The sequence below is a fragment of the Olea europaea genome, chromosome 10, assembly GCF_002742605.1.
Source record: "Olea europaea var. sylvestris chromosome 10, O_europaea_v1, whole genome shotgun sequence".
Lineage (NCBI taxonomy): Eukaryota > Viridiplantae > Streptophyta > Magnoliopsida > Lamiales > Oleaceae > Olea > Olea europaea.
In genome coordinates, this window is record NC_036246.1 from 11316307 (window position 1) to 11377254 (window position 60948).

The window sequence follows — 60948 nt, forward strand, 5'->3', positions numbered from 1 at the left end:
AATTAGGGCCACCCGGATATTTGTGGATGAACTTTGCTGAGGCAGATAGCCTAAAAGTATAAATGGAAAAGCTAAGTTCCCAAGCAAAACAAGAAGGGCAGCGGTCATAATCATTTCAGTTGGATGCTAAGCTGAATCCACATCCTTTCCTTTGAATTTCCTCAAGATTTATTGTGGCAATCCTGGTAACTGAATCTTAACCCTCTGAATTTTGTTCAGTGCAGGATTGTACATCCAGCAATTGCCACATTCCCATTCTCAAACAAATCTACTGTCTTTGTTGACAGTACCTTGATTTAATCTAAGTATTTCAAAAAATCTTGAATATGACATTCTACTTGGTGTGCACTCGCTTCAACTGGGCTCTCCAGTTCGGCTACTCTTGCACCTGCAGTTTGTAGCAGAGCCCCTCCTAAAACTCCCACTCCAGTGCTGTTTAACAGTGTCTTTTGTTAAATTTGCCGCCCGGGGACGATTTTTTTTTTTTTTTGGTAATGGATTAGTTTCTCTACAGAGGCTTGGGTTTGATTTTGTGTTGTAACATCTTTTGAATGGTAGGTGATGCTAACAAAATTTGTACCTGATAGACCTCAAACTGAGAGCTGGAACGTCGAGCTTGAAGGTTGTGGATGAACACAAACGATCTTCTGATACTTGAAACAAAGGCAACAAGGTGTGTTTGTCGCCCCTCTGATGCTTAAGTTAAACAGGGAACTTAGTGCAAGGCTATGAAATTCACAATAATGAAAGCGTACCTAAATAATGAGTATTGTTTATATATTAATAAATGTTGATCGTAGAGTTGTGATAGGATTGAACCACCAACAATCCTTATCCTTATTGTGTAAGGTATTTGTGTTACAGTAAAGTGTTCTATTCGAGATTGGGTTAAACTGTGATAAGCCAATAATAATGTAGGCAAGGGTCACTAGGAGCCCTTGTTGAAGTAGAATTAGTACCTCTCTAGGTTGCAAGGGAAGACCATCGTTAAGAGAAGCCCGACCTCAACAAGCGTAACCCGACATCATTGGATGTCGACCTCATCGATGAGGAAAAAGACAAAGGGCAAGGTCGGGGTCTCACAACGTTGAGTTCGGGTCCTTAAGATTTATGTGTCACCACAGGCTCCCGTGCTTTGATATCACAAATGGCGGGTCATGCTCGAGCTGCTTGCAAGTGAAGATGCAAAGAGGTGTAAACGACCTGAAATCTTTCAACATGTAAGACACGCATTGGGTGTGACCTCGAGTAGCGTGGGACAGACCTCGAAGAGCCTGACCTCGTCCTCTCAGCCTAGGCTCCATAGTTCAGTTCCAGCGTTAATACCTTGAGAAGATTCAAACGTCATTGATCGTGGCCTTGACCCCATCCTCACATGCTCGTTTGAAGAGTATGCCGAGTATTCATTAATAAAAGAAATCGTCGATCCATGAGGGGTCAGAGCCCTCAAGATCTTGACCTTGAAGGTATGTCATCCCCCTTTATATTTTTATTTATTTTTGTTCTTTTTTGACCGAACTAACATCGAGCATTTTCCACTTTTGTAGTCTTTGAGCGTGGTGATGGGTCTGACATTGAATGGTCTCAACATCTTGAGCAAGTTGGAAGAGCTCGAGGAGAGGAATGAGCAAACCAAGAAATGAGTTTTAGAGCTCGAGAAGGCACTTGAAGTTGCTAGGGCTGATGTCCGGAAGGCCTGAGATGAGATCGGGTTGGCTAAGGATGAAGTCAAGGAGGCTGAGCTCGAGCGTCTCCAAGCTAGGAAAAGTTTTGAGGAGGACCTTGTTAAAGCTCGAGCTCAAGCTATTGAAGATTTCAAGCAGTCAGACGAGTTTGGTACCCTATTGGGTCAGTACGAGTCAGGCTCGTATCACTATGGGCTACAGCTTTCTCAATCTTACCTCAGGACAAAGCTCCCCGATGACTTGCAGCCTGTGGTTGAAAATTTGAAGACAGTGAACAAGCTGGCCCATGAGCTCGAGCTTTTTACCTCGGATGTTGAGGATGATGAGGTCGAGACTCCTATCTAGGGAGATGGAGCTGATGCAGCCGACATAGATTAGGGCTCCCAACCTCGAACCGCACTTTTGTTAATTTTTAAGTACATTGCCCGAACTGGGCTTATTACTTTTGCTTTTATAATTGATTAATGCTCTTGTTTGTTTTGTTTGCATATTATAGATCGAGCATATTACTTTGTCTATAGATGTAATTGTGTTCTCAAACTAATGCTTAGTACTCGCATATTACGTGTTATGATTCTGAGTTCAAACTGTTGGCTCAAGCATTTTCAGCTTGAGTACTAATATATTTCACATTTCATAAGCAATTAGCTCGAGTTTTTGTGGAAAGGTGTAGCTCGAGCATGTTATATACGTATTAGATTGCTCGAGGATGTAACTTATCATTTATTAAATAGCTTAAGTGAAGAGAAATGGGTTGACCCATAAAAGTTATAAGAAATTGTGAAGATAGATCGAGCCGTTTGGGCATTGAGTTTGGGTGTTTAAGCTCGAGGATATGTACAATACTGTATGGGACATCAAGCTCAAGTATCAACTTCGTGTATTGCAAACCATCAAGGCCTTGCATATCACCACATTCGGCGCAACCTGTACACATTTAGGTGGTTATTGGGGTCGGTTATCCTGTCATATTCCTTTATTCGGGGATACTTGAACCTATCCGGGAGGGGGTATGATAGAATTTCTAGGGTGAACAATGTATTGGGAGTGAATCCTGATCTTACCCGGGTGTTTTTGTTGCATACCCGTCACTATTCATTCTTGAATAATCCTATCGAGTTTAGCGGAATCCATCGTGATGGACCTCGAGCTCGAGGCCATCGGTGGTGCACTTGAGGTTCCAATCCCACCATCATCATAAATTACGCATGGAGCTCAAGCTCGAGCATCTATTATAACACCTTCGGGAGTTGGGGTATATGACGAGTGTGAATTCCTCTGACTTAATAATTAGGTCAGTGTAGCAACTTGTTGGTGGAGCTCCTCAAAGGCTCCAGTGGTGACAACAGTTAGTTAAGGTGTTGGCATCTCTAATGATTCTTCTTAAGGGACAGGACAATCTTCAGGAGGGGGAGGATGGTTCGGATTGGATGAGCTTGCTAGAGGGAGACCCGAACGCGTGTTAACCATGGTTTTTGGTAACGTTTCCCACAGATGGCGCCAATGATGCTACCAAAAATTGTACCCAATAGACATTGAACTAAGAGCTGGAACGTCGAGCTTGAAGGTCGTTGATGAACATGAATGATCTTCTGATACCTGAATCGAAGGTAATGATGTGTGTTCTCGTCGCTCATTCAACACGTAAGTCAGACAGAGAATTTAGAGGCTATGAATTGGACAATAGTGAAAACATACCTGAATAATGAGCCTTTGTTATATATTTATAGATGTTAATAATAGAGTTGTGGTAGGATTCAACCATCCATAATCCTTATGCTCATTGTGTAAGGTATTTGTGTTACAGTAAAAGTGTTCTAGTTGAGATTAAGTTAAACTGTGATAAGCCAATAACAATGTGGGTAAGGGTCACTAGGAGCCCTTGTTGAAGTAAAATTAGTACCTCTCCAGGTGGCAAGGAAAGATCGTCTTTAAGGGAATCCTGACTTCAACGGGCGTAACTCGACCTCATCGGTAGGGAAAAAGACAAAGGGAAAGGTCGGGGTTTACAAGGTCGAGTTTGGGTCCTTGAGATTTATGTGTCGCTAGTAGGCAAACAACAATTTTTTCATAGATTTATTGAACTTGAATTTGAATTATTTTGGTGCAATCTTCTATGAGACACAACTCTATAACAATACTGACCCCGATAAATAATACGTCGGCCTTGGTGGATTTAGTCTCGGGATGTCATCATCAGCCACAACTCTTACACTCTTAGAATTGTGAGTTTTTGGTCGAGTTTTTTAATTTTGTTGTAGGAAGAATGGGGTTCCATAATTGTAGTAATGATGTAAGGGACAGGTGACTTGATGATGGTGCGATGACGGAGATTGTTGTAGTGGTAGTGGGGGACATAACATGGTATATTGCAAGAGGACATGGCGACACAATTTGAATTCGTTCAACGACAAAGTTTTTGTCAATTTTAGGATTTAGATTTCATTAAAGGACCTAGAGATTTTAATATGGTTTAATGCTTATGATTGGCAGACCTATAATTAGACATTTTTCTCTGACCATATATTTGGAAAAACTAAGCAATAATGGTGACGGGATTGTTCCAGGCAGTGGCCTCCATTTTCCTTTTCCATCTTGCTCTGGATTTCTTAGTCCCACTCACCCCCAATTCTCGCTTATGCAAGGATGGGACGAGGCAAGGAGAGGAAAAGGAGGGCGGGGAACTCCAGTCCCCCGTTACTAGTCCATTTATTGTTTTTTATATATTTTTAAATATGTAGCATTGAAAGCCTAAAAGTATCCACATATTGTTCACAAGATTTTTACAGTAAAAATTCCTACACATCTCCCTAGATTAAACTAGAAGTTAGGCACAAAAATTTTTGCATATAGTTCACAGAAATCAAATTTGGTAGGTGCATTTAAATAGCTGATGCTACTTGATCAAGAGTAAAGTCCTTGGGCACATCTTCTAACAAATGTAGAGAATCCAGAGAGTCAAGTGATGCAGTTGAGGATGATTCAGACCGAGATGGTAATTTAGATAACTAGCCATCTTGGGTTGGTTTACTGGGGTTTTAATGGACTTAGTTTCGCACACTGGTAATTCAGATAATATAAAAATCAATGCAACTTGATATTGACATTTCCTGCGTATCCCGACCACTTTCATCCCCGACCTTTTGTGAAGGCGTTTCTTACGATTTTCGGTCATCAGTGCTCGGGATGTATTGGGTCCTCGGGATATTGTGCCCGATCTTGATTACTTTCAAAGATTGCGAGATGTCTTCGAGAATAATAGCTTGGGAAAATCCCCTTGAGGTTCTCAATTACCATCTTTCTCGTACTAAAAAGAAGGTCTATCCCTTGAGAACTCTTATCTGACACAAATACTTCAAACCACATCTCCTAAGTCTAAGAGAGTCTTCTTAACAATTGGTCTTCTAATCATAGTTGGATCCAAACACTGCTTTCTCATGGGACTCTATCGGATAAGGATACCCAGATAGTTAAATCCTACTAGGAAAGCACCATACACCTCTATAAATACAGAACTTTGAGCCATTATTTAGGTACTTTCTCATTATTCTCCATTTTATAGCCTCACGCATATAATTCCCTTTCTGACTTAAGCATCGGAGGGGTGATGAGAACCTACCTCGTTGTCTTTGTTTCAGGTACCGGAAGACTACGATCGTGCTCAATCAAAATCATCAAGCTCGAGAAATCAACAGGTACGATTTTTTGTTGCATCATTGGCACGTCTGTGGGAAACACTACCAAAAGCCATGGTTAACACACGATCAGATTTTCCTCCCGCAAGCTCATCCGCTCCCATTCCTCAACCTGCCGAAGATCAACCAGTTCCTCATGAAGAATCGTTAGGAGTGCTTGTACCTCTGCCAGCGGTCATCACAACTGAAGCCTTTGAAGAGCTCCGTCAGCAGGTGGCCATGCTCACGCAACTGTTAAGTTAAAGGAATTCACATCCGTCACCAGCTCAGGTAGAACATGGTGGTTTTATAGCTGATACTCAAGCACGACCACCAAACCCCGCAACTGGCGGAGTAGGAACCTCGGGCATTCACAATATGGCCTCGGGCTTGAGATCGATCGCCATGGATTTCGACGAAATTGCCCGAATCATTCAAGAAGGAATTATAGCTGGCCTGCAACGGAATGCTCGGGGCCAACAGGTTCCATCCCTAACACTCCATTCACACCAAAGATATTATCATATCCCTTGCCCGACAGATTCAAATATCCTCGCATTAAAGAATATGATGGGATGGCCGACCCCATCAACCATCTCAATGTATATACTGATGTCGTGAACTTACAAGTTGCGCCGGATCAGGTTATGTGCAAAGCCTTTCCACAAACGCTGACTAATGCTGCTAGGGATTGGTTCTCGACATTGGAGCCCAACTCCATAGCCTCATTCTCAGATTTGGCTGATAAGTTATCAGCATTCTTTGAGAATAGTAAGCGAATTAGGAAGACCGCGGCCTCCCTCATGCAACTGCGCCAAGGACCGAATGAAACCCTACGAGGTTTTATGATAAGATTTAACAAGGAAAGACTTCAGATACCCGACCTTCACATTACAACAGCAGTTTTTGCCCTCACCTATGCCATAAGGTGTGAGGCCTTCAAAATGTCTTTATCAAAGACCTCACCACATACAGTGATCGAGCTGAAAAGTACATTAATATGAAGGAAACATTGAATCCAAGAAGACCTGGTCATTTTCATGAAAATGTCGAAAATAAGAGGCAACATCATACCGTCCCCTGACGTGAGCTTCCTCGGGATAAGCGTAGGAATGAGGCACCGTCAGTACCTCTAACTCAGTTGAACACCTCTAAGACAAACATCTTGATGGAAATTAAGGTTATGAAAGAATTAAAGTGGCCTTCAAGGATAAAGTCGCCCCCTGACACAAGAGATAGAAGCAAGTATTGCGAATTTCATCGGGATCATGGGCATACCACAGAGAATTGTCAAGCTTTGCAGCAGGAAATCGAAGCTCTCATTAAAAGAGGATTCTTAAGGAATTACATTGGTCATGATAAACGCCCGAGGAATGATCGTGACAATCAGAAAGAGCCTGGAGCCGAAAGCAGTGCTCAACCCATTGTCGGGACCACTAATATTATCGTTGGGGGAATAGCACCTAGAGGAGACACAAGTAGTGGCCGAAAGCAGTATGCCCGCCAACATGCTCATACCCCAAGAGAATCCCATGATGAAGTCAAAGACATCACTTTTGGAGCAAGAGATTTGGAAGGAATATCATATCCTCATGACGATGCCTTGGTCGTCTCTGCGGTTGTGGTTAACTTCAAAGTAAAGAAGATTCTGGTTGATAATGGGAGTGCAGCAAATATACTCTCATAGGAGGCTTTCGCCAAAATGGGGATCTCTCCGAAACAGCTCAAAGTAGTAAAAACTCCTCTACAGGGATTTGGTGGTGGAGTCATTATCCCTGAGGACATCGTCGAGCTCCCGTTTACATTAGGATCTGGTAATACACAAGTGATGGAGATCACACCACTCCAAGTGGTTAATACCCCAGTGGCCTACAACACCATTCTGGGAAGACCCCTACCGAACAAGATCCAGGCTATTGTATCAACTTTCCACCTGGCCATGAAGTTCCCCACAGGTCATGGCATCGGAGTAGTTCGAGGAGACCAAACAACTGCTAGACAGTGCTATGTTACTAGCATCCGAGGAATGGGTACAGACGTCATGCAACTTTCAGACCTCGAGCTCGAGCTCGAGCCAAGGGATAGATTGGCCCTCGTTGAGAAATTGGAAGTGGTCGAGCTTGAGAACGAAAAAATGGTAACTATTGGTTGGCATCTCAAAGCCAACCTTCGGGAGGAAGTCATCAATTGTCTGTCCCGCAGCATTGATGTTTTTGCATGGAAAGTGGAGGATATACCAATAATAGACCCAGAAGTAGCTGTCCATAGACTCAATATCAGCCCAGGGGCCAAACCTGTTAAGAAAAGGAAGATGCAGTTTGCGCCGAAAAGACGTATGGTCATATAGCAAGAGGTCGACAAATTGGTGAGAGCGGGGTTCATAAGGGAAGTCCAATACCTCGATTGGCTCGCTAACGTTGTTCTTGTGAAGAAGGCTAGTGGTAAATAAAGGGTCTGCATCGACTTCACAGATCTCAATAAGGCGTGTCCAAAAAACAGCTACCCGCTACCCAGGATTGACAATCTTGTGGATAGCACATCTGGACATAAGTTGTACAGCTTTTTAGATGCATTCTCAGGGTATCATCAAATCTTCATGGCCAAAGAAGACCAAGAGAAGACCTCATTCATGGCTGATTCAGCTATATATTGCTATAGGGTCATGCCGTTTGGGTTGAAGAATGTTGGGACAACATATCGGAGACTGATCAACAAAATCTTTGCTAATTTGATAGGAAAGAATATTGAGGCCTACGTTGATGACATGGTGGTAAAGAGCAAGAAGGTAGAGAGACATGTATCTGATCTCGAGAAAGTGTTCGCCACCCTACAAAAGTATAAGATGAAGCTCAACCCAGAGAAGTGTGTATCAAGCGTACCTTCGGGAAAGTTTTTGGGTTTCATGATCACTCATCGTGGAATTGAGGCCAACCTCGATAAGATTCAAGCTTTGGCAGCAATGGAATCACCAAGGACCAAGAAAGAAGTTCAAAAGTTAACAGGCAGGGTAGCCGCCTTAAACAGGTTCATGTCCTGAGCAGCAGACAGGTGCTTCCCCTTCTTCAAAGTCCTCAAGGATAATCATTGCTTTGAATGGAATGAGGAGTGCGAGATGGATTTTCAGGAGCTCAAGGAGATGTTGGAATCTCCTCCTATCCTCACCAAACCCGAGCCCAGGGATACTTTGTATTTGTACTTAGCCGTGTCCCAGAATGCAGTGAGTAGTGTCTTAGTGAAAGAGGTTAACAGGGCCCAACAATCCTTTTATTACATAAGCAAAGTCCTACTCAATGTAGAAACAAGATACACTTTGGCAGAACAACTTGCCCTTGCACTGATAGTGGCAGCACGAAAACTTCGACAATATTTTCAGTCACATCCTATTGTAGTGCTCACCAATCAGCCTCTGAAACACATTCTTCAGAAACCAGACATCTCAGGAAGATTACTGAAGTGGGCAATTGAACTCGGAGAATTTGATATAGAGTTCAAGCCCCGTCCATCTATTAAAGCTCAGGCCTTAGCTGACTTCATTGCAGAACTCACCCGGGGCCAGACGGTAGCTCTATCTCTTCCACAGGCGTGTGGCAAATTTTTGTAGATGGAGCATCAAACTCCTCGGCTCGGGTACAGGGGTCATAATCATAAGCCCAGACACGCTCATAGACATTCAGTGTGCACTCAGGTTCGAATTTGAGGCAACTAATAATGAAGCAAAGTATGAGGCCGTCATCATAGCCATGGAACTTGCCATCAATCTGAAGCTTGAAAACATCAAAATTTACAGTGATTCCCAGTTGGTAGTCGGACAAATTGAAGGGACGTTCGACGAGAAGATGAGCTTATACTGCTTGAAAGTGTATGATCTCTAGAGAAAGTTCAAGAGTTGTGAAATTGTGAAAATTACTGGGCTTAGAATTATAAAGCCGACGCCTTGTCAAGATGGTGTTCATGGGGATAGATGGGCTTAACAGGACAGTCCACGTTAGAATTGTAATCGAGCCAAGCATCAATCAGACCGTAGGCATCATGGATATTGATAATAAGCCATTGTGGATGGATCCAATAGTGGACTTCATAAAACATGGCAATCTTCCAAAAGATCCTTGAGCAGCAAGAAGCATCCGATCCAAAGCTACAAGGTATTGTATAATTAAAGGAGTTTTATTTTGCAGGAGCCTCACACTTCCATACCTCAGATGCCTTAAGCCTTCTGAATCATCCCAGGCCCTAGAAGAAGTTGAGAACTTTAGCAACAATTTCAGAGCCTAAGTTGAGAACTTTCATTTGGAGGTCCATCATATGCAGATTCGGGATACCGAAAATCTTCATAATCGATAATGGCAGGCAGTTTGACAATGCACAATTTAAAAACTTCTGTTCCAACCTAGGGGTTGATCACCATTTGACATCGATTTCCCATCCTTAGAGTAATGGTCTTGTCGAAGTGACCAATCAGATTATATTGTAAGACATCCGTACAAGGATCGGAGATGCAAGAGGTTCCTGGTTTGACGAGTTACCTTTCATACTTTGGACATATAGAATATCCCACAGAACCGCTACGGGGGAAACCCCCTTCATATTGGCCTTTAGTATTGAGGCCACCATCCCTGTTGAAGTCAGGTTGACCAGCCAAAGAAGGCTTGAGCTCGAAGGTACAGGATACACCATTGAACAACTCGACCTCTTAGAAGAAGTTCGTGATCAAGCAACTTTAAGAATGGCCTCTTACCAAGATAAAACAGCAAAGTATTTCAATAAAAAGGTGAAAACGCGAAGATTCAGAGCCGAAAACCTTGTGTTAAGAAGGGCCGAAGCAGCAGGTCATGCTCCAGGCAAGCTAGGACCAGTCTGGGAAGGACCCTTCGAAGTCATACGACAGCTTCAAGGAGGTGCATACAGTTTAAGGGATACATCAGGAAGACCACTTTCAAGACCATGGAATGTCAAGAATTTAAAAAAAAATTACAAGTTGTTCTTCCATTTTTCAGTAGTCAGGCCTGCGTGTCAAGGTTTACATTTTCAGTTCTCAGTCCTGCGTGCCAAGTTTTATTTTTCGGTAGTCAGGCCTGCATGCTAAGGTTCACATTTTTAGTTGTCAAGCCTGCGTGCCAAGTCTATTTTTAAAGTATAATAAGAATTAAGTTATTCATCAAAATGCGATCTCACTACTAAATGCCTTGCCCCGAGCAAGCAACGAAAGCCCTGCCCTGCGCAAGCAATCAAAAAGCCTTGCTCCACGCAAGAAATCAAAAAGCATTTGTCCCTGAGCAAACACATAGAGATTGTTATCAGGGCAAACAATACAAGTAAAATTCCCAAGCACACAGTGCCCGATCAACGATGTGATGAATCTTATAGAAAGGCCTATCCTTGTCCTCGGGAATTACGCTATAGGTCGAGACAATTTCATTGTCATTTAGTCCTCAAGACAATTTCTCTATTAAGGGATGACCCAAAGATTGAGTTACTACCTCTGTCTGAAACTTCTATGGATTAAGTCACCGAGATTTTTAAGCAGTTTACCAGTTTATCTCAGGCGTCGAGATGTTGATTTATCCATGATGTCGAGATATCAATTCATCTTAGGCGTCGATATGTTAATTTATCTATGACGTCGAGATGTCAATTCATCTTAGGCGTCGAGTTATGAATTCATCTTAGGTGTTGAGTTATTAAGTCATCTCAGGCGTCGAACTGTTTAATTCATCTTAGGCGTCGAGATGTTAATTTATCTATGACGTTGAGATATCAATTCATCTTAGGCGACGAGTTAGTTATTTATCTAGGACGTCGAGATATCAAGTCATCTTAGGCGTCGAGCTGTTTAATTCATCTTAGGCATCGAGTTATGGATTCTCTTAAAGTCGAGCTAGGTCACATCACTTAGTTTAGTCCTCAAACGAACTTAAAGCTCGAGCAAACATAATCGAAATAACATAGTAAGAAGCGCAAGTTAAGCTCGAGAAGAATACATTGATTTCAAAAATAATCAATCAGTACAAGAGCTAAGAGTATTCAAAAACAAAAAGAAAGAACTAGTCTATGTCCTAGGCTCCTTCTCCCGAGGCCGGGCTTCCTTGCTTTTCTGCCACGTCCTCGCCGTTAATATCGACTTCCTGGTCGTCGACGGTTTTCTCGAACTCTGAAAGCTCGATGTCTTCAGCAACCTCTGGGATGTTCTTTAAATCCTCGGGCTTTGCATCAGGCTTTGAGCGTAAAAATGCTCGAGCCTCTTTCAAAGCATGGAAGTACGAGCCCATGGCGTACTCTCCCTTCAGCCCATTGAACTCCTCAGATGTTTTGAAATCCTCGATCACGATGCCTCGAGCTTTAGTCAGGCGAGTTTCAAAATCCCTCTTCAAACGCTCGATCTCAAGCTTTAAATCCTCCGCCTTGCCCTTCGCCATTCCAGCCTCTTCCCGGGCTTTCTGAAGGTCATTCTTGGCGTCATCGTGTCCCTTCTGGAGAAGGAAGCGGTCAGCCACCATGTCAGCCATTCTCATCTCATGTGCTCGAGCAGTTCGTCGAGCTCAGCAGTTTTTTGTGCCTCGTCTTTCCCCTTCAGAGAGAGGCCTCGAGCAATACTCAGAGTCTGCAATATATAAAACCCAAGCTTAATGATCAAGTCATAGAAATCCATAAATTACACCAAGTAAAATGAGCGAGCTTACCTTCAGCGTGAGGGATTCAAGAGCTTTCATGCCCTCGTCGAAGCTGAGGTCCTTTCGATATTTGTCCACGATGCTCGACACCAGAGGACACCAATCAGGATCTTGATTTTGAAAAGAAGGCACAGAAGGGACCTCATCCTCGAGGTTAAGAACCTCGAGAATACTCCTTGATCGAGGACGTGACCGAGGAGTGGCAATGGAATTTCATGCTCGTGAATGATCGGGGATTGTCCTCGGGCAGATGTCTCGCAAGGACCACTCCTAACAGTCTCAGGCCCTGAATCTTGAAGCTTCTTTTTCTCCTTTTTCTGACCTGGGGCTCAAACTTGAGGGGCCCTCGACTTCTTGTTCACGGCCTGTCGAAGAGCTGAAGGATCGAAAGTCATCCCTGAAAAGACAAGTAATTAGCATGAGCATAATTAACAAAGACAGATCGAAGAGAAAAAGGCGAAAGTACGATCCCTACCCTCAGCACCTTTCACATCTGCAAGATCGAGAATATCATCTCCCAAAATGTAATCCCTATCATAAACAAGAGGCTCGAGGTTCTCTAACATCACCCTATCCCTTTCTAAAGACTCGAAATAGGCCTGCCCTTCACAAAACCTGGCCGTGTCGGGCAAAACCCACATAGGACTAAAAGGAAAGTCAGAATCCTGAGGTATGACATAAAACCACTTTTCTTTCCACCCCTTTAATGAACATGGAATCCTCAGTATCCTAAAACCTCTTTGAAATGAAAGGTAGGCAAAACATCTATATTGAGACAGTTGTTTCAAATCGAAAACCATTCTACAAAAGTCAATGTAGGGGTCAATACCTAAGTACCTACAGGCTATAAAAAAGTAAGTAAGCATCCTCCATCCATTTGGCACGAGTTGACCAGGGCTTATGTTGTGCTCGACCAGTAAGGCCATAAAGAAGGGGTGCAGGGGCCATCTAAATCCACCCTTTAGCGAGTCTCTAAAAACTAAAAACTCTCCATTTCGAGCAATAGCCATCCTATCCTCACCCCTTGTCATTCTAATATCACACTTAGGCATGAGCCCATGCTCCCTAGTCGTTGATATCACTAGATGCTCCTTAAATCTACAGGGAAGGTCGGGGTACCTAAGGAGAGTCGGGATACCTTGTGCCCGAGGATGTACATTAATGGGCACGGCCATGGGTATGATCGAGCGCTCATTGTCCTTGAAGGTACTCCTCGAGGAAGAGGACGAAGACTCACTACTACTACTAGACATCTTAACCTAGGTAAAAAAGTGTCTATAGAATAACTTAAGGTCTTGAGGTCTTACCTTAAAGTCGACGCCTAAAAAACCCACCAAAGTTCTGATCCCGACGATTAGCGAGAGAAGTTTACTGAGATTAAAAAGTGAAAATGAAAAGAGAACAAGGTATTTATAGGCAACAGAAGAGGGAATCCCAAAGGTCACTACCTCGACCGTCAGATCTGGCCATGTGTCCTACATCCAACGCATAACGCTTTTTACTGCCTTTTCTTATTTAGGGCTTACCTCAGTGCACATCAGCCCTTCTAAACACCTGTCTTCAAGAACTCCCTCGAGCTTACACATCTGAGCTCTTTTCCTTCTGGCTTATTTTGCACCATATCCTCCAGAAAGGCTTGAGAATAGGTGCACAGGGGCCAGTGATACTGACATTTCCTACGTATCTCGACTACTTTCATCCCCGACCTTTTGCGAAGGCGTTTCTTACGATTTTCGATCATCAGTGCTCGGGATGTATTGGATCTTCGGGATATTGTGCCTGACCTTGATAACTTTCAAAGATTGCAAGATGTCCTCGAGAATAATAGCTCAGGAAAATCCCCTTGAGGTCCTCAACTACCATCTTCTTCGTACTAAAGAGAAGGTCTATCCCCTTGAGGTCCTCAACTACCATCTTCCTCGTACTAAAGAGAAGCTCTATCCCCTGAGAACTCTTATCTGACACAAATACTTCAAACCACATCTCCTAAGTCTAAGAGATTCCTCTTAACAATTGGTCTTTTAATCATAGTTGGATCCAAACACTGCTTTCTCATGGGACTCTATCGGATAAGGATACCCAGATAGTTAAATCCTACTAGGAAGGCACCATACACCTTTATAAATACAGAACCTTGAGCCATTATTCAGGTACGTTCTCATTATCCTCCGGTTTATAGCCTCACGCATATAATTTCCTTTCTGACTTAAGTATTGGAGGGGCAACAAGAACATACATTGTTGTCTTTGTTTCAGGTACTGGAAGACTACGATTGTGCTCAATCAAAATCATCAAGCTCAAAAAATCAACAGGTATGATTTTTGGTAGCATCACAACTCATGAACAAATTAGAGTAATTATTTGAGGATCTGCATCGCATCTATGGCATTCTTTGGAGTCGTAAAAGATAATAGAATCTCAGTAGTTTTTTCAATCAAATGTCCAAAAGACTTAGAAGATTAATGTATAGACAAGTTTTTGAATCATAAGTTCTGTTTTCCACATTCAAGTAAAATATTTTATATATTATATATAGTGCATATTACTCTATAGAAGGGAGCCAAGCTGGGTGTAAATCACTGCTTATATACCAAGATGTTGATATATTCACAAAACATTCTTCAATCCCAGTAAGTGGAAGAAGTTTAACGGAATTCCAATCTATGAGTACATTAGGTGAGTTTAGATAGCTAAACTTACTATTCAGCATAGTCAATCTATATATATATATATATTTCGAAAGAGCTTTAGTAATTTCTCGTGTTTTGTTATTGTCTATCTCAATACTGAAGTGACAGGTTCAACCATAAATAAGGGAATAAGGGCAAGTAGTCAAAAATTCATGAAGATTTAATGGGGCTAGACTTGTATCTTTCTTCAACATACATTTTAGTGTCTCTCTCCTGATATTTTTAACAGCATCTAAAGACAAGTATATCGAATTTATGCAAGTAAACTTGAAATGCTCCTCTTCCTACATATTAAGTTAGACATGTCAAAATGAGTGGTCTTGTTCGGCCTAGCTAAGCCTACTCGGAAACAGACTAGCCCAAGAACTGGCTCATAACCTGATTGGACCGGCTCTTGAGTTGCCTACCAATAATATTAGGATGGTTCGATTTTTGTTCAAATGCCCGACGGTTAACCACTAGAACTGTGTAAAAATAATATACAACATACCAAAAAATATAAATAAATAAAAAGGTTGAACCCCAACCCGGAGGGCCTTCACTTCACCGCCCCGCCCCTATAACTTTGTGAAGGAGGCAAATCGTGGGAAGTGCCCCAACAGGTCAAGGAACAAGAGCTGCCTGTACACTGCGCCTATAAGGAGTTCAATTCCATGTCTCAGGAATCAAACCCCCACACTGTGACTGTCAGCAAGGCGTGAGATAACTTCACTTCTGTCCTTTTCACCACTAGACTATACCCAAGGGGCCATAAAATATATATATACGGTTAAAGAAAAGAGAAATTTCTCTCTCCAGATTGAAACTTCTTGCATTAAAGTGGCATATCGGTGACAACTATTATCAAATTAGAATTGACAAGTCTAAAATGGTATGCTTGTCAATCAAACTATTAATGAGATTTGACAAGTCAAATAATTCAATTTTTATAGAAAAAAATCAATTAAAGTCGAGAACTTGTGATTTGCTTTCTTTCTTGCCATTGTTAAATGAGTTATGCTTCAGAACCCGGCATAAAATCCCGGGTTCACCTCGACCCTGGATCTTCACACACATAGGGCCCACCGCTTTTACATCGGAGGCCAAGGTGCTTCCACCTCGGCCCCTGGACGGAATCCCGGGATCTGTAGCATTTTTCTTGTTAAATTATGACTAGCAATAGTTAATTTTTGAATTTATTTATAAATGTCTTGTCATTCATATTAAATATTATAATCAAAGTTGACACTTTCTTCCCTTTCAACTTCCCGTCTATATTATTATTTTTGAAAAATTTCAAAATTATTCTTTACCTGTTTACAATTTGTTGATTTAATTTTCCATACTTTTAATATTCTTTTCACTTATTAATTTATTAAATTCTTGATTTTTTTAATTAAATATACATAGTCCATAAATATTTCACTTTTCTTTTATCAATATTTTAAAATTATGGAATCTCATGGTTTCCCTACTAATGATTCTAATTTAAGAAATAGTGGCTTTGCAAAAAAAATTGGAAGATGATGCTACAAATATTGGATCATCTAGAATGTCGAAAAATAAATAAACATCAGACGTTTGGGAAATTTTTATAGTAGATGCAACTCGTGGAAAAGTAATATATAGTATTTGTTTAAAGGCTTATGCATGGGTTAAGGGTCAAGGAATTGGCTAGGGACGGCAATTCGGCTTGCCGGCTCGAGTTGCCAGTGGCTTGGCTCGAAAAAAGTCCGAGTCGTCTCGACTCGAGGCTCGAGTCGAGCCCCATTTTGGAAGGACGGACCGAGCCCCTAGTCGACCCCGCTGGCCTTAAAAAAACAAAAAGACTCCACTCGACTGCCTCTTAAGGCAGCAAAAGAACTAGCAAAAAAAAAAAAAGCAAGTCTGCCCGGCTCGACTCAGCTCGAAAAGGCCCAAGCTGAAAGCTCGGGTCGAGTCTAATTTTTTTGTTGAGATTTTGCCCAGAAAAAAGTTTGCACATTTTACCCGAACCTCGAGTTTCGGCACTTGAGCTTGTTCAATTTGACTAGTTGACATCCCTAGCACTGCAAGTTGCGACTACATAAAAATTATCATCTTAACAAAACAGGACATTTAGATCCTAAACAGACACATATTACTTCTTTTAGAGGTGATGGTGGATCAATTACTTTTGCTTACTTTTCTTGTTTGCAAGAATAGATGAGATTTGGAAGGTTCGAATTTTTGGCAGCAAGTGAGATACCATTCACTTTTGCAAAAGAACAATACTTTGAGGAGTTTATGCAAAAATATGTTCAACCCTCTTATCGAAGTGTAAGTAGAAATATTGTTCGTTCTGATTGCATCAATTTATTTCATACAATGAAAGACAATTTAAGAAATCAATTTCACGACTTCGATGGAATTATATGTTTTACATCTGATTGTTGGTTCAGATGTAGTCACAATGGTTACATTTGCATCATTGCACATTATATTTGCATTTGTGAATAGTCGATTGATGTTTTGGGAATAGCATGGGTTTTGTCTGAATAGGTGATGCTGCCAATATTTGCATTTACAAGTTGAGTATATTTGCTTGCAATTCCAACCAAATATATTGGCATGAAGGTTGGATGTTAGGTGATATGTGTATAGGGGAGTGAGTGCTTTCCGATGGTATGGAGATTTGACAGTTTGGATGGTGGTTGGTCAAAAAATTTTGGCTTTTAAAGTGGCTGCCCCATTTGGTGGTGGAAGGGACAGAGGGAGGGTAGAGAGAAGAGAGAGAGACTTTTTGTTATTTTCAGTATTTTAATAATTTATTTCTACTCATTTGCACTTTTTTAAAAAGTTTAGGAGTAAGATTGTAATCTGTTCTTTATTTGTCTTTTCTTTATTTTTTGTCTTATTTAAATAGGAGGGTATATTAGTTATTTTATGTTAAAAAATGGTGAAAGTCACGATTTCCGCAATGAAAGGTGAAAATAATGTGAAATGCCAAAAAAATGAAAGATGTGAACGTTTTGCATAATAACATTGAAAGATATGAACGTTTTGTAGTAATTACCCTTCAATCGTATATACAATGTCCTATCATCAAATTTCACATATAAATTGGACTTTGATATCAAGTGATGAAAAGAAATATCATAAGGAATACGTCCAAGATCCTCAATTTTGAGTTTTGATACTCTATAAATTCGAGCAATGATTTAAAATAGATGTTGGATAATTTATCAACATCATAGACTTAGCTCGATCCAAAAACGATCAACACTTTTGGAAGGCCCAAGTTGTAGTCGGACTTCTTGGTTAGATGGTGATATGGTAGCCCATTTATGTGGATGGTATTTAACCCATTTATGGAGGTATTACTTGGCCCATGGTGTGAAGTCTCGGCCCATACATCTAACCTAATAGTTGCATGTAAACACAGCTGTGTGTTTTATGTGGTGTGTGTGAGTATATTGTGCAAGAGTGTGGGGGAGAAAAGAGAGAGAAAGAGAGATGGCATCCGAATTGGGACCATTGTTGCTGTTTCTCCTTTCTACTCTTGCTAATACCGTCAACATCCTTTTCTTTTGCGCGGTTGAGAGAATTTGGAGCAATCAAAGTGGAGGTTTAATTTTGGATCGAGCTTAGGTGATTATAATGTTCGTTTAGTTGGTTTTTGAGCCCGGATCCAATTTTTTCTAAGATTTCCTCATTTCCATGACATTAAAATTAAAGGTGACAACTCGTCACATAATCAAACTTTAATAGGTTAATACCCTAATTACAAAGTTGAAAATATACCTTTTTTAAGTTTGCATTGCCCAAAGAAAAACACACACATGCGCTGAGGTATTTGTGTTGATTCCGCATTTGGCCCCACAATTATATTAATGCCACACGTGACATAACTCGTTTCAGGACAATAATGAATAAACTATAGAAACTATTTCTGTAGTTTTCCCCTTAAAAGGAAAAAAGGTAAAATTATATGCTTTCAAATAAAATAATGAAAACAACATTTTTGTCCCAGACAAAATCAACCTCGTTCGAGTGAAACACAGAACATGTTTCCGCAAAATACCATTTTTGACACTTTAGTTGACACTTGTATTATTGTCAAGTGTCAATTGAATGTAATAACTGTTTTAAATTTAAAATGTCCAATACAATAATGTCACGCGACAAAGTGTAAACTAAAGTGTACATAATAGTGTATATGTAGCAAAATTCTTTATTTATTTCTTGTAGTTTTTTCAACATGGTGAATTTACTAGTCTCATTTAATGAAAATAGAATTGTTTCAGTTTTCGCACAAATGAAAAAAATATAATTAATATAATAGAAAATAAAAAATTTACTTACATTTTTTCTAATACACAATAACATAAAGTAATTGCTTAAATATGAGTTGTTCATATTTATTGATAACACCACATATTCATTGAGAACATATTAAAAAAATTTAAAAAATCAATTTACTCTAAAGAAGAAAATTGACATATGCGAAGACTTATTTTCCACAATAACATAAAGTAATTGCTTAAATATGAGTTGTTCATATTTATTGATAACACCACATATTCATTGAGAACATATTAAAAAAATTTAAAAAATCAATTTACTCTAAAGAAGAAAATTGACATATGCGAAGACTTATTTTCCAGTACATAATTACAAAATAGCTCAACAAATTTGGATTTTTAAAGGTTTATATACACAAAAGGTAATTAAATTAAGTATGACATTTGCCTATGAGCAAAAAATTAAAGTTTTATCCCCAAACATGTTTTAATATGTTGTTTTTTCTTTACTTATAAGTAAAAGATACTACTTATATTAATATAATTCATATATGAAGTAGGCTGGTCACTGTTATAATATTATTAAAAAATACTGGTACTAAAATTAAAAAATTAGTGAACATATCTCAACCGTGATATCAAAATAAAAAATTGTTAGAAAAATTTATTCTTTAGAAACTAATAATGGAAATAGTAATAAATGAACTATACAAATATTTTTTTATTATAGTTAAAAAAAATTAGTATAATTAAAATACTACAGTATTAAATTCAAATATTAGTATTCATCTAGCAAATTAAACTCATCGCTAATACAATATTTACATAAACAAAAATTACCTAATTTAAAAATTAAGCGAATAAATACTGATTCAGCATTTATACATAATATAAAAGATTACATGATTTAAAATATTAGGCGAATAAGTTAGCTTCAGTGGATTAATTATATTATGATGTACAAACACTTTTCTACTTTTTTATCGAATTTTTACTAGGAACTTGTTTGAGCCTCATTTTTATTGAATAATGTATTTTGAAATAGTATATTAATAAAGAACGTGTATTTAAAAATATAAGAAAAAATTTAATATTATTTTATTAAAGAATGTGTTGTTAAATATAAAAGATAAAAAAATGTATTTTGAAAATAATTGTGGTCAAACAGGGGCTACACCTATGATATGATTAGAATTTATGACATTGATAAATAATTAGCTGCAACTTCGTAGGGAAAATCCGAAGTTTCACCAGTTCGGTAAGTTTATGAAAAATGAGGAATTCGGTATTCTTGATTTCAATACCGTATATGCCTTTTGTCCGGTAAGATGATATATAACAGCAAGTTACAGTCGTACAACTAATTGGATAATAACATAATGAACAACAAATCAACTATTGAATTTACTGCAATAAATAACAGAACGAATAATTAAAATTGTAGGAAATGAAATTTCAAACCGAGGCCTATGTTACACAGTTTTCTTAAAACAGATTCGCCCCCTCACAGTCTGTACTTGAAGTTTAAAACGAGCGTCTATTTCCCATGATACAACGATAAAACTAATAGCTTCCGAGCACCGTAAAAACCACTCCGACGAATTGAACTAGTGCCTGAACTACACCACCACCAAGACAGAAATGCAGAAAAGACAGAATTTTATGCAAATGAATTTCTTGTGTATTCTAAACTTGAAAGCTTTTGCTTGTGTGTTGAAATGAGGAAAATGAGTCATTATTTATAGGTTAGGCTACCATTAATGGCAATGACCTTTGGAATTTCTCATCTTTTTTCCTATGTGGGACAAATTCATTTTTCCCACATAAACTCCCTTTTGAGTGGCACACTTTGAGCCTCAATTTCTCATTCACCCGAGCTTCATCTTTGTCAAGTAAGTATATGATTTCGATATACTCACGGAGGAGAACACAAATCAACTTTCATCTTCCAAATTGAACAACCGGGTCCCACTCAAAACTCGTGCCAAAGTCGGCCCATAACTCAGTTTTTTTTTTTTTTTCCCGACAACTTCCCCAAAGGACCACCTAAAGATAATAAAGAATAAAATAAAATCTAAATTTACCTAGATTATGTTCATATTATCATAGCCTGCAAAGTCACATAAAATGAATTGATGAACTGAATTGTTAGTGAAATTTTGATAAATGAATGTTCGATGAATTAATAATCTTGCTTAAATAGCAAAATTATTTTATCTCGACTGGGGTCAGTTTACTAATTTAACAATCCCGCTAAATGCATAAGATAATAATTTTTTGAGATCCTTTAAGGCCTAAGTAATATATGAAACAATAATTGTTTAAAGTCATAAAACTTTTCTTAGACCTACCGCTGCAAATCTTTTTTGACTACAAGAAGAATGTTCATTTTTATATTCACAGAAGGCTCTCCTCATCTCATCAATCAACGTATACTTTTTACTCCTTTCAAATGAGACGTCATTGTAGAAAAATGTATGAAAGTTTGAATGATGGGGAATCTTAAGTTAAAATTAATGATTGTAGAAATAATTTGAACGACTAATATTTCAAAATATTAAAATTTGAAGTCAATGCATATAGATTAATGTTTTCTCTTTAATGTATGTATGTGTGTATCTTTTTTTGTCCTTACTTATTAAATTTTGAATTTCATCACATTTAAATTTTTTTTCTTTTTAAATTTTCTACATTTGTTATGGTAAAATATAATACCGGTTATAAAAATATAAAATATCATTTATCGATAAATTAATAACCCCTCTAAAATAGTAATTTTTTCTTGATCTCAATATTATTAGTTTATAGAGGATTTACTGTATGTTTCAACTTAAATATTCATGCAATCTAGAACTAAAAAAACTTATTTAAAAAAAAAAAGAAAAAGAAATACAAAAATATGAAGACAAAAGCTCTTAATAGACTTGCAAGGCTTTTTCTAGTCCTCGAAATGCAATGGAAGGCACGAAATATTCGTTTTTATAGTTGTTCGAAGCTTTCAAATATATTTATTCCCGTTGACAAAGATTATTTTATTTGATTTTATTTTTATATTACAAGTTCGATGCATATCATTCTTTCTCTAGTTCTTAATAAGAGCATTCGCATAAACCTATTGTGATTTTATATTGCTTTACAAAATAATGGATTTGTGCTTATTGAGTTATCCTGATTAAATAAAAAAATCATATAGTTCTATTTGGTAGGGATAAAAATATAGATTTTAATCTAAATTAAATTAAATAATTATTTTAACAATATATTATTAAAAATTTAATTTTAATTCTAGTACTTCTAGTTCCATATGGTTCCAAAATCCAAATCCAAATAATGGAATACGAATTGTAACACTGTTTTTATCGGACCGTTCAAAAGGCAAAAGAAAAGGAGTGACAAACAATAAATATATATATTTTTTGTCACATCCAAAGTGCGTTGGATATTTAAAACCGGACAGAAGGCCCCCATTCATTATTTAGTGCACTTCTGCCCTTTACGCGAGCGAGAGAGAGAGAGAGAGAGCATTATTCCAAAATCATTTTTCTCAAAAAATAAATAATTATTTTCACATTTCTTCATATTTTTGAAGAATTATACACTACTTGTATACATTTTCTGATCAATGGTCATGATTTTGACACACCATGAACGTCAAACTTCATTTATAGAAATTTTGATTTTTTAACTACACATTCTTCAAGAATATATCACTTTTTCCAAAAAAATGGGTACTTACATTGATTACACACTACATTAAAGCTTTTCATTTATCCATCTTAAACCCCGGTTTGGCCCCCATTTTTTGAATTGAAAATGAATGAAATAATATATTTTTTTAAAAAAATAAGTGATTGAAAATAGGAGAGGGAAAAAAAATTTAACGAGGGCCAAAAGGAACTAAATGGACAGAAAAACTTTCCAGGTTTTGCGCTTTTATAGGCAACTTTTGGTCTGTGCATAAGAACGGGCGTTTAGATGAAGGGAAATAGAGAGAGAGAGAGAGAGATGGGCAATGAAATGGAATGGCTATCAACGTCAACTGTGATAGAAAGAGCAAAAGAGGAACTGGAAATTTTGGAAACTCACCATCCCAATGGCTTTCACTATTTGAAGTCGGAGCTCAAGATTTTCATTTCCAGTTTCGACTCTCACAACTTCTCTCCTCTTCCTCTATGTGATACTGATACTGCTCCTCTGCCTACTACTTCCTCTGCTCTCACTCAAGGTTTCTACTTTTCTCCTTCTAAATATCCTCTATAAAAGGCTTGGATTGACGACTTTATGAATGGATTTTCTTGATATATCAAGTCTTTTTTGATGATTCGATTTACTGCACTATCTGACCTGTATTAAGTAAAGGACCCCATTTATTGAGAGAGAGAGAGAGCGAGACAGAGGGAACTGTTTCTTGTTCAACTACAGGACAGTTATTCAATTTTATTCTTTTATTTTCTTTTTGTTCGTGTTCAAAAAAATTAGTTTGATATATATTTGTACAATTAAATGAATCACTTAATTCCACTTAATCTTATATATTTGCATATCAAACATGATGATTGACTTATTCCTTAAATAGCACATAGAAAAAGGAAAGAAGAATATCTAAAATTGCATATCTTTCTTTCTCTAGTTCTTAATAAGAGCATTCGCATAAACCTATTGTGATTTTATATTGCTTTACAAAATAATGGATTTGTGCTTATTGAGTTATCCTGATTAAATAAAAAAATCATATAGTTCTATTTGGTAGGGATAAAAATATAGATTTTAATCTAAATTAAATTAAATAATTATTTTAACAATATATTATTAAAAATTTAATTTTAATTCTAGTACTTCTAGTTCCATATGGTTCCAAAATCCAAATCCAAATAATGGAATACGAATTGTAACACTGTTTTTATCGGACCGTTCAAAAGGCAAAAGAAAAGGAGTGACAAACAATAAATATATATATTTTTTGTCACATCCAAAGTGCGTTGGATATTTAAAACCGGACAGAAGGCCCCCATTCATTATTTAGTGCACTTCTGCCCTTCACGCGAGCGAGAGAGAGAGAGAGAGAGAGAGAGAGAGAACATTATTCCAAAATCATTTTTCTCAAAAAATAAATAATTATTTTCACATTTCTTCATATTTTTGAAGAATTATACACTACTTGTATACATTTTCTGATCAATGGTCATGATTTTGACACACCATGAACGTCAAACTTCATTTATAGAAATTTTGATTTTTTAACTACACATTCTTCAAGAATATATCACTTTTTCCAAAAAAATGGGTACTTACATTGATTACACACTACATTAAAGCTTTTCATTTATCCATCTTAAACCCCGGTTTGGCCCCCATTTTTTGAATTGAAAATGAATGAAATAATATATTTTTTTAAAAAAATAAGTGATTGAAAATAGGAGAGGGAAAAAAAATTTAACGAGGGCCAAAAGGAACTAAATGGACAGAAAAACTTTCCAGGTTTTGCGCTTTTATAGGCAACTTTTGGTCTGTGCATAAGAACGGGCGTTTAGATGAAGGGAAATAGAGAGAGAGAGAGAGAGATGGGCAATGAAATGGAATGGCTATCAACGTCAACTGTGATAGAAAGAGCAAAAGAGGAACTGGAAATTTTGGAAACTCACCATCCCAATGGCTTTCACTATTTGAAGTCGGAGCTCAAGATTTTCATTTCCAGTTTCGACTCTCACAACTTCTCTCCTCTTCCTCTATGTGATACTGATACTGCTCCTCTGCCTACTACTTCCTCTGCTCTCACTCAAGGTTTCTACTTTTCTCCTTCTAAATATCCTCTATAAAAGGCTTGGATTGACGACTTTATGAATGGATTTTCTTGATATATCAAGTCTTTTTTGATGATTCGATTTACTGCACTATCTGACCTGTATTAAGTAAAGGACCCCATTTATTGAGAGAGAGAGAGAGCGAGACAGAGGGAACTGTTTCTTGTTCAACTACAGGACAGTTATTCAATTTTATTCTTTTATTTTCTTTTTGTTCGTGTTCAAAAAAATTAGTTTGATATATATTTGTACAATTAAATGAATCACTTAATTCCACTTAATCTTATATATTTGCATATCAAACATGATGATTGACTTATTCCTTAAATAGCACATAGAAAAAGGAAAGAAGAATATCTAAAATTGCATTTCTTACATATTATTTGATTTTAATCCTTCATCTTTCACACTGTATTTTCAGAAAGGAAATGTAATGAGACCCCAGTTTCAATTTTCACTAGTTTTATTTATAAAATCCTCCAAATGTAAACATTCTTGTACCAGCTAAATATTATTGTTTTCGTTGCAACAGAGTCATCAACCAGCAAAAAGAGAAAGGCAAACAGGCTGACGATCAATGAAGATGCTGATGAAACTGCGATGCCCAAGATTCAGAAGGTTGGCTCTAGTGGTTACACAAAAAAGATTGATGCAGTCCTTGAGAGAGCTCAACAATGTATCCATAAAATTCGACGATTCAAGGCCACTTTATAAGAGTTTGGAATAAAATATTACTCTTATGCACTGCACAATGTAAAGCCAACTACTTCCTTCTATTTGAGCATACATTAGAAGAAGCCATAGGCAGAAAAAACAAACGACTCATGTTCTGTTTACACAGAAGAAGACAGCATAAAATACCAATTTGGGAAATGCCAGGTTGTCTCAAAATTTTATCTCTGCATTAAAACAAATGAGTCTTAACCTTCATTTTATATACAATGATACATTTCCAGTACATAATGAAAATGTAACCACAACCTATTCACTCCATGGTGGTCCAGCCATTGAGTAAATAAATAACAGCCAAACAACAATAAACTTGCCAAAAGGTAGCAAAGGAAAAGATTCTATAACATTATAAATTTTATAAAATTGGACTGGGCTAGATCACTTTCCTCAACAGTGCTTGCAATTCATTTCAGTTTTTGAATAAGACCTTTTGTTCGTGTTTAAAAAAATTAGTTTGATATATATTTGTACAATTAAATGAATCACTTAATTCCACTTAGTCTTATATATTTGCATATCAAACATGATGATTGACTTATTCCTTAAATAGCACATAGAAAAAGGAAAGAAGAATATCTAAAATTGCATTTCTTACATATTATTTGATTTTAATCCTTCATCTTTCACACTGTATTTTCAGAAAGGAAATGTAATGAGACCCCAGTTTCAATTTTCGCTAGTTTTATTTATAAAATCCTCCAAATGTAAACATTCTTGTACCAGCTAAATATTATTGTTTTCGTTGCAACAGAGTCATCAACCAGCAAAAAGAGAAAGGCAAACAGGCTGACGATCAATGAAAATGCCGATGAAACTGCGATGCCCAAGATTCAGAAGGTTGGCTCTAGTGGTTACACAAAAAAGATTGATGCAGTCCTTGAGAGAGCTCAACAATGTATCCATAAAATTCGACGATTCAAGGCCACTTTATAAGAGTTTGGAATAAAATATTACTATTATGCACTGCACAATGTAAAGCCAACTTCTTCCTTCTATTTGAGCATACATTAGAAGAAGCCATAGGCAGAAAAAACAAACGACTCATGTTCTGTTTACACAGAAGAAGACAGCATAAAATACCAATTTGGGAAATGCCAGGTTGTCTCAAAATTTTATCTCTGCATTAAAACAAATGAGTCTTAACCTTCATTTTATATACAATGATACATTTCCAGTACATAATGAAAATGTAACCACAACCTATTCACTCCATGGTGGTCCAGCCATTGAGTAAATAAATAACAGCCAAACAACAATAAACTTGCCAAAAGGTAGCAAAGGAAAAGATTCTATAACATTATAAATTTTATAAAATTGGACTGGGCTAGATCACTTTCCTCAACAGTGCTTGCAATTCATTTCAGTTTTTGAATAAGACCACGGTATTGTTTTAATTTGCAAGATATTACAAATTTCTTTAGTATTTTCTTGTTCTCTGGTTAGCTTTATCAGAATTTAACACTGCAACAATTGAAGAGAACTATTCAGCTTCTTGCAGGCAGCCCACCCTGCGGATCTTTCCCGATAGAATAGACAAGGCAGGAACTTCACTAGAGTCATAAGCAAACTCAACGCGAGACCAGCTTAGGGTCCCTCATCCCTCTGAATTACCGGAAGTCAACTTTAACCCTTAAAATCAAGAATCTTCTCCACATCATATAACACACCCACGAGAATTCTTCTAGCAAGCTCCTGTCTTCTTTCGAAGGTCCACAGTTCTGCATGACTGGCCTTATTAAGTTAATTTATTATAAATAAGATAAAAATCAAAAGAACAAACATTTTACTTCAATGAAGCAGAAGAGAACAAGTCATTAGTTTACTTCACTTATTACTTATAAAAATGCATGTACTGCAAATGTCAAAAAATTTGTTCCCTTGTTGTTCTCTCCTGTTTCTCTCTTCAATCCTCTACCCATTTCTCTTCCTAAACCAACTTCCTTTGTTTTCGAAATTCGGCCCCACCGTTTCCCAACCATCTTGCTTAACTTTAGCTGTGTATTTAAGCCGTACACCCATTGCCCAACTCCAAACGTCTATTGCACTTAAACTCTTGAATTTATTACAAATATATCAAAGGTAAAGACATGCTTGAATCTATTAGTATTAAGAACGTGCGTTGCATGTTTTATATATCGAATGAATGATATGCGTAATTTTTTAAAGTATTAATATTCTATAAAGTACTCGAAGTAATTGATATTGTTAAAAGAAAAATTAACATTGTAATAATATTTTTTTTTTTTTTTTGAAATTATGTATATAATGTGAAAACATTGAATAAGGATTGATTGCACTTATTTTTCATTTTGAAGTCGGAATGTTTTTCTTTCTCAAACATGACAAAGATATCTCTTAAAGTTCTCTTGCCACGTCAGCAATGAAAAGTTTTTATTCTTCCCACTGGTGGCAGGAGATCAGGCTTGGTACATCAACGCCTATTTTCGATTGTGTTCATGAGCTAGTTTTATTTATAAAATCCTCCAAATGTAAACATTCTTGTACCAGCTAAATATTATTGTTTTCGTTGCAACAGAGTCATCAACCAGCAAAAAGAGGAAGGCAAACAGGCTGACGATCAATGAAAATGCCGATGAAACTGCGATGCCCAAGATTCAGAAGGTTGGCTCTAGTGGTTACACAAAAAAGATTGATGCAGTCCTTGAGAGAGCTCAACAATGTATCCATAAAATTCGACGATTCAAGGCCACTTTATAAGAGTTTGGAATAAAATATTACTATTATGCACTGCACAATGTAAAGCCAACTTCTTCCTTCTATTTGAGCATACATTAGAAGAAGCCATAGGCAGAAAAAACAAACGACTCATGTTCTGTTTACACAGAAGAAGACAGCATAAAATACCAATTTGGGAAATGCCAGGTTGTCTCAAAATTTTATCTCTGCATTAAAAGAAATGAGTCTAACCTTCATTTTATATACAATGATACATTTCCAGTACATAATGAAAATGTAACAACAACCTATTCACTCCATGGTGGTCCAGCCATTGAGTAAATAAATAACAGCCAAACAACAATAAACTTGCCAAAAGGTAGCAAAGGAAAAGATTCTATAACATTATAAATTTTATAAAATTGGACTGGGCTAGATCACTTTCCTCAACAGTGCTTGCAATTCATTTCAGTTTTTGAATAAGACCACGGTATTGTTTTAATTTGCAAGATATTACAAATTTCTTTAGTATTTTCTTGTTCTCTGGTTAGCTTTATCAGAATGTAACACTGCAACAATTGAAGAGAACTATTTAGCTTCTTGCAGGCAGTCCACCCTGCGGATCTTTCCCGATAGAATAGACAAGGCAGGAACTTCACTAGAGTCATAAGCAAACTCAGCGCGAGACCAGCTTTGGGTCCCTCATCCCTCTGAATTACCGGAAGTCAACTTTAACCCTTAAAATCAAGAATCTTCTCCACATCATATAACACACCCACGAGAATTCTTCTAGCAAGCTCCTGTCTTCTTTCGAAAGTCCACAGTTCTGCATGACTGGCCTTATTAAGTTAATTTATTATAAATAAGATAAAAATCAAAAGAACAAACATTTTACTTCAATGAAGCAGAAGAGAACAAGTCATTAGTTTACTTCACTTATTACTTATAAAAATGCATGTACTGCAAATGTCAAAAAATTTGTTCCCTTGTTGTTCTCTCCTGTTTCTCTCTTCAATCCTCTACCCATTTCTCTTCCTAAACCAACTTCCTTTGTTTTCGAAATTCGGCCCCACCGTTTCCCAACCATCTTGCTTAACTTTAGCTGTGTATTTAAGCCGTACACCCATTGCCCAACTCCAAACGCCTATTGCACTTAAACTCTTGAATTTATTACAAATATATCAAAGGTAAAGACATGCTTGAATCTATTAGTATTAAGAACGTGCGTTGCATGTTTTATATATCGAATGAATGATATGCGTAATTTTTTAAAGTATTAATATTCTATAAAGTACTCGAAGTAATTGATATTGTTAAAAGAAAAATTAACATTGTAATAATATTTTTTTTTTTTTTTTGAAATTATGTATATAATGTGAAAACATTGAATAAGGATTGATTGCACTTATTTTTCATTTTGAAGTCGGAATGTTTTTCTTTCTCAAACATGACAAAGATATCTCTTAAAGTTCTCTTGCCACGTCAGCAATGAAAAGTTTTTATTCTTCCCACTGGTGGCAGGAGATCAGGCTTGGTACATCAACGCCTATTTTCGATTGTGTTCATGAATACGTTTTAGACACTGCTTTAGAATTAGGTATGGTAAAAGTGGAACAAATCACGAAACTAATGTAACAAATAATTTTTTTCCCTCTCTTCGACCTACATCTTAAAATCTAGGCCTGGGTCTAGCATATAGATGTTCAGCCCAAAGAACTCCACAAATTCATAAATATGAACAAAAAATAATGCATATATGCATGAATATGATGAGGCAATAATACTATTCGGCCACCACGTGCTTATGATGCCCTAAACGGATGTATATATACAATTAAAATGATTCATGGTAATAGATAAATCTAAAATAGAAATTTCATACAATTAAATCCATAATAATAGAAATTAAATTCAAATGCCAACCAAGCTTAACTAATCGCATAATAATAATAATAATAATTTGCAACACTCGCCAACTTATAAGCAGCTTATGTTTATCATTTAGATGGACAATACTAAAGGAATTAAAAAAATAAAAATATAGAGAAAAAGAACTACATTATCTTTTTAGCATGATTAAATATTTCGTCAAAGATCAAAACAACAATTTTTTTTTAAGAATTTGTCTCAGACAAATCGATTTCTCTAAAATTTCAATGCCCAACAACATGAATACATTTACATATATAAGTATCATCAAGGCTATTTTCGAGTTTTGAGAAGTTCTAACCCACAACAAATTGCTTTCATTAACAACGGTTGTTAATTTTAGCTCACTTCAAATTGTTTTCATTGACAATAAGTCTAGAATAAGATAGGTTGATTTTTATAGCTATCATAATCTTAAGGGATAATTGCAGCAGAAGCCTCAAACCTTTACAACACTAGCATACTTTCCCCAAATCTTTGATTTGTTACAGCCGTCACCTCTAACATTCCCAAACGTTGCATATGAGGCCCCCTTGGACGGTTTTTATCCAAAATTCCATTAGTTGACCAAAAAATTGATTTTGACCATATTTTAATAGTTTTTAAGTGGGCAAAATGGTAACTTCACATTAAAATCAAAATTAAAAAAAGGGAAAAAATAAAATTGGCCTTCTTCTCCGTCGCACCCCACCCCAACCCACCCCACCTGCCACAAATCCATCCCCTTTCACATAAACACTATCCATATACTTAACCTCTTGACAGGCAGATGATTTATTAGCAAAATCTCTCACGTTTGTTGTAAAAGCAGATTCTTGTGAAGAACCCATATCGAAAATGGCCTGAGAACAAACCCTATGTTCAGAAGCCAACCTCTTCGTCAGTAAAAACAAGATACATCAATTGTCTGAGTCAAAAATATACCAATCAATACATGTTCAATTTTCAAACCCTGATTCCATGGATCTACAAAGAAAATTCTTCAACCCAAAACATACCAGTCAGTATTTAATCGCTTAGGAACATCAATCATCCACTCGGGAAGCATAAGTTGCTTTGCGAACCATTGGCAAGCTTTGACCCCTTTCAGTCTGGATGCCTGTCTAACATCGTCTATGTCTCTTAAATCTCAACGCTGTTCTTGGGATTCAATTTTCAATTCGAGTATGAGTTTCAGTTCAGGTTGGAGCTGGAGGTCCCTTTGCTGGTTCGCATTAAGCGAGTTGAAGGGTGAGAACAGTGGAGGCTAAACAACGTGCTTGGTGTTGATCGTCGTGACGGTTCTGGCCTGCCGTTGTAAGGAGATTTCTCGACGCCTTTACTGGTCTGAGATAGCCGACCGTTTGAATGGACGGTGGAGTTCGTGCGTCACCATCTATTTAAGCAGCAGGTTGGGGTAGGGTGGAGAAGACGACCAATTTTATTTTTTCCCTTTTTTAAATTTTGATTTTAATGTGAAGTTACCATTTTGCCTTGTTAAAAACTTTTAAAATATGGTCAAAATCAATTTTTTGGTCAACTAACGAAATTTTGAATGAAAACCGTCCAAAGGGGCCCCATATGCAACGTTTGGAAAGGTTAGAGGTGACGGCTACAACAAATTAAAGGTTTGGGGAAAGTCTGTTAATGTTTTAAGGTTTGGGGCTTCTGCTGCAATTATCCCTAATCTTAATTATATTTATTACAAAATAGATGTACAAACATAAAGCAGCTTTGCATCAATCTCTTCATTGGCAAGAAATTAAAAAACGTAGTCTCAACAGACTCAGTCCATCTTCCTTCATTATATATTGAAATTTTAAACTTCTTATTATTGAAGATCATCACCAACTTTAAAATCTAGAATTTTCTAGTTAGTTTACCATTAATTTAGTCACATGTAATTTTCTATGCTAGAATATTCTAGGAGCCATTTGTAATACTATCTTATTACTAAAGCTAGAGGTATCTAGGATTATCTTCACCATCATACTAGAACCATCCATACCCATCCATTAACACTTACAAATACAAGGTGACTATGTATCCATGTGTGAGAAAGATTAGAGAAAGTGTGTGAAGAGAGTGAGAGCAAATAGAATAAGTGGGAAAGAGAGACATAGCGAGGTAGTGTAGTGTGTTAGTGAGGAATGTCTTCATATAATCAAAGTATGTAAAATTTATTTCATAAATAAAATAACATATTTTTTAAGTCTTAAATTCTACAATTATTGTGTGTGAATAGTTTAGAATTATAACACACTATAATGTTGTAATAATTTATTTAGTTTCAGATAATGATAAAAATATAGCGAAAAATAATTGAGAACTTAAGTGTGAAAATGAACAAAGATTATAAATATTTATTGTAGTTATAATGTTGTATAGTTAATAAAAATTTTAGTGGGGACATAATTACCCATTTTATTTGGTATTCCACTTTTATTTAAATTTAGGTATCATGGGAATTCATATATAACTTCCAATTAAAATAAATTTTAAATAAGTGTAAATATAATATAAAATGAAATTTTATCAAATTATATAGTAACATTTTCTATACATTCATTTTATTACATTAAGGGTTCTTTTCATTGAAAGAATGAAATTTGGGTGGAGAGAAAGTGAATTCCAGGGAATTTAATTGTTTAGAACTTGTTTTATTGGGAATTGTCAATTAAATGTGTTTGATTTGTATAATTTTTTACTTGAAAATGTTGAAATTTTGGATCTTTTGATGCTTGTTTGACTTTGTTTTCCATTAAAATTGTCAATTAAAGGGATATAATTTATTGCAATTGTGAATAGAATTTATTTCCATTGTCGAAAATAAAAAAAAATAAAAAAAACAAGTTGGAAAACACTTTTCCACCAAAAACCAAATGAAAACAAATTCCTTAAAAACCAAGAAAAGGGGTCACGTGGGAGGATAGGATGGAAAACCAATTCCATGAAAAATTTTGCCCATCAAACAACACATTTGGATGGAAAATAACTCCATTTTCCATAGAATTGACTTGTATCAAACAAGCCCTAAATATATTATTTACTTGTTAGGATATGAAACAACAAAATGAAACAATCATTTAAATAAGGGAATGAATATAGATGTTATTTTTTAAACTAACTAATTCAATCTTATTTGAATGATTGTTTCCACAAACAATTGAGGAAGGAAATTTAATTTATATTTTTGTAATAAAAGATGTTAATAAAAATTAATATAAAATTGAAAAGATTAATTTAGGGAATTATTAACAAATGGAAAAGAAAAGAGAGATTCTTGCTCCGAGTTTTATTTTGGATTTGCGTAGTGATAAAATCATTTCCAATTGGCTCCACCAATTCTTCAATAATAGGTATATGGCTGATTATTAAAGAATCTTTCATAGTAAAGGTTTTTTTTTTTTTTTTTTTTTTCATGTTGAATAAGTTGAATTAATGTTATTAATTAATTATTAACAAAACTAAAATTAAATAAGGATATATTGGACATATGACTAAATATGTAAGGAATTAATGTTATTAATTAATTATTAACAAAACTAAAATTAAATAAAAATATATTAGGTATATAGCTAAATATGGAAGGGTAAATTAGGTATTCAAAAGTTTCTCCTCAATCCTCCCTTTGATATATTGTAGATGAATACACCTCCCTTTAATATATTGTAGATGAATGCACTTTATAATTTAAAAGCTATTTTTCACTCTCTTAGCTTAATGTCAAACAAAGATAACTTAAGTAGCACTTAACATTGTATCGAGGATTCTTTAAGAAAACATAATATCAATCAGACAAGCAGTGATAGAACATATGTCTATTTTAATAATGCTTAACGAGGGGTGGGACGAGAGTTCTCTTAACTACGATGGGGGATAAAGGAAAATGTCTTCGAGTTTATATAAGATATGATGTTCTAATCCTTTCCATTAAAAACTCTCTTTTTGCTGCAGCTTATACAGAAGGTGATTGTAAATTTATTTTTTTTACCCCAATAATACGATATCATTTAAAAGGGATAATTGCAGTATCAATCCCAAACTTTTCAACTTTTTGCAAACTATACCTTAACATTTTATTTTTGTGGTCAAAGTCACAAACCTTTCACTTTAACGACATTTGCAGTCCATTGGACAGATTCCATCCAATATTCAATTAGTTAACCCTGAATAAAAAGTTTGACTCAACTTGACAAATAGTATATTTTATCATTTCTATAATAAAACAATTAAAATAATTAACTAAAAAATAAAAATATTGTTCATCTTCTCCAAAGATCCCCCACGCCTACGCCTACCCCTACCCCTATGCCTGCCCAACCCCCACCCTTCCCTAAAATAAAAAATCAGGAAATCAAATCCCTGTCACCACCAACACCCATCCAAACGATGCCCACCGCCACCACCTTTACCCAAATCCTAGACAACACAAAATAAATGTCGATTCATCCAATGATAAGTGTGTAAAAAATGCTGAATAGGAAAATCTCTTTATGGGTCCCATATTTGGGTCAACCACAGTCGAATTCAGATTTGAATTTGCACTACTCTGCGTTGACGTTTCAGATTTGGATTCCCCCAAAATCTTGTTTTATATATTCTGTTTCTTTTTTATTTCTTCCATTCTTTTCCCTTTTAACCCAAATCTTGTGCCGTGCATAGAAGAGATTGACCCATAAATCTTCATTTTGGATTGAGTTTTGATAAATTTGAACAACCAGGTCTTGTTGGGCTTGACATCTAGAGAATCGGTTGTTATATAAAGTTAAAAGGTGTAGAAATTTGGCAGATCTGGTGTTTTTATGTTAAAAGTAGGCTGTCATAATTGATTATATCCTATATAAATCGGTGAATAATAACTGAAAACTAATTGAAAAATAAATTGTGATTGTAGGAATATCGGTGGCATTGAGATCTGGGATTTAGGTGAGGAGCAAAGCAGGAAGTGTGTTGGTGGTAAAGCCATGCGGGGGACACTAGCTGAATGCAGTGGCTTTGGACAACAGGTTCATTTACGGGACGGTAGTTCGAAGAGGTGCTGTAGCTTTGTGGACGAAAAGGTTGCATCTTAGGGAAGCGTGGAGGGTAAGGAGGAGGGTGGGATTTTTGGAGAGGATGAACAACATTTTTTTGGTCAATTATTTTAACTGTTTTATTATAGAAATTGTAAATATACCATTTTAGCCACATTTAATTTTTCAAGTTAGTCAAATATTTTATTTCAAAGTTGACTAACGGAATATTTGATTGAATCCGTTCAATGGACCACAATTGTCATTATAGTGAAAGGTTTAGGACTGTGCCAGCAGAAATAAAAGATTAAGGTATAGTTTGCAGAAATTAAAAGGTTTGGGACCACTACTACAATTATCCCTACTTATAATGATACATATAGAGCTCAAGCACATGAAGAGTAAAAAAACAATTCTTCAGTTTCAAAATAACCATATGTCTCAGATGAAGTAAACTATAAACGCCAACCATACAACCCTTGTTTGAGCCCCATTTTGAGGAAAATAATGCATTTTGAATAGTAGATTGATGGAGAATGTGTGGTTAAAAATTAAGGAAAAATTTGGATCTACGTGTAATATTATTTTATTGAAAAATGTATAATTGAAAATAAGTTCTGAAAAAAATGAATTTTTAGAAGAATGGGGATCAAACAAGGGCTAAGAAAAACATTCTCATTAACAATGCATGGAAATGATGCAGAAAGAAAAAATGCAACATTGCACAGCTATGTTTTCAGTAGATATGTTACTAATTGCAACTTTGCACTTAATCATGGAACAGGGCTTTGCGCTTTCACAAGAACTGAATCCGGCACAATTCTAATATCTTGACTTGTCTAAACTAACCAATAGCCTGAATACTAGTTAAAATAAAATATCAATTTTTATTAATAAAACTCTCACCTTAATTAAAGATGTTGTGGGGAAGTCAAAAATGTCATCAATAGTTACTAAGTCTAGTTCATTAGCAATTTAGTACAATGACCCAAAATGTGGAATACTAGTGATGGTTGTGAAAAACATCTCTTCTTCCTATCTCAAACGTTCAAATAAATAAGATTTCAGCATAGAAAATTTTCATGGGAAAATCAATTGCATACTTTATTATGATATAGATCTCCCACAAAAGATTATCTCATTTACCAAATAATAGGCACCATATCCTCCTAGCTCACCGAGATAGCATAAAAACATTTCCCGTCAGGAAATCAGAGCCAATATAAAAATAATCTTTTCCTATCAATTCTAAACAAATGCATTAGCTTAGAGAAAATTTTCTAATTTCTATATTCTTATATACTTCTTCAATCACTAAATTTGCAACCATCTAATGAATTTAAAAAGAGAACATAGAGATCGACTAGCTAAAACAGTAGGGACCAGAGGAGGAAGTAAGTGATAACGTAGTTACCTCTGAGGACAGAAGCATATCCCAACTTCTGGTCCATTTGTGCATTATGGGTTCCCTTTGATCGAACTCCTCGTGGCATCTTATTATGGACCTTCAATTCTTATCCTCCTAGATGCACTGTTGTCACTTAGCAAATCATTCATTCAATAGAGACCTCAAACGACTCACTTCTCTAATTCACTAGCTCAATCATTCTTCACTTCTTTCACTCTGTTTCCGTCACTCTCCACAATCTTCAACTCACTACCCCCTCTGTCCAAGCCACGACACCCTAAAGCAACAAGATAAAGAAGCTTCCTCCGAGCCTCATAAACTGGATTTGGCTCAACCAAGCATCCCCTCTCATATGCCTCCCTCAGAAACACTGTGTGTCTCTTCCCTTTGGTCGACAAATAGAACATCCCAGGATGATCCAGGAACAAATCCCTAATATTCAATTCAATTCCAAACCATTTCCTAAAATGACTAATCTTTTCTACCTCCACCATCTTCTCCACAGTCAAGCTCAAGAACTCATGCACAATCCCCACTGCCCGCTTTTCCACTCTCATCATTCCACTCTTACTCCTCTTTTTCTCCACCAAACCCATTTCCTCATATGGCCCAATATACGGTAAGCTCTGCCATTCCTTTACTTTCGCCTTAAAATTCTTTGTCAAACGCATCCCTGGTGGAAACACGTGTTTAAATCTATACTTCAATTCAGTCCTATCCACACTACAATCCTCTTTACAACATTCTTCAACCCTCCATTTTTCGACAGCGGGAACCAAACAATCCTTTGGCACTTCACAAGAATTGAGCCTTAAAACATGAGTATTGGGCTCATTTCCATCGGCAAGCGAAAAGAGGTCAAAATTTTTTGCAATAACAGAGTCCTCAAAGTCATCGGGGAGGCCCAATTCTCTCCATACCTTAAAAAGGGCTCGAAGAGGCAGCTTTTTAGTCATTGACATGGAGAGAAGCTTTACCAATCTCGTGACTACAAGTGGCAATGAGTCCTCAATAGCCTCAGACTCTTGACGGATGACTTGTAGGGCGGCGGGAGTGAGGGAGCAGAAAGGCTGGAGTTTTTCGGGGTTGTGAAAAATGTGGAAGATGTGGGGGTACTTCCGGAGGAAGGCGGCTGGGCCCCGGTTAAGGTGAAGTTTCTGGGAGAGACGATGGAGGAAGTCGAGGGAAACGGAGGGTGGGTCGGAGGTTGAGGCAAGAATGAGGTCCTGGATGGCGATCGCTTTGAGGAGGATCTTGTATTTCTCCATGAGCTTTTCGAAGGTGGGATCTCGGGCTCTGGAGGCTACATACTGAGCTGAGGTGGTTGTGGTGCGGCGTAGAAGGGCGGATGCGACGAGGGGTTTGGCAGTGAGTGTTCTGAAGATTTGGGCCGCCATTATCGGCTGCTCTCAGTTAGTGGCTGTGGATTTGGCTCACCACTTGCTCTGAGCAGATGCGGAAATGCACTTCTGCGAAGCGTGTTCTTCCTATTCAAAGGTAGGATTCTTCTTTAAACGAAAATAGGTTTAACATTTGATTGTGTCCCATTCGTCGGGGGGGAAAAAACAAGAAACAAAAAAAACAAAAATTATTTCTTTTCAAATTCATTTTTAATCTTATATTAATATTAGATCAATAAAATAATTTTACATGTAAATCAATTACACTTCCATACTTTTAATTATACATTCTCCTAAAATTACTATTACAAAATCTATTGTCACACAAAGCCCTGTTTGACAATCATTATTTTAAAATTCTTTAATTATCTTATTGATTTTCAACCATATATTTATACGAAAAGACATATTGCACATAAATTTAAAAAAATTTCATATCATTTACCAAATATTTTCCAAAAAATTACTATTCAAAGATCTTTTTTTTTTTTTTTTTTCCAAATAACGGCTATCAAATAAGATAAAATGGGACTCAAACAAATCCTCAAAATAACCGTCACAAATGTAGCAAAGTTTTATTTTGGTTAAACTTTGTTTACTGATGTGTTTACCCTAATCTAGGTATGATACAAGATTAGCGGAAACGAAATCAAGTCATGTTCAATTAAGTATTATTTCAATATCGCTGTTTTCCCCAAAGCTATATGCAATGAATAATGCTTATCCTCCAAGATTGATCTCAACATGTTTCTTCATGAAAAGAGAAGCATTGTAACGAATATAATTTGATTTCTTTTAATCTCTTCGTATAAAAATAATCAAGTTGTCATCTAAATCAATCATCATAGCAATAAGATTGATGTAATTTAAGGAGACGGAAAGATTATCGTAACTGCTTTCCAAACCGGCCTCTCATACAAAAGCATATTAATGGATTTTACCTAGTCACATAGACTTCAAGCTAACGGACAAAATCAAAATGTAGATGAATTATAATCTGCAATTCCACTAACGAACAAAATAAAAATTGTAGATTAATTACAATCCACAATTCTTTCATCATTCTTCCTTTCTATCGTGAAGAAACTATAAAACAAAGCCTTGATTTAGACTTGTGAGGTCAGAGAAATCAGTAGCTTGTAACGAGTTCTCTTGAATTTCTGACATGTGATCTATGCACTATGACATTTAACTTGTAAATTGTTACATGTGATATTGATCCAATAGCATGTAACCAGTTCTCTTAAATATATGACATGAAGATATTGATTTGTTACCCATGTAATATAATCTGTGACATGTAATAATATGAATGTGACATGTTATTAGTGCACAAAGACATATGACATGTGATCGGTGACCAGTTAATTTTGATTTATGACATGTTGACATTGATTTGAGACTTATACAATATGATTTGCGATATGTAAAGTGTGATTTGTGACCAATTCGATTTGATATGTCACCTATAGACATTTATCTGTGATCCATGCAAAATGATCTGTGACCTATCACCACCATTGACACTACCACCAGATATTAACACAATATCTGACACACAATATGTTAATAGTGACTCTCGCCAACGCCACTACCATAACAAAACTACCTCAAAACCAACACAAAAATCACTTCAAAATCTCCAAAATAGTCACAAAACACCACAAAACTGTTGCAATGACAACATGAGCATAGCGACAATTTGGTGCCACACACAGTGGTGCTCATTCGCCACTATTGACGCTCACAGCGATAAGTGGCATCGCCGCTGTGAACTCCGAAGAAGAAGGGAAAAAATGGTAAATAGAGAATAAAGAGCATAAAGAAATAAGGAAGGAGAAAATGAAAATGGGTCTGGAGTGGGGTGTGGGGTATGTAAATTAATTAATTTTATAATAATATTATTAATATTAACAGTTGAATTATCACTAATTGTAGTGGCGAATACAGAAATTTTGAGTTAGTGGGGCACGATTTTCCTTTCAAATTTCAATTGTTGGCAACTACTGGTGCAAGGCAGAATTGCAGTTGGCAGATGAACGGTTTTCTTTTCAAACTTTGGTGTTTGCACTTTGATGTTCGGTTTGTAATGAGTTAATGGGTTTACACCTTTTTTTTTCGTTTTCAATTTCAATGTTTGTTAATTAATGGAATTGGGAGTTGGCTGGGAATTGATTGGGTCACGTGAGAATTGGGAGTTGCTTGGAAATTGGGTGCCATTTTACATATTTAAAAATAATAATAAAAAATCGACCCAACAAGTCCGGCAATGGATCCGCCCCTAACTAGTTGAACCCACTATCTATTGGGCCTAACTTCAGAAGAAATCTGTAGCAATCCAAATAAAATGGACTAGTCTAATTCTTGAGAGTTTGAAAAACTTTCCCCATAGAATTATTTTATATGTCCAGTGGTGCTCCCTATTTGTGGGGGGTTGGTTTAAAATCCTATTTTTAAAGGGTACTGCTATTTATTTCCGCGTTTAAAAATATAATTATATTTTATTTTTTTATCTTATATAAATTTATTTGAATAGACATATAAAATTTAATAAAGATATATCATTTTAACTTCATCTACTAATATTTATTTTTATAATTTCTTTTAGACATTTTTATATTCTTTTAGAGTTTGTGTTTAACTAAAATTCTAATAATAATAAAATACCATCTTCATTTAAAATCATGAAACCCTAATTATAAAATATTCTCTTCAATGGAAATTAAAAAAAAAAAAATCAACTCATTATTAGAGTTATAATTCTTTCATCATATGAAAAATGGAATATCATTTTTATGCTTTTTTAAGCATTTGTTTGACAGATGAAAATATACGAGAAATTTCAAAATAAATTTCAATATCTGTTCAAATATTATTACATTACAAAAGAAAACAAACTTAAAATTATTAGTCGAAACACAAACAACTAAAATTATGAGCTTATAAGCCAATATGTGTGTGTGTGTGTGTGTGTGTGATTGGGATAGAAAAAGTTTATAATATTAGAACTACAGGTATAAGAGATAATAAAAGATTAACTTATCAAGTAAAATATAGTATAGATATTTGTGGCTATTTTGAAGAAGATAATATAGTAGGAACATATAGTAAAGATTTACTTGAAATTTTAGAAAATTTAAGAATTGTTAGAGACTTACCTGTTGAATTAAGAGAAAATATAGTAAAAAGAGTTTTAGTAGAAGAATATAGACATATTTATATTTTAACAGAAACCTCTTATACATTAGAACTCTGGATACAAATAGAAAACTTGAATATTTAGATTTAGACTTAAGAAATACCAGTAAAAAAGTACAAACAATAGATAATAATATAATTAAGTGTAATTTAGATAATAAGTATAAATTACACAGCTTATTTTCAGAAGATCCAAGTCAGAATTGTTTATTAGACTTAATCATAAATTTATCAAAAAATTTAGAATTAGAAAATAAAAAGCAAAATAATTATTTAGAAATTATAAAAGAAAATATTACAATTAGAGATCAAGAGATCAAAAATACAAAAGAATCTTTAGATTATATTAAAAATCAAAATTCAAGTTTTTTAGAAAAACTTGTAAAATTAGAAAAAATATCATCTAAAGTAGATTTAACAGAGATAAAAAGAATTTTAGATTACAATAAATCTAAAGAAATAGAAATAGGATCTACTTCAAGTGTAGAAAAAAATCTAAAAACTTTAACAAATACATTAGAAAATTTAAGTTTTAGAGAAACGGGAAAAGAAAAAGTAACTAGAAAATTACCTAAAGAGTATAAATTTTCAAGATGAATATAAATCCTTTCTTAGGAAGATCTAGAATAATAAATGAAGAAGCATCTACATCTAGAAACAATACTTCAAGTATAAGCAGAAACATAACAGAAAGAGTTTTAAATAGATCAGTAAAATATAATCAAAATATAGAAGAAATTATAGATCCTCAACAAAATTATTTAAGATTTCAGACTAATGGATTAAGAATTCTTAACCCAGAAATATTATATAATAGAGGAATTTTTGAAATAGGACCACAATTTTTCAAACATAGTAGAGAGGTATCTGTTCAGTGTATAGGAAATCAAGTAAGAAAATTAAATTTAATATCAAAAGATTCTAAGAGAGAATTAAAAAAGAAAAATTTTAGATTTATGCATTTAGGATTAATAGTTATAAGAATAAAAGGATTAATGAGAAAAAATTTAGGATGTAAAGTTTTAGTTACCATATATGATGAAAGAATTAATAATAAAGATAAAAGTATGATTGCTGGTACAGAAGTTGATATGAATAATAATAATGGAATAACTTATTGTAATCCAGACTTTTTATTAACTATTAAAGATTTTTCAGATAAAATTAAGATAGGAATTCAAACAAAAGGATATGAAGAGGTAGAAAGTGGAGATAATTTGTTAATTAGTATAGGATTTTTAGGAAGATGTTCAAATAATTTCCAGACAAAATATAAAATTTATGTAGATAAAGTAGTAAATTTAATGAGTAGTAAATGAATTAATATGGTTAAACCTAAAGGATACTCATCAGAACAATTAGCAGGACTAGAATGTGATATGGATAAATTCTTAGAAAATCAAGAAATGATTATAGCACCACAAGAAACATTAACTTATAAAGATATTCATGGAAGAACTAGTTTAAGATTTTTAGATTATAATCAGGTACAAAGACAAAATGACTTTGAAGAAGAAACTAATCCTGAAGAAGAAGAACAAAATGAACCATACCAAAATCAAGTTCATATAGAATTAATGGACGAAGAATTTGATAGAATAATTTATCCAAAAGAATTAGAAATGAATTTAGATAATAAAGAATTATTAGAACTTGAAGATCAAATGTATCTTAAAAAGATAATAACAGAATATGAATATTTATATTATGATCAAGAACAATATATAAGAATAGGAATTATTAAACAAGATTATAATTCAGAAAACTTAGATTTAAGTTATACAAAAGAACTTATGGAAGATTCTAATACATATAGAACTTTTAGTGATACTCCTTTTGATAAAACAATCAAACATGAATCAATAGTTTATGGTGGAGGATTTTCCCCAAGAGGAGCTTATCCTTTATATAATAATACAGAAGGAAATTATATAGCAAGAGGAAGTGAAAGACCCTTAGAAAAGAAAATAGAATTTCAATCAAATCATAAAACACAAATATTAAATATCACAGCACATGATATACGGACATGGGATAATGTTATAGATGTGTGGAAGAACACTATAATAGGACATTATATTAGAAATTTTCAAGAGATGGAAGCTTTAGATATGTATAGATACTTAGAAACATTCTTAGGAGAAAGTGTAAAAGTTATGTGGGAAGCATTTAAATTAGAAAAGAAAGAAGAATTTGAACAATTAATTAATATGGGAAGCAATCCTTATAATTTTGTTAATAAAATACAGATATTAATAACAGGAGCAGACCCAAATTCAGGACATATGAGTATACAAAGAAAAGCTATGAGAGACTTAAAACAACTTAGTCTTTATAAATGGACTAAAGGAAGATATGTTAAGAACTTTTTAAATGAATACCATTATTTAACTTCAATATCAGGAAATACATTTAATCAAGAAATTGGTAATAAATTATTTCATAAATTACCAGGACCATTAGGATTAGAGATCACAGATAAATGGAATAATTTAGCATCGGTAAAAGAAGAACCAGTAAAACAATGGAGTATAGGACAAAGAATACAACATGTAATAAGATGTTTAGAGGATAAATATGTAGAGTTACAGATTCAAAAACGACTAAAAAGACAGATTATAAATTTTGTAAAGATATTTTTACCCCACAAACCCATGGAGCCTCTAGTTCAAGAAAAAATAAGTATAGTAAAGAAAGAAAGAATAAAAGACCTTTTAAGAAAATATACTTTCTTAGAAAATCTAATAAGAGAAAACCATATTTAGATGAAAAAAGACATGTGAGGAAATTCAAACCAGAAAGAACTTATAAAAATAGACTCAGTTGTTATGTCTGTAATAGTAATGAACATTTATCTAAGACCTGTCCAAAAAGAATAAATAATTATGATAAGAAGAGTACATTAATAGAATGTACTAATGAGGATTTAATACAATTAGATGAATATATCTCAGATAAAGAATCTATTTATAGTATTATATCAATAGAAGATAAAAATTTAGAAGAAAATAAAGAATCTGATTATGAAACAATAGATGAATTCTCTAATATAAGATTACAAGAAGAATCAGAATCAGAAGAAGAACTGAATTTAATGAATAGCATAATTATAGAATGTTTACATAATTGGCAAAAATATAAAGGAGCGGATAATATAGCTTGTTATTTATGTAATTGGTATCCAGTTAGAAAACTTAGAACTCAATGTATAGAATATTATAAAGAAGCATGCATAAAATGTTTAGAAGAAAAGAATTTTATTGAAATAGAATAAGTTAACTCAGAAATTTTAAAAGAAAGAATTGAAATATCAGAAATAAAAATTCTTAGAAAAAGAATAGAAAGTCTAGAAGAAATGGAAAATTTATAATAAATAAAATAGAAATGTTAGAATATAATAAGGGTAAAACAATAGAAATAGAAGGACAAAGTCAAAATACAGAATATAAAGAAAAAGAATATGTTCAGGTAATATGTAATCCAGAAAAACTTAAAAGTATAAAAGTAAAATGTTATATAAGAATAGGACAATATGAAATAAAATGTTTAGGTTTAATAGACTCAGGATGTAGTAATTGTATAATTAATAAGAAATTAATGCCAAAACAATATATAACATATTCAGAAAAACCAATAGAAGTACAATAAATGGATGGAGAATTATATACTTATACAGAATTATTACAATCAAATAGTAAGATTAGTTTTGAAACAAATTGTGGTAGAAGCATAGAATATACCTTACCAAAAGAATTTGTATGGATAAGACCTTTAAATATTAAAGATACAGATTTTATTATAGGATTAAGTTTTTTATTAAAAGACAATGGATGTGTTACAATTACTAAAGACTTTTTACATTTACAAAAACATACATTATTTACACCAACACAGACTAACTATTTTCCCATCAGAGTGCATAGAGACGCGTGGTGGTAGTAGTAGTAGTAATTCTATAATTATCAATTGTAAGTGTGAAAAAGAAAGAGAATGTCAATTAATAGAAGAAGATAATTTAGAAGAAATAAATTTTGAAACTCAAGAAGATGAAATTTTAGAAGAAGATAATTTAGATTTTGGAACTATAGAATTAATTGATAATGAAAAGATTTATGATATGTTAATAACAGAACAAGAAATAGAAAATTTAATATCGAGATTAGAAATAATAGAAATAATATGAGAAAATGTTTTAAAATACTGGGAAAAAGATAAAATCTTATGTGAATTAAAAATTAAAAATCCAGAATATATAATTAAAACTAAGAATATAGAAGCTACAAATTTAGATTTAGAAAATTTTAAAATACATATAAAAGAACTCTTAGAATTAGGAGTAATTAGAAAATCAGAAAGTCCTCATAGATCAGCAGCTTTTATAGTTAGAAAACATTCAGAAATTGTTAGAGGAAAAAGTAGAATGGTTATTAATTATAAAAGATTTAATGATAATACTATAGACGATGCTTATAACATACCAGATAAGACAGTTTTAATAAATAAAATACAAGACTGTAAAATTTTTAGTAAATTTGATTTAAAGTCAGGATTTTGACAGGTAAAAATGCATCCCGAAAGTATTAAATGGACAGCTTTTACTTGTCCAGAAGGACATTTTGAATGGCTTGTAATGCCATTTGGAATTAAGAATGCACCCAGTATTTTTCAAAGAAAAATGGAAAGCATTTTTAATAAACATAGTAAGTTTGTAATAGTATACATAGATGATATTTTAGTATTTAATAAAAATAAACAAGAACATAGATGGCATTTACAAATAGTATTTTTAGAATTTATTAAACATGGTCTAATAATTAGTAAAAAGAAAATGATTTTATTTAAAGAATTTATAGATTTTTTAGGAGTCAACATAGGAGAAGGAAAAATTAAATTACAACCCCATATTGCTAAGAAAGTTTTAGACTTTCCAGATAAACTAGAAGATTTAAAACAAATCCAAAAATTTTTAAGATTAGTAAATTATGCTAGACCATTTATAAAAGATTTAGAAAAAATAGCAAGACCCTTATATGCAAATACATCTCCTACAGGACAAAGATTCTTTAACCAAGAAGACATAAAATTAGTACAACAAATAAAATAAAAAATAAAAACTTTACCAGAATTGGCTATGCCATTAGATTCAGAATATTTAATTATAAAAACAGATGGAAGTATGACAGGATGGAGAGCTATATTAATATGCAAACCCAATAAATATACTGATAAAAGTACAGAAAGAATTTGTAGGTACAATAGTGGAAATTATAAAGAGAAAGGAAATAGAAGTAACATAGATGCAGAATTATTAGCTATAAACTACGCTTTAGATAGTTTTGAATTATTTATTATATCTAAGAAAGAAATTACTATAAGAACAGATTGTGTAGCCATAGTTTTCTTTGTTAATAAAATGAAAATAGATTCAAAAAGAAGTAGTAGAAGAAGATGGTTAAACTTTATAGATAGAATTACAAATACAGGAATTAATATAGAATTTGAGCATATTAAAGGTAGTGATAATAAAGCGGGCAGATATACTAAGTAGAATAATAATAGATAGAAATTATTAAATTTGTTTAACATAATTTTGTTATACAGATGACTAGATCAAGGCCTTTAAGACCAGGACTTCCACCAGGGAATTCATTTGCATCAAGTTCTTTACCACATACTCCATTTAATCAGAACAGACCAATGTTACAAGACAAATTAAGGTTTGGAAACCAAGAACTTATCGTATTTCGAAATAGTAATATTTCTTTTAAAGTTTTACCTCATATTTCTTTATCTAGAGAAGAAAAATATATTTTAGATAATTTATGGATTTCATATAATAAGAATCAAAAAGACCAGAAGTATTTTCTTGCACATTATCAGAACATTTTAGTCAGAACAAGCAAAGATTTAAATTTTATGTTGTTATTAAAGGTAAAAATCGATGATTGTGGTGGAATTAGAGAAAATGAGAGATAAAAGGGCTAAAGTGAAGCATATCTAAAGTTCGAGGGATTAAATGCAAATAATAGAAGTTGGCTCAAAACAAAGAATGAGGTTTCGAAAGTGCAAGGACTCAATTGGACAAGAAACTAAGTGAAAGAGCCAAATAAAAGTGAAAAAGGGCAAAAAATGACCTTGGAGAAAGTTCAAGGGCCAAGTTGCAAACTTGGCCACCAAGAAGAAACCCAAGGCACGCACCCTCACCTCCCCGTGAGGCGACCACCTCAGATCAAAACAGTCTCGCCTGAGGGTGCATAAAGGGGTCAGAGGCACGCCCTAGTTTGTACTAGATGCATGCCTAGGTCCAAATGACTAAATCCGAGATAAAAACTTATTTCCTTATTTCATTTTGGTAACAAATAGAAGGCAATATTTCTACATGATTTAAGCCCCTGTTTGTTTCTCATTTTTAAATAAGAATGCATTTTGAAATTGTTAATTAGTAAAGAATGTGTGGTTAAAAAATAAGAAAATATTTTAGTTTTGCATGTAATATTATTTTATTGATAAATGTGTAGTGGGCTAAATTTAAAATTTCGTCCAGAATGAGAAGAGGCCGAATTCTAGGTTATCTTGAGCACGAAAGATGGTATTTTACATAGATAAGGAGAATTGCATCCTTTGGGGTCGAGTTTCATACGAAGAATTGAAGTTTTCACTTTCTTCTCAAGTTTCTTAGTCTTGGGTGATGTTCTTTCATATTCTTTTACGTAATTTTCATATGGCAAGGTATTGGATGGATGACAAAACATTTTAACTTTTAGTTTTTAATTCAAGACTTCGTGTTTTTTAATCAATTATTGTGTTGTGATTTCATATACATGAATTTTGTATTTTTTTTAATGCTTGTGCACCATTTGGACAATTAATTGCTTATTCTAAGTGTTGAAAAACTCAAAATTGGTAAAATATTGTATATTAAACACATGGACAATAAATATTATATTTCTGGCGTGTGCAATCGTATGAGATAATCCTAAATTAAATGCATGTTTTTCATATGAATTCGAACTAAAAATAGGATTAGGTCATGTTAAACATATGTTTAATATATCTTGGAAGATAATATTAAATAAAATTGGCGTATTGATCTCACAAATATATTAATTACATTAATTAACACAAGTGGAGAATTGGAACTAGATGTTAATTGGTGGAGTCAGATACCCAATAAATTCATTTCGCACTTCATAAAAAAATCTTACTTAATTGCTTTCATGGTATAATATAGCTTAAAAAATCAATAAACATTTTATTTTGTTACAATTGACCGAATTTGGTAAATACTAGTATACTTGAATTAAACGATATTCCTCGTGAAATGATACTTTAACTCACTATATTATTACTTGTCAACAACCCCTACGCTTGCGAAATTTTATCGAATAAATTTTTTGGCATCATTGTCAGGGAACATATGATTTAATTATAGTTTATTAGTTATATTATATTCAATTTTTACTTGTCTTAAGCTTACATCACATTATCTCATTATCTTGTGGTTGGACTCTTTTCAAGCAACTAGCATTTCATGCGAAAATCGTGACGAGATTGATCTAGTTCAGATAGATCCCAAAAGCAAAAGAACTTTCATACAAGGCAGAAGAGAATGTGAAGCAAGAAAATGGTCGAAAATCATAATCAAATTCAAAATCGAGTTTTTCTACGGCTAGAACAGAGGGCTATCGTTGATGAGGCCCTTGTCAGTGGCAAACACAGACAATTTATATTAAGGGATCACAATTAAACTTTTAAAAAAAGTGACGAAAATTTTTTATTGCTTTATATGGGTTATAAACTGTTATACTACTTTTTCATTTTAATTATTTTTACATCTAAAAAATTTGTATTTATAAAAAAAAACTCGATCATTTTTAGGATTTTTTTTATTATTATTACTTTTTTCTCTCAATCAATTAATTTTTTTAAAATAATCTCATAAATTTCCAAATAAATTTTTTGACGTCTTTTGAAAAAAAAATTAATTGATCAAGAGAAAAATGTAACAATAATAAAAAAAAATCCTAAAATGATTGAATTTTTTTTATATATAAATTTTTTTCAGTTATAAAAATAATCAAGATGAAAAAATAATATAATAATTTATAACCCCTAAAAGTAATAAAAAATTTATTAATAATTTTTACTTTCAAAAAAAAAAAATCTGACGCCATACCACATATAAAATTTCATAATAAAATGATATAAATTATATTGAGACTAGTCACCTTTCCGTGCAATGCACGGGCTGTGTTATTTTTAAGGTAATATTAGTGTATTAAATATGTTGAATTCTCACTAATTACATTTTGAATAATAATTGTTTGAACGGATTTTCAACCATCTATCATTAAATAAATGAATTTGTAATAAGAAAGCAAATTGATGTAGAGAAATTCAACTGGATCAAAATAGTAAGATATAAAATCATAGACAAATAGATGAAGCAAAAATTAAAGATTGACATGTTCTATAGATGATATGTATAATACAATCCTTTCTTAGAATTCTTTTTATAGTTCTGTAGGTCAAGGAAGCTCAGCATGGATCTTGTTTTCAAATAGTTCACATCTTTAATTGGTGGTTGTGAGAACTTTTGTCTTAACTACATCAACCAATATTTAAATTTTCGAAACATTAGAAAATAGAGATATTCAACAAGAAAAATATATTATTGCGATGATCTGGAAAGAAATTCACTATCTTTCTCACGACCTTATTTCCATGCCAAAAATTGTTACAATATCATTGAATAAAAGTCTTCAAATTGAAGCAAAATTTTTACAAGATTTAGTATGTTTCTATCCTAAATTATATTTCGCAAACTTAGGGCATAAATTCAACATTGTCAATGGTTAGAAAAACAATTGGTCTCAGTCATTTTGTAGAAATGGAAACGCAAGCATCATTAGCACCTTCCCATGCTGCTCCAATGTTATCCATTATATTGTGGAACTTAAAAATTGAAATAAAAAGAAATAAAAACAGCGATCAACACATATTGATAATCCTATTATAAGATAAGAAAATTAAATATTTAAACAAAATTTTAAAGTTAATTACAAAGAAAATTTAGTGTCATATTAGCTGCATTTTGCTATTTCCATTAGTACGATCAAAATAAAATTTTTCACTTGTGAAAAACATTTGCATCAATGTTCAATTTTATCGACAAGGAAAATAAATAAAACATCGTATTGTTTTAACTCACCATATTGTTTCAACTGCTCAAGTCCTCCTGTATATTCTTCTAACCCGAATAGAAGGTTGCAGAGGCTATAGATGCTCTTCCAACATCTGAAAATTGAAAACAAAAAAAATAGCCAAAAGATCTTCACCCGGAGATTAAGGCTTTTATACTATAGTATGAACCTAGAATAAAAGTGAAAATAAATATGATTCTTGATGATGTAGTATTTTGCTGCTATATACGAAGATAAAATAAATATATTCATGCCCCTGAGGATGATCAAGTATGCCGTTTTATGATAAAATGAATTTAAACTTGCTTAACACGATACACACACAAGATGCAAAAAGCTGAGAATTAGTATAAATCATGAAGTCCTAAATTTTGTGTTGGTGATCTCATTTGTTGTGTTCAATCTTTATTCTTTTTTAGTCGAATAGACTCGTGGATTAGAAGGTTATTGAGTGATTATTAAAGATTGCTAGGTGCAAAGGTTTAGTGTTTTTATTAATAATTCAAGATCTTGAATTGAATTTTTTTATTTGTGAAAAATATTTGACCTCTACTTTGATTTCAAATTTTAGTTTCTGTATCTCTTCTTCCGGAAGCAACTTTTCTCAAAACTTCCTACAACGAATTACGAAGATAATATATTAAGGTCCTATGATTGGATGTTTCCTTTACAAGATGAAGACGAAGTTTAGCCAGAAATTTTCCACATGCAATAACAATCAGTACTAATAGAGCATTTTTATCTAATTTCGAAATACAACATAAAAAAGTGTACCATGATTCATGCAAAGCTATATATTCTAGAAATAGCAAAAACATGGAATAAACCAATGCATACAAGAATTAAAAGGAAAAATCTAAAATTGAAACTAAAAAGTACTTGATTTCACAGCTAAGATGGTATCACCCTTGGCGATCAGATTATAAGCCATCCACAAATCACCTGCTTCTTCTGGGACAATCTGTGGCAAAACCCAAACACCAGAACATAGAAGAAACAACAAATTACTACTATTTGAACCCAAAAAAAGTAATGAATTTGAAATTGATGTTTTCTTCCCTCTTACCCTTTCAAGTGGAATTTCATTTTACACCGTCAGTGTACATCTTCTTAAGGTTTGAGAGATCTCACAATTGACCTTAGTACAGAACACTTCCTTTTCTTCCAAAGAAAGAAAGCCAATTCAAAAATATTGATCAGAATCAGCATCACAAGTAAATGTGCAAGATATTAAAACATTTAGAATTAAGCATATACTGCCTTGCACATTAAAAATCTTTACCATGCACAACCACAACTCTTTTCTCTTTTGCACAGCATTGTAAATAAGAAAAAAAAACTATATTGACATATAAAGTGGAAGAGTTGAAGTAATTACCTCTACAAAATTCGGATCCAAAGTGGCGTTGATTTCGGAAGCTTCTCCTTGATTTATCTTTACCTCATTAACATTCTAATTAAACAAAACCAAAATGTAAACATAAAAATGTAAATGTAAATTCCAAATTGCCATTTCCATAAAATTCATGCAATAAACTCGAAACATAACTAATTTAGCTTTAAAAAGCATGAACTTTCAAAACCCAATTGCAGTTACCCAATAAAAGTAGCTACTTTCACAAACCTAAATAAAATAGATATTAAATGTAACAAAAAAGAAAAAAACAAGGATAAATGAAAGACAAATGCATTGACTGGGTAGTAAATGATTGATGAACAATGGTATGAATTATTGAGAAAACAATATAAAGGTACTGTTATACAACTCTAGTAGAAGAAATTGTTTACCTATCTATGATTGGATTGCCTTCTCACCTCATACTGTAGTCGCCTTCTCAAGATCTCTCTCCTTTGAAGGTTTCAAGAACTCAAATTTTTGAGAAAGAGTAAGGGAATCTGGTAAGGTTTCGTTTGGTGTGGAGAGATAAAGCACGCATGAAGTGGGAGAGAGCAATAGCCACTTTAAGGGGAATTTTAGTGAACCACCTTAGTAAATTATTATTCAAATGGATGTAAACATTTTGACCGATATTATTTTTTTGGTCAACCAAATGGAAAGAACCTAGTGAAAAATGATGGGTGATTGTGTGCAGAAATGGAGAAGCAAGGAGGCATGGCTGTAGCGTGTAAAAATGAGGAAAAATGTAAACAGAAAATAATTGAAGATAATACGACGTCGTTTTTGCTCTCAGGATAAAAAAAAAAAAAAGCAAAGAAAATTTTCTACAGTGTGATATATATGCTAAATAATTGACAAAGTAATAAACTCTCAATGTATTTTGATTCAATAATCAAGAGCTATGTGTCCGTGAAATGAGGAAAATGATTTAACAAATTAAAGAATAAAAAAAAAAGAATTGTAGACAAAAATAAAAAACTCGAAAAAGTTATGATAATTTTTTTAAATTAAATTGAAATAATTTAAATTTAAAATAAATTTAATTTAATTAAAATTTAAAAAAGTTATGTTTTATCATAAAATGAAAAAAAATTTAAATTGAAACAAATTATTTATAATACGAAGAAAAAAATTAAAAAAATTAAACATATATGTATATGGTCAAACTCTTTTTTTATCTATCCATTTTGTAGGATTTAGCTCAAAAGAATAGAAGTTAGAATTTTTTAAAGTATGGAAGTTGTAAATGGTAACAATAATTTTTTTATTTTTGCAGTTGCAGATGTGAAGTTGAAACCTTGTGTTAGCTAATTTATAAAAGAAAAACTGAGACATAGTGGCTTAATAATATTTTAATGTTGGGTACAGGATATTGGAAGGACAATGTTAAATTATTTATGTGTCCATTGTCAGTTGTAAAAAAGGAAGCATAGATGAGATAAACTAAAAAAAGAAAGACAGAATATTGAAATCTTTTTTCCTGTTGTCAAACCAGTTAAGTTATTTAAAAGTGAAAGAAAAAATTACACTATCTAGAAGATAAAAAATTACTTATAAGTAAAAAAATCACTTCAAGTTATTTAAAATAAAAAGAACTTATAATTGTAAAAGCTACTTATGAGTAAAAAAAAAATATTAATCCCTTATTCTCTTATAATTGCAAAACCTACTTATATAAAAAAAAAATTGAACTTAAAATTTTTTTAGTATAAATATTTAGATATATTTAGTTTTTAAAATTAAATATTAATAAAAGATTAAACAATCTAGAATGTAAAAAGTTACTTATAAGTAAAAAAATCACTTCATGTTATTTAAAAGTAATAAAAAAATTATAATTGTAAAAGTTACTTATAAGTAAAAAATATTAATTTCAACATTTTTAAGTAAATATTTAGATACATTTAATTTTTTAAATTAAATATTAATAAAAAATGTACTACAAATAAAAGTAAAAAAAAAAAAAAAGAAGAAGAAGCTAATTTAGCAAACCTTCGTGCACAGAGTGAATATCAAACGGGATATCAAACGAAGTCGAAATATTACATTCTTAATATCATTTTGAAATACTCGTGGCATAGTATTGCACATCGTTAACGGTGCATGAAATGGCTAATCGTAGCAAATGTTACGGGACGTCAAAATAGGCATTTTAAACGTATGTGTTAAAAAATGCGTATAAGTCGTTATTCTTAAAAAAAAATCAATTATTTTATTATTATTTATTATTTTTTTCGGAACAATTTTCTCAATACATCATTTTGCTCAAGAAATTTATGTGGTATGACGTAAATTTTTTTCTCTATGTACGGAGTGAATATGTTTTTTTTTTTTACATTTTATTTACAATAATTTTGTTTATTAATATAATTTTAAAAATTTAAATATATAAGATATGTTTGATAGTTAATAGCGTGAAAATTAGGAGAAAGAGCATGATGTGTCAGATTCAAAGTAAGGGAGAAATATTGCAGTGGACAATGGCGTTTGACAAAATTCCTCCAGTATTTTTGAATTAAAATTTTTCTTGTTGCCAAACCAATTCTCAAACCGGTTAAGTTATTTAAAAGTAAAAGAAGATATTACACTATCTAAAAATAAAAATTACTTAAAAGTAAAAAAATCACTTCAAGTTATTTAAAATAATAAAACTTATAATTGTAAAAGCTACTTATAGGTAAAAAAAAAAAATATTAATCTCTTATTCTCTTATAATTGTAAAAGCTACTTATATAAAAAAAATATGAACTTAAAACTTTTTCAGTATAAATATTTAGATATATTTAGTTTTTAAAATTAAATATTAATAAAAAGATTAAACTATCTAGAACGTAAAAAACGTAAAAAGTTACTTATAAGTAAACAAATCACTTCAAGTTAATTAAAAATAATAAAAACATTATAATTATAAAAGTTACTTCTAGGTAAAAAATATTAACTTCAACATTTTTAAGTAAATATTTATATATATTTAATTTTTTAAAATTAAATATTAATAAAAAATTTATTACAAATAAAAGTAAAAAATAAAAATAAAATAAATTACATAAACCTCCGTGGAGTTTTAGGCAAATTATTATTATTATTTTTTTAGCTTATGTTTTTGTGTTCATTTTCAGACTCATTACGGGATATCAAACGAAGTCAAAATATTATATTCTTAATATCATTTTGAAGTTCTCGCGACATAGTATTGCACGTCGTTAACGGTGCGTGAAACGGCTAATCGCAGCAAATGTTACGGGACATCAAAATAGGCATTTTCAAACTATATTTCAAAATTTTCGATAATAAGCTAACTTTAAAAATTCATTGACGGTTATACGATAGTCGAATCGATAAATGTTTTACATTTTCTCGAAACTCATTTCAAAAACTATATCATAGACACATCGAATGATCTAAATGAATATCGAAAATAGTTAAACGGACGTTAAACGTATGTGTTAAAATGCGTATAAGTCGTTTTTTTTTAAAAAAAATCAATTATTTTATTATTATTTATTATTTTTCTCAACAATTTTCTCAATACATCATTTTGCTCAAGAAAAATTATGTGGTATGACGTAAATTTTTTTCTCCATACACGGAGTGAATATGTTTTTTTTTTACATTTAATTTACAATAATTTTGTTTATTAATATAAATTTAAATATATAAGATATGGTTGATAGTTAATAACAGAATTAGGAGAAAATGTCCTCCAATATTGTTGAATAGAATTTTTCTTGTTGCCAAATCAGTTCCCAAACCGGTTAAGTGTGAAAATGAGTGTGACAAAAGTGAACAGTAAACCTTCATTCTCTCTTTTATGGTAGTATGGAAATTTGTCGTGCAAAAATAATAAATATTAATAAAATAATCGAATTTTTTTTCAAAAAAGACAAGTTATACATCTCTTTTTGGCATACACGTTTGACGTACGTTTAACTATTTTCGATATTCATTTAGATCATTCGATATGTTTATAATATAGTTCTTGAAATGAGTTTCGAGAGGATATAGAAGATTTATGGATACGGTTAGCATATAATCGTTGAAATTTTTTTAAAGTTAGCTTGTTATCGAAATTCTGAAAATATTAGTTTGGAACAGTTTACTTTGACGCGTTGTAACATTTGCTACGATTGGCCATTTTGCACACCATTAGCAACGCGACATATTAGGCCCTGAGTACTTCAAAATGATATTAAGAATGTAATATTTCAATTTCGTTTGATATTCCATAGTGAACCCGAAAACTAAGACAAAGAAAATTTGAAAAAGCCGGAGGGTCAAGTGACCCTATGGGACCACCCTTGGGTCTACCCCTGGCCCTTGTATTAGTTGGAGATACGTGAATCCAACGCATGCACCTATGCAACCTACAATTATTTACCCATCATTCGAGCAACCTAATTTTCACATTACTTCCAGGGAGTATCTTATCCTAGAATGACACAGTGCAAAAATTCAGAATGAAATTCTTTCCACCATCTAGAGCTCACCAAAGCAGAAGTGAAATCCATACATTCAAATAGAAGGATCTCGAGACATATCTCAAAGCTTGGGCACGATTCAATGATCTATTTAGAAAGTGTCCTAATTTTGACATTCCTAAACAAGCTCATGTTTACATCTTCTGCTATGGATTACACCCAGAATATCGTAACATGGCAGATGCTTTGGGGTGGTTCAATTATGAAGATGTGTGTTGACGAGGCCCATGAATTGTATAAGAGGATAGCAAAGAATTAGTCAATGTGGCCAACCGATAGAGAAATTCCAAAGAAAACTGTACGGATGTACAACATAGGTGCAGTGTCACCATTAGTAGCATAGCTAGAGATGATTACAAAGAAACTAGACAACCTATCTCAGTCTGTTAACATGGTACTCCAACGACTGTCGATTTGCACAGGCTGTGGGATCACATTACTGCAAAGTGTCATTTATCCTCCATGCATGTTGATTAGCCCAAGGAAGTTAGCACACAGAACTTTCAGAGACAATAGAATAACTCCTACTTCAACACTTACAATCCCGGATGGATGAATCATCCAATTTTTCGTGGTCTAACAATCAAAGATAAGGAAAAGGAAGAAATTAACCGAATAGACCACCACATTTCCAAAAATAGCACAACAGTAACAACATCAAGATAGGAAGCCCTTATTAGAAGAATTGCTCTCTCAGTACATCACGAATATTGAGATTAAATATCAGAATCAGCATACTTCTATCAAGAATTTGAAGTTGTAGGTGGGACAGATAGTAGCCGCATTATCAGAGAGAACTCAAGAGACTTTACATAGCAATATAAAGACAAATCTAAAAGAACATGTCAAAGCCATCACTACACACAGTGGAGTTCAATTGCCATAAACATACGTGAAAAGGCCAGCTACTATTACAGATAAGGTACCTTCCAGGAGCGAAAAGTACATAGATCAGCGTGATAAAATCACATAAAAAAATCTAGTATAACCTTCAAACAGTCCACACGTTAAGGAAACCATCCCTGTTAAAGCTTATTGCAGAAACACAAGCTTGAGAAGCAATTCGTAACATTTTTGGATGTATTCCATAAGCTGCATAACAACATACTGTTTACAGAAGTATTAGTTCTAATGCCTAGTTATGCCAAGTTCATAAAAGGCTTACTATTGAATAAAAGATGATAAACGATCATGAAACGATCATGCTGACAGAAGAGTACAGTGCAAGACTCTAACATAAGTTACCACCAAAATTAAAAGATCCATGGAGTTTTACTATTCCTTGAAAAATTGGTAAAAAAATTATAAATAGAGCATTATGCAATTCAGGAGCAAGTATTAATCTAATGCACTTATCTCTTTTCAAGAGATTGTGTTTGGGGGAAGCAAAAGCTACTACAATCACATTGCAACTGGTTGAAAGGTCAATCAAAGACCCTCGAGGCATAGTTGAGGACATATTGGTGGAGGTCGACAAGTTTATATTCCCTGCAAACTTCATTATCCTAGATATGGAAGAAGATAATGGCGTTCTTCTCTTGTAGAGCTCTGATTGATGTGCAGAAGTGTTAGTTGCTATTGAGGCTAGAAGAAGAAGAGCTGATAATCAACATTTTCAAGCCTTTCAAATTTCAGAATAAATCAGATTCATGATGTAGATAGATGTGATCAGAGAAGCAGTTACACATGCATTCAAATTTGACCATCCTTAAGACCTGCTTGAGATTTGCCATCACAAAAGAAGAAGCAAAGGAATGTGTTAGATATATAGCAGTATTTTTACCATTTCGACTGCAAAACCACAGTTGGAGGCTTGGAGCCAAGACAAGGCTGTACCAAGCCTTTACTATCTTTACAGAAAGCTCCATCACCTGAGCTCAAATAGTTATCTACTCACCTACGATATACTTATTTGGGGAAAAAATTTCACTTTCGGCCATCATCTCGAATTCTCATACAATGTTGGAGGAAGATCGATTATTGAGAGTATTTCAGGATCATAAGACAGTGATTAGGTGGACTATATCTAGCATTAGATGGATTAGCCCTTCTCTTTGTATGCATACAATTTTAATGGAAGAAGATTACAAGCGTTCAGTAAAACATCAGCGTAGATTAAATCCGACTATGCAAGATTTGGTGTGAAAAGAGATTTTGAAAATTTTTAATGCACGAATCATATATCCTGTATCTGATAGTCATTGGGTCAGTTCAGTACAGGTAGTGGCAAAGAAAGGAAGATTCATAGTGGTTCCAAACGAAAATAACGAGCTCATTCTTACACGAACAGTTATAGGTTGGAGAGTTTACATTGATTATCGCAAACTCAACAACGCTACTAGGAATGATCATTTTTCCCTTCTATTTATTGATCAGATGGTGGAAAGGCTCACTGGGCATGCATATTACTGTTTTCTGGACTGATACTCAAGGTATAATTAAATTTCTATAGCACCAGATGATCAGGAGAAGACCACCTTCACATATCTTTGTAGTACATTTGTATACAGACGGATGTCCTTCGATTTATGTAACGTCTCAGCTACATTTTAGCGTTGCATAATGTCTATATTCTCAGATATAGTATGGCATATTATCAAGGTACTTATGGATGACTTCTCAGATTTTAGGACGTCATTCAAAGAATGCCTTGATCATTTGGAGGTAGTATTACAGTAGTGTGAGAATACCAACCTTTACTTAATTCAGAAAAGTGTCACTTCATGGTTCAGGAGTGTATTATGTTGGGACACTTGATATCAACTAGGGCCTAGGGATATTGAGGTTGACAAAGTAAAAATATAGGTTATTGATAAGTTATTACAACCAGTATCAATGAAGGAGACCAGAATTTCTTGGGATGCATCGAATTCTATCATTGTTTCATTGAAGACTTTTCCAAAATTACGAAACCCTTATGAAACTTGTTGGAAAAGGGCAATCCTTCTCACTTTTCTAAATAGTGTATGGCTACCTTTAACGCTCTAGAAAAGTTGGTTTCAGCTCCAGTATTGGTTGTCACAAATTCGAATTTGCCGTTTAAACTGATGTGTGATGCTAGTGACTACGCCTTTAGGACAGTTCTGAGTTAACACAAGGGCAATATCACACAGGTAATTCACTATGCCGTCAAAACTTTAGTGAAGGTGTAGTTGAATAATGCTATTACAGAGAATGAATTTTTAGTCGTGGTTTTCGCATTTGACAAGTTCAGGCCATATTTGATTGGATTAAAGTGATTGTGTATACAAACACTCAACATTGAAATATTTAATGAGTAAGAAAAATGTGAAGCCGAAGCTCATTCTATGGACACTTTTTTGCAGCAGCTTGATTTGGAAATTTGAGAAAAAAAAAGAAGAAGAGTGAGAATGTGGTTGCAGGTTACCTATCAAGTCTTGAATCACAAGAACCTAACCCTACATTTGAAATCAACGAAATATTCCCGGATTATATGCTTTTCCAGTTAAGACTACATCATGGTATGCAGATTCTATGAATTATTTTATTAGTTTTGTCATTCCATCAGAGTACTCGAGTCGTTGGATAATTTGCACTATTTTTGGGATGATCTGTTTCTCTATAGACGGGACCAGATCAGATAATTTGCCTTTGTGTCGAAAGTAGATTAGAATCAATTGTTATAATAGTGCCACTTTTTACCATATGGAGGGTCACTTTGCAGTAACCAAAACAGTGACAAAAGTTCTATTATTAGGTTTTTATTGACCTATGCTATTCATGTATACCTATACTTTGGTTAAAAAAATGGGATAATTGCAACAGAACAAGGAACATATTAAGGAAGAACAAGATGCCTTTAAATAACGTTTTATAAGTTGAAATACTTGATGTTTGGGATATTAACTTCATGGGACCATTCCCATCTTCGTACGATCAGCAGTACATCTTAGTGGTAGTGGATGACGTGTCCAAGTGGGTAGAAAATGTAGCTTTGCCAACTGACGGACGGTCGTAGCTCAATTCCTAAGGAAGAATATTTTTCTCAAGGTATGATACTCCTTGGGCTATTATCAGTAATGGTGGAAGCATTTTTGTAACCGTCAATTTGCAGCTTTGTTGGCCAAGTATGTGGTTAAACATCATGTCTCGACTCCATATCATCCTTAGACTAGTAGGCAGGTAGAAATCTCCAATAGGGAGTTAAAAAAATTCTTGAAGTAACAGTAAATGCATTGTATACAGACTGGTCAAAGAAGTTAAATGATGCACTTTGGGCATACATAATAGTTTTCAAGACTCCTATTGGCATGTTTTCGTATCGATTGGTTTTCGACAAAACTTGTCATTTACCAGTTGATCTTGAATGTAAGGCATATTGGTCTGCACACATGCTTAATTTTGACATAAAGTCAGTTGGGAAGCACAAAATCCTTCAACTCATTGAGTTCAACAATTTTAGGTTGGAGGCCTATTAGAATGCCAAGTTAGACAAAGAAAAAAAACCAAGGAGATGGCACGATGGGCACATCAAGGAAAAAGAGTTTGAAGTTGGACAATGGATTCTTATGTTCAATTCTCACCTTAAACTATTTCCGGGCAAATTAAGGTCTAGGTGGTCATGTCCTTTCATCGTTATTGTTGTGTTTTCACATGGTGTAATAGAGGTAGTGTCACAAGATCACCTAATGAAGCTAAAAATCAATGGGCAACGCTTGAAATCTTATTGGAGAGGTGATAACTCTAATGAGAAGATAATCATGCCATTTGACAGTACAGTATAGCCTAAGTGACAAAGTCGAGCTATTAAC

At 33.7% G+C, this 60948-nt stretch overlaps 2 protein-coding genes and 1 pseudogene across 9 annotated transcripts; 1 reads left to right on the forward strand and 2 right to left on the reverse strand.

Annotated features, from left to right (window-relative positions):
- LOC111400282 overlaps positions 1–1304 on the reverse strand; it is a 10037-nt pseudogene extending 8733 nt beyond the window's left edge.
- A 21597-nt stretch (positions 1305–22901) lies between these two features.
- On the forward strand, positions 22902–28391 carry LOC111401216. Of its 4 annotated transcripts, none has more exons than XM_023028856.1 (2): positions 22902–23183; positions 25292–25655. In XM_023028856.1, the coding sequence occupies exons 1-2, from the start codon at positions 22934–22936 to the stop codon at positions 25471–25473; spliced, it is 432 nt and encodes a 143-aa protein (XP_022884624.1). In that variant the 5' UTR covers positions 22902–22933; the 3' UTR covers positions 25474–25655. The 4 variants fall into 4 exon arrangements, with proteins under 4 accessions (XP_022884624.1, XP_022884622.1, XP_022884623.1 ...); XM_023028854.1 differs by lacking the exons at positions 22902–23183; positions 25292–25655 and adding exons at positions 24458–24739; positions 28028–28391; XM_023028855.1 differs by lacking the exons at positions 22902–23183; positions 25292–25655 and adding exons at positions 24458–24739; positions 26243–26601.
- Positions 25645–38011, reverse strand: LOC111401215 (protein ROOT PRIMORDIUM DEFECTIVE 1). Of its 5 annotated transcripts, XM_023028848.1 has the most exons (3): positions 36505–38009; positions 28654–29001; positions 25645–25918 (listed from the first exon to the last, which is right to left on the reverse strand). In XM_023028848.1, exon 1 carries the CDS (start codon positions 37893–37895, stop codon positions 36690–36692), a length of 1206 nt encoding a protein of 401 aa, XP_022884616.1. In that variant the 5' UTR covers positions 37896–38009; the 3' UTR covers positions 25645–25918; positions 28654–29001; positions 36505–36689. The 5 variants fall into 5 exon arrangements, with proteins under 5 accessions (XP_022884616.1, XP_022884620.1, XP_022884619.1 ...); XM_023028852.1 differs by lacking the exons at positions 25645–25918; positions 28654–29001 and adding an exon at positions 26596–27209 and having other exon boundaries at positions 36505–38011; XM_023028851.1 differs by lacking the exons at positions 25645–25918; positions 28654–29001 and adding an exon at positions 26596–27217 and having other exon boundaries at positions 36505–38011.
- Between the last annotated feature and the right edge of the window lie 22937 nt (positions 38012–60948).

Bases quoted from the DNA above. Each gene is read 5' to 3' on its own strand.
- LOC111401216 (XM_023028856.1), top strand. From the start codon at position 22,934: ATGAAGGGAAATAGAGAGAGAGAGAGAGAGATGGGCAATGAAATGGAA. The intron at 23,184-25,291 runs GTTTCTACTTTT...TCGTTGCAACAG, and splicing joins TTCCTCTGCTCTCACTCAAG to AGTCATCAACCAGCAAAAAG.
- LOC111401215 (XM_023028848.1), bottom strand. From the start codon at position 37,895: ATGGCGGCCCAAATCTTCAGAACACTCACTGCCAAACCCCTCGTCGCA.